Source organism: Xenopus tropicalis, chromosome 10 (genome assembly GCF_000004195.4).
Source record: "Xenopus tropicalis strain Nigerian chromosome 10, UCB_Xtro_10.0, whole genome shotgun sequence".
NCBI lineage: Eukaryota > Metazoa > Chordata > Amphibia > Anura > Pipidae > Xenopus > Xenopus tropicalis.
In genome coordinates, this window is record NC_030686.2 from 7,629,815 (window position 1) to 7,689,501 (window position 59,687).

Sequence of the window (59,687 nt, forward strand, 5' to 3'; positions counted from 1 at the left end):
ATAAGGGGTAATTATATCTTAGTTGGGATCAAGTACAGGTACTGTTTTATTATTACAGAGAAAAGGGAATCATTTAACCATGAAATAAACCCAATAGGGCTGTTCTGCCCCCAATAAGGATTATTTATATCTTAGTTGGGATCAAGTACAAGTACTGTTTTATTATTACAGAGAAAAGGGAATCATTTATCCATGAAATAAACCCAATAGGGCTGTTCTGCCCCAATAAGGGGTAATTATATCTTAGTTGGGATCAAGTACAAGTACTGTTTTATTATTACAGAGAAAAGGGAATCATTTAACCATTAAATAAACCCAATAGGGCTGTTCTGCCCCAATAAGGGGTAATTATATCTTAGTTGGGATCAAGTACAGGTACTGTTTTATTATTACAGAGAAAAGGGAATCATTTAACCATGAAATAAACCCAATAGGGCTGTTCTGCCCCAATAAGGGGTAATTATATCTTAGTTGGGATCAAGTACAAGTACTGTTTTATTATTACAGAGAAAAGGGAATCATTTAACCATTAAATAAACCCAATAGGGCTGTTCTGCCCCAATAAGGGGTAATTATATCTTAGTTGGGATCAAGTACAGGTACTGTTTTATTATTACAGAGAAAAGGGAATCATTTAACCATGAAATAAACCCAATAGGGCTGTTCTGCCCCCAATAAGGGGTAATTATATCTTAGTTGGGATCAAGTACAGGTACTGTTTTATTATTACAGAGAAAAGGGAATCATTTAACCATGAAATAAACCCAATAGGGCTGTTCTGCCCCCAATAAGGGGTAATTATATCTTAGTTGGGATCAAGTACAGGTACTGTTTTATTATTACAGAGAAAAGGGAATCATTTAACCATGAAATAAACCCAATAGGGCTGTTCTGCCCCAATAAGGGGTAATTATATCTTAGTTGGTACCCCCATATGGTGGTTCTAATTACCTCTGGTCATATTTTTCATAGGCTGGCATCTCCCTTCACGGTTGCATTTCTTGGGAAAAGTTTCCACTGACCAAAGTATTGGTTGTGACGTCTGAACCTCCCCTGTTGAGACATCTCCAATACCAACACCCATTATTGAAAGGAAAAGACCACCATTAAAGGTATATATATGGGAATGCCACAACCAGATAAAGGGCAGATAAAGTACAAAAATACAAAGGGAATTTTTAATTCTCAGCTCATTTGAGGTCACAGCTTGGACTGGACCATTAGTAGGACATTCACCTCTTCATTTGAATACATTTGGGACAGTTACCGATTTCCCTGTATTTTGTACCATCCATTCTTCTTTCCATAACAACAAGATGCCGTGGCCCTGCTAATGAAAAATAGCTCCATATGATCATGCTACCGCCACCCTACATAAGGTTTTAACATGAACTGCTATGGGTTCATAAGGGTTTGCTCCAAGTTGAAGAAGCCATAGCCACCACTCAGATCGCTTGCTTGCCGAAGCCTACTAAATGCTACCTGTTGGTCGCTTGTAACCTTAGCAAAATGTAGAACAAGTACCCATAGTAACTATTCATAATGTTCATAAACCAAATGCCCCAGAAATGTGCATAAGGGGTCATTTACAATGTAAAAGGCAGGATGCAAAGTGCAAAAGAAGGCTGCAATCCACCATTTTGTTGTACTTTTCTTCTTCTACTTTTACTCTATGAGAATTGCCGCGGGTCTCTGCACTCCGGGACCTGAGGTTGCCACTTGAATACAGCGATACCTCCATTAATTAGAATTGTATTCATGAGGGGCAGCGTCTATACCAGGGATCCCCAACCTTTTATACCCATGAGCTACATTCAAGTGGAAAAAGTCTTGGGGAGCAACACAATCATGGAAAAAGTTCCTAGGAGTGCAAATAAGAGGTATAATTGGCTATTTGGTTGCCCAATATGGGGACTGGCAGCCTATAGGAGGCTCTGTTTGGCTTTACACTGGGTTTTATGTAACCAAAATGTGCCTCCAAGCTAGAAATTTAATAATGAGTACCTACTTTGAGGCCCCTGGGAGCAACATCCAAGGGGTTGGGGAGCAACATGTTGCTCACAAACCACTGGTTGGGGGTCACTGGTCTATACCCACCCCCTAACTTCAGAAGTGCAAGTTAGGGAGCATTGATACAGGGCACCACTGTGATGTACTAACTGGGGCTTATTTATGAATTGGGCAACCTGTGCTTTCCCAGAGTGCCCAAAACCACTTTCATTAATGCCCCCCGATCCTTCCTCCCCCGACCACAGGGTCTGCTTCCCCTATAGTTACGCCGTCAGGCTTACCGGGAAGGGTCAAATGTGTTGAGAGAGAGACCCACAAGTGCCCCACACAGCCTTAGCTTCACCTGAGGATGGACCAGGGAACTTAGGGAGTGACGAGTAGCCGGTGAGGCCAGATAACGAGGTACACAAGGATGAGACGAGAGCTTGGTCAGGCGGATCCAGGTCGAGTCAGGCAGCAAAGGTTCTTGCACGGTAAACAGGCCGAAGTCAGGAGCGGAGAAGAGGCAGAAGGTCAATCAAGGCAGAAAGTCAATCAAGGCAGAAGGTCAATCAAAGCAGAAGGTCAATCAAAGCAGAATGTCAATCAAGGCAGAAAGTCAATCAAAGCAGAATGTCAAAACCGGAAGGATGCAGATACAGGAACAGGCTAGGTTAGGAGAAGACCGAGATAACCAGGCACTGATAGCCATTGTAGCCAGCCTTAAATAGCCCAGGGGAGCATAAGGACGCACGAAACGAAAAACGAATGCGGTGCTTATGTACATTAAGGCATTGAGAAAATAATTAAAATAATTACCCTATGTCCCCAGGCAGCAGTTACATTCGGAAGGTGTTCCAGGATTTCCTATTGTTCCTAGTTGAATAACTCAACAATAACCGTCTGTGTTGCTGCCAAGGTTCATCGTACGATATACCGTGTGTCTGTATAAAGCCATAACAGACTGGGGATTTGGTAGAAAGTTTTCGGTGTATTTCCCTTACTGGTAATAATAATAAACATAGTAACAAGTCACGGGAATTCTGGTTCATTGTTGCAGGGTTTCATGTTCATTTTTGGCCCTGTCGGAGAAAGGCAATCAATCTGTTAGGATTAATATTAACTTTAAGGTGGCCATACACGGGCCGATTGTAGCTGCCGATATTGGTCCCTTGGACAGATTCGGCAGCTTTTCGGCCCATGTAGGGGCGGGAACGAGGGGCCTGCCCGACCGATATCTGGCCTGAAATTGGGCAGATATCAATCGGGCAGGTTAAAAGATTTAGTCGGATCAGGGACCACATTGGCTCGTTGATGCGGTCTCCGAACCGACTGCCCCATTGCCGCCAATATAATTCGATCGTTTGGCCCCAGGGCCTACATTTTCCCCACCCGTAGGTGAGGATATCGGGAGAAGATCCACTCGCTTGGTGACCTTGCCAAGCGAGAGGATCTTCACGTGTATGGGCCCCTTAAGTCTCATGTTTGGGTCAATGTACATATTGGTGACTGTATATTTGGTCTAGAGCAGGGGTCCCCAACCTTGTTTACCTGTGAGCCACATTTAAAAATAACAAAAAGTTGGGGAGCCACACAAGCATTAAAAAAGTTCCAAGGGGGAGCCCAGTAAGGGCTGTGATTGGTTATTGGGTAGCCCAGTGTTCAATGGCAGACTGCCGGAGACTCTATTTGGCATTCATTAAACCACGATTTTTTTGTGGTTAAAATCACGATATGCAAAAAATTCGGAGTAACACGATGAATTCTGATGTTCGAAAATTCTCTTATCGTGGTTGCATTCCGAAAGTCATGAAATGTTCGGATCCGAACGTTCGGAAACATCGCAAAAACATAGTTAGTCCTTAGATAAACCCTTTTGTAGAATGAGCTCAAAGCTCAAGAAAGGATGCATTGCAGGGGTTTGTTTATATAGTGCTCACTATGTTCTTTTGGACAAATGACGTGCAAAAGAAGGCTGAAATCCACCATTTTGTTGTACTTTTCTTCTTCTACTTCTACTTACACTTGAGAAATACCTAGCATGGACCCAACCTCACCTCATCATTTAGGGTATTTCTTGCACTAACTTCCTGTCTCATTTTCTAAATCTCACTTTCCGAGGAGTAGAATGTAGTGAAACAAATTATTAGTCCTTAGATAAACCCTTTTGTAGAATGAGCTCAACGCTCAAAAAAAGGATGCATTGCAGGGGTTTGTTTATACAGTGCTCACTATGTTCTTTTGGACAAATGACGTGCAAAAGAAGGCTGAAATCCACCATTTTGTTGTACTTTTCTTCTTCTACTTCTACTCTATGAGAATTGCCGCGGGTCTCTGCACTCCAGGACCTGAGGCTGCCACTTGAATACAGTGAATTCCTACGTTAAGTAGAATTGTATTGGAGTAGAATGCAGTGAAGCAAATTATAAGTCCTTAGATAAACTCTTTTGTAGAATGAGCTCAAAGCCCAAGAAAGGATGCATTGCAGGATTTTGTTTATACAGTGCTCACTATGTTCTTTTGGACAAATGACGTGCAAAAGAAGGCTGAAATCCACCATGTTGTTGTACTTTTCTACTTCTACTTACACTTGAGAAATACCTAGCATGGACCCAACCTCACCTCATCATTTAGGGTATTTCTTGCACTAACTTCCTGTCTCCTTTCCTAAATCTCACTTTCTGAGGAGTAGAATGTAGTGAAAAAAAATTACCTTAGATAAGCCCTTTGTAGAATGAGCTCAAAGCTCAAGAAAGGATGCATTGCAGGGGTTTGTTTATACAGTGCTCACTACAAATTACCGAAAAAAAAATCCTACCAGTGAGATATAAAAGCAAAAATGTTTGAAAGCCAAAGCATAGACAGAACACATTTTCAGTGGCCCTATTGTGTTTCTGTTGAGCAGATGTGTATATAGGAGTAACTTACCCTTTACCCAAGGTTTCCCTGCTGTTTTTGAGTATTTATGTTTCATACGCCCAACTCCAGATATACCAACATAGCCATGGACTCCAACCGCTAAATTCCAAGTCAACTTTGTACAATCCCAATTCTGCTACACTTTGCCTCGGCACGTTGTTTGTATTGCATCTTCATTTTATGGGAATTTTGTGCGAGTTTCGACGGAGTTCCAGGGGAGAAACGATGAGGCATCACCAATATTTTATGGAATAAGTGTTGCGCCATGGGGGTAGAATTCTTCCAGCTATTTGGCTGTCCCCCTTGCAAATATTCCAGACGCCAATAAAACAGATCCTACTTTTTACCTCTCCCTGTAATTAATCCCTAAAGCCCAAATAAACCTTGTTTAATAGTCTGTTTTTGTTGTGTTTTATTTTCCCCCAGTTCGGTGCTGGTAGGTACGTCCCAGACACACACACAGTACATCCCCGTGTTGATTAAGGAGACTTTGAACATTAATGTGCTAAGTGACTGGGCTGAGAGCTCCTTTATTTGGTGTTTAGTTGATTAAAGCCAACTGAACCTTAATAATAACCTTATAATTATATTATACGACTGTAGTTACTTTTTTTTTATTGTGTTCCCTTAGCCGGGTGTTGATTAAATGATTTTACACATTAAACCAAGATTAAGGAAGCAGCAATTACTGGAAAAGAGGTTTCTAACCCATTTCTTATGCACTTTACATATAGTTTACTATATATATTTATATATTTACTATGCTGGTGATTCTACAAACAGTTTACTTCCTATAGGGGATGTTTACCTTTAAACAATAGGTTCCCCCCCGCCCCCCCTCGCACGGTCCCCCACCCGACGTCCTCCCTCGAGCGAGTAAATTTAAAACGTCAGGGGAGAAGCGTTTGGGCAGGGGGAGCGCCGGCAAGGGTCGGGTCTGGGCCGCCGGGGGCCCACTAGAGCCGGGGCCCACCCGGATTTTTCCCAGTCCGACCCTGTCTTTATTATTTGAAATATTTAGTTTTGAAACTACAAACCTTGTAGATGGTAAGCTCTTTTGGGCAGGGCTTTCTTCACCTCTTGTATTGGTTACTGATTGCTTTATATGTTACTCTGTATGTCCAATGTATGTAACCCACTTATTGTACAGCGCTGCGGGATATGTTGTCGCTTTATAAATAAATATTAATAATAATAATAATAATAACCAGGATCAGTGCTGCTAAAACCTCACTGTTCTGCTCTGTGCTCTCTCAGTAGGGGATTTCCCAGACCAGGACTCGGCAGGCAGCCAAATAAAAAAAAAGTTCCTTCTCTTGCTTCATTTGTGTATCTCTGATACCATTGGCTGGCAAGATTCAGCCAATTGGAGCAGGAGAGAGAAGGCACGGGCAGAACCAGTTCCAGTTTGGTGTCAGCGATCCCTTCCAAAGAGAGAGTAAAGAGCAGAGGAGAGAGAGTTTTAGCGGTGCTGATCCTGGTCTGTAGCTTCAAAAGTAACATTTGAAATAATAAAGATGAATTACAAAAATGTTTTTTTTCCAACAGGGGTTCTTCAGATTCAGATTCATCACCTTGTGTTGATCCATAACACTCTAAAACGTATCTACTGGGATGACGGGAATAGCCTATTCAGTTATTAAGCTTGTTTTGCAGTGCATATGTTATTGGGCCACCCTTTATCCCTGTGGTCCTTGGTCAAGAGCCACCTTCTACTATTTATTAAAGTCAGACCCCTTAAACCCACACCTTAGTCCATGGACATTTGGATTCATGTGACCAGCCAGGGCTGGTATTGTAAATTTACCAGTAATATACTCGCCAGTAAATTGGTAATCCCTTGTTGTTCAGCCTCTGTCCCGCCCCAATCCACCCCATTTCTGCCCAACACCTCTTTTTGCACTGCCTTCTAGGTGATTCTCCCTCTTCTTTGCCCAAAGGTTTAGCAGATCCACCCCCAAAGATGTAATAGGCCCGCCCCTTTAGCATAATAGACCCCCCCCCGTTTTGTTCTGTCCCCTGTCTCCACATCATTGGTCGGTAAGGGGCCCATGGAAAGGTGGTAACCCTACCCGAGATAAAGTGTAGCAGGGAGAATGAAAGGGCCATCTTATACCAAGGAAACAAGTTCCTGACCTGTGTGCAGTGGGAAGGAGGGGGATTATCAGTATAGTCAGAAATAAAGTTGGGGATCCCTACTGACTCCTATTACTGGTGGAGGGGGCAGTTATTGTCCCAGAAACTTTAGTTACACGGCTTTATTAAAGGGATACTGTCATGATTTTTATGGGGTACTTCTTATTTCTAAATGACACTGTTACACAGCAAATAATTCCCTCTGCCATTTAACCTTTTATTCTTGTACCAACAAATGTATTTGTAGCTGTAATATTGGTGTGTAGGCGCCATCTCAGTGCCTTGTGCCTGAGTCTGAGCTTTCAGCCAGCGCTACACATTAAAACTGCTTTCAGCTAACCTATTGTTTCTCCTACTCCCATGTAACTGGAGGAGTCCCAAGCCGGACTTGGATTTCTTACTATTGAGTGCTATTCTGATACCTACTGGGAGCTGCTATCTTGCTCCCTTCCCATTGTTCTGCTGATCGGCTGCTGGGGGTGAGGGGGGAGATATCACTCCAACTTGCAGCGCAGCAGTAAAGTGTGCCTGAGTCTGAGCTTTCAGCCAGCGCTACACATTAGAACTGCTTTCAGCTAACCTATTGTTTCTCCTACTCCCATGTAACTGGAGGAGTCCCAAGCCGGACTTGGATTTCTTACTATTGAGTGCTATTCTGATACCTACTGGGAGCTGCTATCTTGCTTGCTTGCTGATCGGCTGCTGGGGGTGAGGGGGGGGGGATATCACTCCAACTTGCAGCGTAGCAGTAAAGTGTGCCTGAGTCTGAGCTTTCAGAAGGAGCCAGCGCTACACATTAGAACTGCTTTCAGCTAACCTATTGTTTCTCCTACTCCCATGTAACTGGAGGAGTCCCAAGGCGGACTTGGATTTCTTACTATTGAGTGCTATTCTGATACCTACTGGGAGCTGCTATCTTGCTTCCTTCCCATTGTTCTGCTAATCGGCTGCTGGGGGTGAGGGGGGGATATCACTCCAACTTGCAGCGTAGCAGTAAAGTGTGCCTGAGTCTGAGCTTTCAGCCAGCGCTACACATTAGAACTGCTTTCAGCTAACCTATTGTTTCTCCTACTCCCATGTAACTGGAGGAGTCCCAAGCCGGACTTGGATTTCTTACTATTGAGTGCTATTCTGATACCTACTGGGAGCTGCTATCTTGCTCCCTTCCCATTGTTCTGCTGATCGGCTGCTGGGGGGGAGGGGGGGGATATCACTCCAACTTGCAGCACAGCAGTAAAGTGTGAGTGAAGTTTATCAGAGCACAGGTCACATGGCTGTGGCACCCTGGGAAATGAAGAATATGGCTAGTCCCATGGGAAAAACAGATTACAATGCAGGATTCTTCTGGAGAAACTCTATTAACTGATGTTTTCCCATGACAGTATTCATTAAAAAAATCAAAATACTACCATAATGCCCGGATATGGGTAAGTTTATACACAAATAAAGAGTGAAATGATCCATTAACCCTGCCTATGTTCCATACTACCTTGCTGATGATAAGGCAAGTAAATAAAAATGCCTCCCTTCTTATATAGTGACATTTCCACTTTGGCCAGTGATGTCTTGGTCTTGGTGTGTTACTATAGTAAGATTCTGTACAGTATATAAACAATTAGTTATTATTTTCCTGCATGTTCATCTGAAGTCCTCAAACCTTTTACTGCCCCAAACAAATGTACAATGGATACCTGCTCTCTCAATGAAAAATAAAAATAAATATTGCCCTTTTACATCTTTTCCCTTGAGCCGCCATTTTGTGCTGGGCTGTGTGCTCCCTCAGAGATCAGCTGACAGGAAATAATGCAGCTCTAACTGTAACAGGAAGTAGTGTGGGAGTAAAAGGCAGAACTCTGTCCATTCATTGGCTGATGGGGCCTAACATGTATGTGTGCCTTGGTTTGTTTGTGGGCACTGTAAATCCTATGATCCCAGGGGGCGGCCCTCAGTACTTAAAATGGCAGTTTTCTATTTAGGATTACCCAATGGCACATACTACTAAAAAAGTATATTTTATAAAAATTGTATAGGGTATAACCTATTTTATGTGAAATGTGATAGAGCCCTACATTTAATTCATTCTGCTAAATATGTACATTAATCTACTGCCGTTATCAGTGTCTTAACGAACCCCCACAACTGCTAAGGGGCCACATTATTCCCCTTGCCCATTACAGAATTTCCCATTAACAGTATTCCGAAAAATAAACATATATAAATACAATAAAAATGTATTTATAAATGTATATTAAGCAAAGTTCTATTGTGTTGGATATGTGGACATCAGCAAATCTGCTAAACATGGGCTTATACCGGGTAATTACTGGATGATGCATGCTAAAGTAATTGTTTCTTAGATTATAGATCATCTAGACATATGGACAACACCCAGGTGTATTGCTCATAACGAGTGTCCATCATCTCGTAAAAAGAACAAACCTGCTAACAGAAAGTTGGCAGAGATAATTGAACATAAATTAAATGGTGCCACCCAATGAATTTTAGATATAAAAGGAGCCATAAACTGATAGTTCTGCGGCCCTGTATTTTCATTCGTTTCTTTCTCGGGAGATTTGAGTCTCTTCTGTTTCCAGCTTTCACCATGAGCCTTAGACTGGGGTCGGCCACGGGCAAAGGGTGTTCGGTTTTTGAGTCTTCTGGTGTGTCTGCCAGTGGAAATAGTCGTGGTAGGGCCGGTGGTGTTTACGGTGGTGGAGCACATGTGGTTAACTATGCTGGGAGCTTAAGGAGTGGGTATGGTGGACATGGTGGACATGGTGGAAGCAGAGGTGTAGGCTTTTCTGGTGCTTCTGCTGGAGGGGTATGCTTTGATTCTGGTGTGGGATTTGGGCATGGTGGTGAATCTGGCTTTGGTGGAGGAGCTGGATATGGGGGTGGATATGGGTTTGGTGCCGGCTACATGGCAGCTGGAGGTGGCCACCGAAGTGGCTTTGGAGAAGAACCAGGACTGCTCTCCCTTAACGAAAAAATAACAATGCAGAATCTGAATGATCGCCTAGCCACCTATTTGAACAAGGTGAAATCATTAGAAGAGGCCAATACTGATCTGGAGAAGAAGATCCGAAACTGGTACGACACCCACGGTCCGAGCCCAGTCCAAGAGAAGGACTACGGTCCCTTCTACAGAACAATTGAAGACCTTCAAAAAAAGGTAAGGAAATATTTCACTAAAACGACATGCTAAGTAAACCCCCCAATAATACAGGTATGGGATCTGTTATCCGGAAACGTTATCCGGATTACGTAAAGGTCATCTCCCATTGACTCCATTATAAGCAAATAATTGTAATTTTTAAAAATGATTTTCTTTTTCTCTGTAGTAATAAAACAGTACCTGTACTTGATCCCAACTAAGATATAATTACCCCTTATTGGGGCAGAACAGCCCTATTGGGTTTATTTCATGGTTAAATGATTCCCTTTTCTCTGTAATAATAAAACAGTACCTGTACTTGATCCCAACTAAGATATAATTACCCCTTATTGGGGGCAGAACAGCCCTATTGGGTTTATTTAATGGTTAAATGATTCCCTTTTCTCTGTAATAATAAAACAGTTCCTGTACTTGATCCCAACTAAGATATAATTACCCCTTATTGGGGGCAGAACAGTCCTATTGGGTTTATTTCATGGTTAAATGATTCCCTTTTCTCTGTAATAATAAAACAGTACCTGTACTTGATCCCAACTAAGATATAATTACCCCTTATTGGGGGCAGAACAGCCCTATTGGGTTTATTTCATGGTTAAATGATTCCCTTTTCTCTTTAATAATAAAACAGTACCTGTACTTGATCCCAACTAAGATATAATTACCCCTTATTGGGGCAGAACAGCCCTATTGGGTTTATTTCATGGTTAAATGATTCCCTTTTCTCTGTAATAATAAAACAGTACCTGTACTTGATCCCAACTAAGATATAATTACCCCTTATTGGGGCAGAACAGCCCTATTGGGTTTATTTCATGGTTAAATGATTCCCTTTTCTCTGTAATAATAAAACAGTACCTGTACTTGATCCCAACTAAGATATAATTACCCCTTATTGGGGGCAGAACAGCCCTATTGGGTTTATTTAATGGTTAAATGATTCCCTTTTCTCTGTAATAATAAAACAGTACCTGTACTTGATCCCAACTAAGATATAATTACCCCTTATTGAAAGCAAAATAAGCCTATTGGGGTTATTTAATGTTTAAATAATGTTTTAGTAGACTTAAGGTAGGAGATCCAAATTACAGAAAGATCCCTTATCCGGAAAAACCCCAGGTCCCGAGCATTCTGGATAATGGGTCCCATACCTGTACATGAAAAATAACACTTCTTATGCTGAGACCTCCTGAATAATGTCAGTGTTCTGATTGGCTATATGCACTAACCATACAAATGGTTTAATGTTTTCATTGGTTACAGATTTTTGGTTTGTTTCAGCTCTCCCTACTTCAAAGTTATGGCCACAGAGATGGCAAAGAAATCAGAACAAACCGCCATTTATTAGTAAAGCATTAAAATGATTTTTATGTGTGATTAGATTTGTTGCCCATTCGTGGCAACCTTAAGAATGGAAGGTATGAAGGTAGTGAGTTAATACTGATAATTACCAGTACTAATTGTGTTTCACTCGTAGATCTTGGGAGCCACTATTGATAATGGGCGCATCGTCCTGCAGATCGATAATGCCAAACTAGCAGCAGATGACTTCAGAATGAAGTGAGTAGTCATAACCAAGCCAATATCTGTTGTAAAGGTCCCCATACACCATAAGATCCACTCGTTTGGCAATGTCGCCAAGCGAGCGGATCTTCTCCCGTTATCCCCCACCTACGGGTGGGCGATATCGGAAGAATCCAGGGTAATTCGGTCGTTTGGCCCTGGGGCCAAACGATCGAATTATAATGGTGGGTATTGGTCCAGGGACCGCATCAATGAGCCAATACGGTCCCCGATCTGACTAGATTTTCTAACCTGCCCAATCAATATCTGCCCGATTTCAGGCCAGATATCGGTCAGGCAGGCCCGTCATTAGTGCCCATACACGGGCCGATAAGCTGCCGAATCTGTCCAAGGGACCCATATCGGCAGCTACTATCGGCCCGTGTATGGGGACCATAACTCTTTGCAGCAGTTACTACTCCATCAGCCCTTGGTCTATTCCATGGATATTAGATGGGAATTACGGTTGTTGTTATTCTTTACTCGAAGGTATGAGAATGAGTTGATACTGCGGCAGACAGTTGAATCTGACATTAATGGCCTGAAGAGGCTTTTGGATGATCTAACTCTTAACCGAAGTGATTTGGAATCCCAGCTGGAGAACTTGAAAGAAGAATTAGCAGGTCTGAAGAAAAACCACGAGGAGGTAAACGTTCTATCAAAGGGTCCTTTACTCTTAATCAGAGGTTTCCAAGCAACTCTGGGTCCAGCAAACTTGGGTTGGGTCCCCTTAGCTCATAAAGGTAAACATTGAAAGTTATGGGGGACCATAGTTTTCCAGTTAAAGAGAAAATGTATCATCTCTATCATTCATCTCATCCACAATCATCCAAATACATGGAGATGTTCTACTTTGTCTGCCCATAGATGGTGCTACATGTTAAGAAGCTAAGATCATCATTGAAACGACAGGGATTAGTGATTACTAATTACAGGATGTTACTTATTTTGCTAATTACAGGAGATGAAGGCACTTAAAGTGCAGCTTGTGGGTGACGTCACGGTAGATATGAAAGCGGCCCCAGGAATTGACTTGCAGAAGGTTTTGGGAGACCTCAGACACGACTATGAGCAAATCATGCAGAAAAACCAGAAGGATATTGAATTTTGGTATCAAGAGAAGGTGAGTATGGAAATATAATATGGCATCAAGCTATTGGCCAGGCTGTGAAAGAAGTTACGTTTTCCACTGTCTATTGAATAGAATAGAAGATTTAGGGGTGTGTTTACTAATAATGGAGCAACCAATTAGGTCTTTGCTTTGATTTCTAACTTGACTGTTCAAATCTTATTGCTGATTGGTTGCTATGGGCAACATCACCAGAGACATTTATCTCCAATCTTAGTAAACACGCCCCATAGTCTTTTGATGTCTATAGGGAAAGCTATAGTAGATGCAGGGAAGGTGGCATTACTGTACCTTGGTTTCTAGCTCCATACACTGAAACCGGGTTCCAGGACTAACCTAGTTCCTTTCTTGGCCAGTTTATTGTGGTACAGTCTAACCTCACTGTGATGATTTTATTATAATGTGTAATAAGGTATTGATGGTCAGAAAACTTGTTCTGAAATAACAAAATCGTGGCCTGACCACTACGGAAGTGATATTATTGCCCCTCCCCCCCCAGCTTTTTAAAATGTCTCATAATCGTTTGGTATCATTATTGGCCCACTAAATGGAAAATGCTGAAGAACAATAATTTTTATATGTATGGGTCCACTCTAAGCAGAACAAGAGAAAAGACTAGAGGAGGCCGTACATGGGCGAATTTAAGGTCCCCATACACGGGCCGATTCTAGCTGCCGATATGGGTCCCTTAGACCGATTCGGCAGCTAATCGGCCCGTGTATGGGCACTACCGACGGGCAGGTTAGAAAATCTAGTCAGATTGGGGACCGCATTGGCTCGTTGATGTGGTCCTTGGACCGACTTTTCCTATACCCGTCATTATAATTCAATCGTTTGGCCCCGGGGCCAAACAATTGAATTGGCCTAAATTCCCCTGATATCGCCCATCCTTAGGTGGGGGATATCGGGAGAAGATCCACTCACTTGGCGACATTGCCAAGTGAGCGAATCTTAAGGTGTATGGCCACCTTTACCCGGCCAATTTGAGTCCTTCAGACCAATTCGGCAGCTTATCTGCCTGTGTATGGGGACCCCCAACGGCCCTACCCGACTATATTTGGCTGAAAATTGGCCAGACGTTAATTGGGTAGGTTTGATTTTCCCATTGGATTGAGGACTAGGGCCAACGATTGAATTAACCCGATATTTCCCACCTTAGGTGGACACATCTAGAGAAGCTTCTGCTTGTTTGGTGACCTTTCCAAAAGCGCAGATTTAATGTGTATGGCCACCTTGTGGCTGGGATAATGAATTCACTTATACTCATTACGGCACTGAACTATAACTAATTTTTCTACATTTTTCAGACTGCAGAGCTGCGTAAGAATGTGTCCGGCAGCACTCAGGAGATCCAGACAACTAACACTCAGGTTACTGAATTACGACGCACTCTCCAGAACCTTGAAATTGACCTACAGGCTCAGCTCAGTACGGTATGGAACCTTGGTCTAGAATATTTCTTTGTGTTCCTTTTCTTCCCACTATTTCCCTGTATAAGCTCTTGCTTACAAATGTTCCCAGCTGACTCAACATGTCTCTAAACAAACAAAAAGATGGCGGTATGGCCGATCAATCAATACCCAATGCTTTGTTCATGTTGTCATTTCAGAAAGCTGCCTTGGAAGCATCTCTGGCCGAAACAGAAGGGCGCTACTGTCTCCAACTCTCTCAGCTCCAGGCCTTAATCCAGAATGTGGAGGCAGAGCTGGCTAATATCCGCTGCGAGATGGAGAACCAGAGCCACGAATACAAGATTCTCCTGGACATTAAGACTCGCCTAGAGCAGGAGATTAACACTTACCGGAACCTTCTGGATGGGCAAGGAACACAGTATGGGAATCATTTATTACCAGTGTAGATAATGTCGGGCTAATCCTTCAAACAGTAGGAATAAATACCATTTTTATATGCTGAAATCCAGCTGCAAAACAGTTCTTCTCTTTCTGCATCATTTGAAATCCTGGCAGGGGAGGAGGGACTAAAACACTGATGTTACAGATTGTAACAACTTCCCCACAGCTTACAGACAGCATGCAGGAACTACATAACCCACAATGCATTGCACTGGGATGTTCCTTTCCTTATTGACATCACGTGTGCAGCAGGGAATTGTGGGGGATTTAGCAAGTTTGTGGGTTTCCTTGGTTTTGTCATACAAGTGACTTTCTTTGTATTATTGTTGCAGATTCCCTAAAGGTTCCTATGACTCGTCTTTCTCCTCTGGTTCCCAGTCAGATAAACAAGGTAAGGGAACTAGTAAATAAATGCGACTCAGTAGTCCTGCCACTGAATAAAGGGCAAGTTCAGCCAACAGAGTTTGCAAATACGCCATTTTTAAGAAACGTTCTCATTGTGAATAAAAAAGTCACAGTTACATTTTCACATTAAATGCCCCAGTCCAGCTTTATCAATATAAACACGGGCAATTATGTTCCCTGTGCGAATAATTCTGCGCTGCGCCAATGTTGTAAATGACCCCCATTGTCTTCCAGTCTCATTGGCTGAAATTGTAACCAGACTTATTGCAGGTAATTAACGTTTAAACCTTCCTTCGATATATTCTTCCAGGGGGTTCGTCTTACTATGTCAGGACGCGCGTTGAGGACGGCGATGGGAAAGTGGTCTCCTCCCGTGACCAATATCACCACTCTGGGTACAAACAATGAACAGAATGACCCGCCCATTCTTTCTATTCTGTTTTGGGCAAAATCTTGTTTTCTCGTGTTAAACAGTTTATGCGCATCCTCCGCAATAGGAGCCTATTCACATACACAGCTATGTCCCCTCATGTGTCAGTGAGCATTTATGGTGCATCTTCAATAAAGCTATGCTATCATCTTCATGCAATCTTGTGTTTGCCGTATTATTATTCAATCTGGTATTAAAGGGGAACTTCGGCTTCTGAACCAAAATGTGTTAAAGAGCCCCACACAGCACAGAAACCCCTAATATCCCTATCCCTGTAATCTGTTCCTTCAAAATAGTTGCTTAAGTTGTGTTTGGGTGGAGTTCCCCTTTAATTACGAAGAATACAGAACATACCGGGATAGTATAAAACAGCAGATGAAAGTCTGATAGTGGGCCCTGGGCTATTGTCTCTTTTGCCCATTTATTAAAACAGCCCTGCAAACCATCCATTAGCAACCCATTGTTCTCAATATTCTGCTAGGGAAATACAGATGAGACACCTGGGGGGGGTACAGAAAGTCATGATGGTTAGGCTTCAATACATTGTAACTTCAAAGGCGCATTTAGCTACAAACTTGGCAACTCATTAATAGGTATCATTTGTTTCATCTATTGAGCTATAGAGAGACTAGTACCATTCTGTGAGCAAGCTGCTTGTTCATTATATGGGCACAAAAAGCATATTTCTCAAAAATGCATGACAGTTTCATTGGGCGTAGGGAGAAGGTGTTGCTGGGGCATCATGTTGGCATATGGACTTTGTTGAGAGAAGGGTAGTAGGGAGAAGGCGGTGCCGGGGCATCATGTTGGCATATGGACTTTGTTGAGAGAAGGGTAGTAGGGAGAAGGTGGTGCCGGGGCATCATGTTGGCATATGGACTTTGTTGAGAGAAGGGTAGTAGGGAGAAGGCGGTGCCGGGGCATCATGTTGGCATATGGACTTTGTTGAGAGAAGGGTAGTAGGGAGAAGGCGGTGCCGGGGCATCATGTTGGCATATGGACTTTGTTGAGAGAAGGGTAGTAGGGAGAAGGTGGTGCCGGGGCATCATGTTGGCATATGGACTTTGTTGAGAGAAGGGTAGTAGGGAGAAGGTGGTGCTGGGGCATCATGTTGGCATATGGACTTTGTTGAGAGAAGGGTAGTAGGGAGAAGGTGTTGCTGGGGTATCATGTTGGCATATGGACTTTGTTGAGAGAAGGGTAGTAGTGAGAAGGTGATGCTGGGGCATCATGTTGGCATATGGACTTTGTTGAGAGAAGGGTAGTAGGGAGAAGGTGTTGCTGGGGTATCATGTTGGCATATGGACTTTGTTGAGAGAAGGGTAGTAGGGAGAAGGTGTTGCTGGGGCATCATGTTGGCATATGGACTTTGTTGAGAGAAGGGTAGTAGGGAGAAGGTGTTGCTGGGGCATCATGTTGGCATATGGACTTTGTTGAGAGAAGGGTAGTAGGGAGAAGGTGTTGCTGGGGTATCATGTTGGCATATGGACTTTGTTGAGAGAAGGGTAGTAGGGAGAAGGTGATGCTGGGGCATCATGTTGGCATATGGACTTTGTTGAGAGAAGGGTAGTAGGGAGAAGGTGTTGCTGGGGCATCATGTTGGCATATGGGCTTTGTTGAGAGAAGGGTAGTAGGGAGAAGGTGGTGCTGGGGCATCATGTTGGCATATGGACTTTGTTGAGAGAAGGGTAGTAGGGAGAAGGTGTTGCTGGGGCATCATGTTGGCATATGGGCTTTGTTGAGAGAAGGGTAGTAGGGAGAAGGTGTTGCTGGGGTATCATGTTGGCATATGGACTTTGTTGAGAGAAGGGTAGTAGGGAGAAGGTGTTGCTGGGGCATCATGTTGGCATATGGACTTTGTTGAGAGAAGGGTAGTAGGGAGAAGGTGATGCCGGGGCATCATGTTGGCATATGGACTTTTTTGAGAGAAGGGTAGTAACTTTCAAATGGGGGTCACTGACCCCGGCAGCCAAAAACATATTGCTCTGTGAGGCTCCAGTTTTATTGTTGTTGTTACTTTTTATTACTTATCTTTCTATTCAGTCCCTCTCCTGTTCATATTCCAGTCACTCATTTAAACCACTCCCTGGTTCAGCTCAGACTCAGGCACACTTTACTGCTGTGCTGCAAGTTGGAGTGATATCCCCCCCCCCTCCCAGCAGCCGATCAGCAGAACAATGGGAAGGGAGCAAGATAGCAGCTCCCAGTAGGTATCAGAATAGCACTCAATAGTAAGAAATCCAAGTCCGGCTTGGGACTCCTCCAGTTACATGGGAGTAGGAGAAACAATAGGTTAGCTGAAAGCAGTTTTAATGTGTAGCGCTGGCTGAAAGCTCAGACTCAGGCACACTTTACTGCTGCGCTGCAAGTTAGAGTGATATCTCCCCCCTCACCCCCCAGCAGCCGATCAGCAGAACAATGGGAAGGGAGCAAGATAGCAGCTCCCAGTAGGTATCAGAATAGCACTCAATAGTAAGAAATCCAAGTCCGGCTTGGGACTCCTCCAGTTACATGGGAGCAGGAGAAACAATAGGTTAGCTGAAAGCAGTTCTAATGTGCACCCACTCCCTTCTCTGGTGTATTACTAACAATACTATCATTACTAACATTATTATTATTACTATTATTACTAACATTGTTAACACTTTGGTATCTGCTGAGTTTTCTACTGAGTGTTATTTTGTGCTCGGAGGAATTTGATATGTGGGTGGACGGCACCTTCAAGTTCAAAGAGGCCAATCCATATCAACCAATACAGGTAGGCAAGCTGCCAATCTAAATGACAGGTTTAAACAGATAGGCAATTACATATAAGCCCACTGTGAGAGAGGCGTGCCAACAGTATCCAACAATTGAAATCATAAAAACAAAACGTTCCTTTGATTATTGGCATCGGGTTTCTGGCAGCGAGATACTGAATAATAATAATGGGAACGTTGACACCCATTAGCAAAAGATATATAACGAGCCTATTGGGGTGCAAGGTAGTTCTTTGCACAGATAGTCCAAGGCCCTACCATTAACATTCGACTGCTTTAGACATGGCCACCTACCAAAGCTCATCTTTATCTTCCTACAAGCTTGGACCTGTGGGTGGTGGGAGAGGAAGAAGTAGCCGACAGTCAGTGTCCTTTTCTAACTATGCTGCTAGTGGAGCTGGTGGTACCTATGGGGGTATTTGCCAAGATGGGAATTTTGGAGCTGGTTATGGTGAGGGAGCTTATAATAATGCATGTGTGGGACTTGGCTTTGGTGGGTCGGCAGGTTGGGGGGCTGGGTTTGGCGGAGGAGCTGGTTTTGGTATGGGCCAAGGTAGTGGCTTTGGAGATAGGCAAGGTCTACTTTCCGTTAATGAGAAGATGACCATGCAGAACCTAAATGACCGCCTGGCCAATTACCTTGACAAAGTGCATGCCCTAGAGGAGGCCAATGCCGAGCTGGAAAAAAAGATCAAGGACTGGTACAACAACCATCGTCCCGCTAGCTCTAAAGCTCCTGACTACGGGGAATACTTCAAGACTATTGATGACCTTCAGAATAAGGTGGGTGCTAGGTGGAACTATTCCTGTCCTATAGGCAACAAAAAGACCCCATCTTGTAGGCTAAACCCTAATGCATTCTGCCAGAAACATCTATTAATACTTCCACGAGTTAAAAACAATCGGTAGGTTTTTCCGGCTGAGCATTTGCTAATATTCTTCAGTCTCCATAGAATGGTCAGCAACTTTTCAATTGGTCTTCATTATCTATTTTTTTAATAATTTTTTAATTATTTGCCTTATTCGTCTGACTCAAGTGCCCCCGGCAGCCAAAAGCCTATTGCTCTGTGAGGCTCCAGTTTTATTGTTATTGTTACTTTTTATTCCTTATTTTTCTATTCAGACCCTCTCCTATTCATATACCAGTCTCTCATTCAAACCACTCCCTGGTTACTAAGGTAACTTGAACCCCTAGCAACAGATAAAATTAGATCATTAAAAAAAAACCACAAATAATAAAAAAATGAAGACCAATTGCAAATTGTCTTGGAATGTTACTCTCTACAACATACTAAAAGTTAACTCAAACAGCCCCTTTAAGGTGGTCCTCCACCCAAAAAGCCATTTTTTCATATAGTAAATGTAATTCTAAGCAAGTTTCCCATATAGATTAATTATAATTGCTCAGTGGTTGTAAACTTATTTGTAAATGTAATTGGTACTGACAGCTGTGTCTGTTTATATTCTCTGAACTCCTGGCTCCGGCTCCCAGTGTTACAAGCCAGCTGATTGGGAGATCTGGAAGTCACCTGACTCCTATTATATTGTACTTTTTGTTCAGCGGCTCTCTCCAGTTTGGTATTTCAACAGCTATCTGGTTGCTAGGGTCTTGTTTACCTTAGCAACCAGGCAGTGGGTTAAATGAAAGACTGGGATATAAATAGAAGAGGGGCTGAATAGTAAGAAAAGTAAATAAAAGTAACAATATTAATACATTAGTAAGCGCACAGAGCAATAGTTTTTGGCTGTCGGGGTCAGTTGAAACCTGGAAAAATGTAGATGTGGGAGGCAACTAGTTTGAAAAATATAAAAAATGAAGACCAATTGCAAAGTTGCAAAAGTATGTCAATAGAGTCAATCTCCTATAGCCCATAGAGTCAATCTCCTATAGTCAATAGAGTCAATCTCCTATAGTCCATAGAGTCAATCTCCTATAGCCCATAGAGTCAGTCTCCTATAGCCCTTACAGTCTGTCTCCTATAGCCCATAGAGTCAATCTCCTATAGTCCATAGAGTCAATCTCCTATAGCCCATAGAGTCAGTCTCCTATAGCCCTTACAGTCTGTCTCCTATAGCCCATAGAGTCAGTCTCTAATAGCCCATACAGTCTGTCTCCTATAGCCCATAGAGTCAATCTCCTATAGCCCATAGAGTCAATCTCCTATAGTCCATAGAGTCAGTCTCCTATAGCCCATAGAGTCAGTCTCCTATAGCCCATAGAGTCCGTCTCCTATAGCCCTTACAGTCTGTCTCCTATAGCCAATAGAGTCAGTATCTAATAGCCCATACAGTCTGTCTCCTATAGCCCATAGAGTCAATCTCCTATAGTCCATAGAGTCAATCTCCTATAGTTCATAGAGTCAATCTCCTATAGCCCATAGAGTCAATCTCCTATAGTCCATAGAGTCAATCTCCTATAGTCCATAGAGTCAATCTCCTATAGTCCATAGAGTCAATCTCCTATAGTCCATAGAGTCAATCTCCTATAGCCCATGAAGTCAATCTCCTATAGCCCATAGAGTCAATCTCCTATAGCCCATAAAGTCAATCTCCTATAGTCCATAGAGTCAATCTCCTATAGCCCATGAAGTCAATCTCCTATAGCCCATAGAGTCAATCTCCTATAGCCCATAAAGTCAATCTCCTATAGTCCATAGAGTCAATCTCCTATAGCCCATAGAGTCAGTCTCCTATAGCCCATAGAGTCCGTCTCCTATAGCCCTTACAGTCTGTCTCCTATAGCCAATAGAGTCAGTATCTAATAGCCCATACAGTCTGTCTCCTATAGCCCATAGAGTCAATCTCCTATAGTCCATAGAGTCAATCTCCTATAGTTCATAGAGTCAATCTCCTATAGCCCATAGAGTCAATCTCCTATAGTCCATAGAGTCAATCTCCTATAGTCCATAGAGTCAATCTCCTATAGCCCATAGAGTCAATCTCCTATAGTCCATAGAGTCAATCTCCTATAGCCCATAGAGTCAGTCTCCTATAGCCCTTACAGTCTGTCTCCTATAGCCCATAGAGTCAATCTCCTATAGTCCATAGAGTCAATCTCCTATAGCCCATAGAGTCAGTCTCCTATAGCCCTTACAGTCTGTCTCCTATAGCCCATAGAGTCAGTCTCTAATAGCCCATACAGTCTGTCTCCTATAGCCCATAGAGTCAGTCTCTAATAGCCCATACAGTCTGTCTCCTATAGCCCATAGAGTCAATCTCCTATAGCCCATAGAGTCAATCTCCTATAGTCCATAGAGTCAGTCTCCTATAGCCCATAGAGTCCGTCTCCTATAGCCCTTACAGTCTGTCTCCTATAGCCAATAGAGTCAGTATCTAATAGCCCATACAGTCTGTCTCCTATAGCCCATAGAGTCAATCTCCTATAGTCCATAGAGTCAATCTCCTATAGTTCATAGAGTCAATCTCCTATAGCCCATAGAGTCAATCTCCTATAGTCCATAGAGTCAATCTCCTATAGTCCATAGAGTCAATCTCCTATAGTCCATAGAGTCAATCTCCTATAGTCCATAGAGTCAATCTCCTATAGCCCATGAAGTCAATCTCCTATAGCCCATAGAGTCAATCTCCTATAGCCCATAAAGTCAATCTCCTATAGCTCATAGAGTCAATCTCCTATAGTCAATAGAGTCAATCTCCTATAGTCCATAGAGTCAATCCCCTATAGTCCATACAGCCAATCTCCTATAGCCTATAAAGTCAATCTCCTATAGTCAATAGAGTCAATTTTAATCTGAAGCTCCATGAATTCATATTCATGGCAAAACAATCCTATGTTTTTTAGTAGCCCAAATAACAGAAAAATCCCTGATCCAGAAAGCCCCAGGTCCCAAGCATTCTAGATAACAGATCCTATACTTGTATCATAAACTACTCTTTCAACTGAAATATATGAAACAGGTAACAAAAACTCTTATATTCTCCTCGTGGGAGCTGGAACTTCCACTGGGTTTGGCCGTTTGGCCCCTCAGGCAAAGTTCTTACCTCATCCCATGGTTGAACCACCCTTATATACACATTTAAGGCTTTTGGCATTTGTAAACAGAACTACACAATGGAGAAGCAGACAAAAACAAAGGAGTGTGACGGCACTTTCATGGGAAAAGCTTTCCTCAGAGCAAGAACTGTGCCAGGAGATTTCTAAACTGCCTCCAGGGGACGGTGCCATTCAGTGCAAAGAATGCCGCGATTCATGGTTCTGGCTTAGTGGGAGAGTTGTGTGTTTGGAATTCTATGGAAACATTTTTCCATATGGATAGATCTAGATTCTCATAGTATCTGACTGACCATGGCTTTAGAAACTGATATATTCACATGTAACTCTGAGACCTTATATAACTGCCGTAAAGTCTAATTCATATTCATTCTACCCTATAGATTATTGCTGCATATGCTAACAACCATAAAGCGATCCTCGCTGTTGATAATACCCGGCTAACCATTGATGACTACAGACTCAAGTAAGTCTCACTAGAATAAGAGACCTGGTACAAAGTGGCGATGGGGTTCAGGACCAGCTTGGGCTTCCAGGACCAGGCAGCGATAATGGGAAAAAAAAGTTAAATTAGATGATTATGATCATGATTACTGGTTCAGATGTCTCAAATATTTACCTTACGCGCCTACTGGGAAAAGTGGAATGTACTACAGGTATAGGACCCGTTATCCAGAATGCTCGGGACCAAGAGTATTCCTGATAAGGGGTCTTCCCGTAATTTGGATCTCCATACACCTTAAGTCTACAAAAAATCAATAAAACATTAATTAAACCCAATAGGATAATTTTGCATCCAATAAGGATTAATTATATCTTAGTTGGGATCAAGTACAGGTACTGTTTTATTATTACAGAGAAAAGGGAATCATTTAACCATGAAATAAACCCAATAGGGCTGTTCTGCCCCCAATAAGGGGTAATTATATCTTAGTTGGGATCAAGTACAGGTACTGTTTTATTATTACAGAGAAAAGGGAATCATTTAACCATGAAATAAACCCAATAGGGCTGTTCTGCCCCAATAAGGGGTAATTATATCTTAGTTGGGATCAAGTACAGGTACTGTTTTATTATTACAGAGAAAAGGGAATCATTTAACCATTAAATAAACCCAATAGGGCTGTTCTGCCCCCAATAAGGGGTAATTATATCTTAGTTGGGATCAAGTACAGGTACTGTTTTATTATTACAGAGAAAAGGGAATCATTTAACCATGAAATAAACCCAATAGGGCTGTTCTGCCCCAATAAGGGGTAATTATATCTTAGTTGGGATCAAGTACAGGTACTGTTTTATTATTACAGAGAAAAGGGAATCATTTAACCATGAAATAAACCCAATAGGACTGTTCTGCCCCAATAAGGGGTAATTATATCTTAGTTGGGATCAAGTACAGGTACTGTTTTATTATTACAGAGAAAAGGGAATCATTTAACCATTAAATAAACCCAATAGGGTTGTTCTGCCCCCAATAAGGGGTAATTATATCTTAGTTGGGACAGATTCGATTATCACTACTAAAAATTAATACTATCTGTAAAATGGCCCCTTTATTGGAGCTCCCTATAGATCCTCTCAGGTCCCTGTCTGTGTTTCAAATGAGGGGTGGGGGCATGTCCCTGCCAGAAGCACAGTAGGAGGGGAGTAGCCAATCACAGCCTTGCAGTCACACAAGCAAAGACAGGTTTCAGTTCCCTATCAGGTCAGCCTAGTTGCTGATTGGTTCCTATCCTACAGTGCAGTGAACATTGCTGCCCCCCCTGCACAGCCTGGGAAAGGAGGCAGCAGGAAGTGGAACAGATGGGCGGGGCGAGTGGGGTTTGGGGGAATTTTTCAATCTTATTTCCTCCCCTCATTCAGATATGAGAATGAACGGGCCCTTCGCCAGAGTGCGGAGGCTGATATCAGTGGTCTGCGTAGAGTCATGGATGACCTGACCCTGTGTAAGTCTGACCTGGAAGCCCAAGTTGAGAGCCTCACCGAAGAACTGGCCTATCTCAAGAAGAACCATGACGAGGTATGAACTCTATCCAGGTATTTATATTCAGCCTATCAGATTGCCTAGAAGAGGTCATTGCTGGCACAACAGTAGGACAAAGACCAATATGAGACTTTTCTGATTCTCTCATTGATGATTGTGCAGGAGGTGAAGGCAATGCAGGGTCAAGCGACCGGAGCTGTTAATGTGGAGATGAACGTAGCTCCGAGTGTCGATCTCAGCAAAAGCATGGCCGACATGAGGGCCGAATATGAGAAGCTGGCGGAAAGGTATCGGCGGGAAGTTGAAGAGCAGTTCCAGGCCATGGTAAGCTGTGTAGCTATGTATATATGAGAATGTGTGTTTTGTATCAATATTAATAAAAGTATAGTTCATGTATAAAGGGGAACTTCAGCTTATGAACCAAAATGTGTTAAAGAGCCCCAGACAACACAGAAACCCCTAATATCCCTATCCCTGTAATCTGTTCCTTCAAACAGTAGGAATAAATACCATTTTTATATGCTGAAATCCAGCTGCAAAACTGTTCTTCTCTTTCTGCATCATTTGTAATCCTGGCAGGGGAGGAGGGACTAAAACACTGATGTTACAAATTGTAACAACTTCCCCACAGCTTACAGACAGCATGCAGGAACTACATAACCCACAATGCATTGCACTGGGATGTTCCTTTCCTTATTGACATCACGTGTGCAGCAGGGAATTGTGGGATTGGGAGGAGGCAGGCTGAGGGACAGGCGCTACTGTTACAGTTTATTTGAGTCACAAAGTAGTCAGCCAGATCAGATGGGGAACATGGGGCGGGGCTTAGGGGACAGGGGCGGGGCTTAGGGAACTGTTCCAAACCAGATTATTACATTAAACATCATGAAAAGGCTGCATATTGTTTAATTGAAGTATATTGCAAAGTTGCTTGGAATTATGTTTACTATTCAAAAAGCTCAAGTGTTTGGGTGAAATTCCCCTTTACTCTGGCTTAGGGGGTGCCCGTCTATCCTGTTCTTGCTTCCTGCCATAGGGCCTACGTGCCCCCACCCTTTTACATTGATAAACACAGGCAGCATTGTATCTATGAGGGTTGCCCCAAAACAGGGCTCAGAGACCAACAGCAGAGACCTTTGTTAAACTAAATGACCCCTAATGTTTAATGTAAAACAGTTAAATCCTCTACTATCACTTGAAGGTTCTACCATTATCTTTTACTGGATAAATACTTTTTCAGACCAAGGATTTACAGAAGCAAGTTGTTGCCAGCGTTCGGGAGGTCCAGACGTCCAAATCGGAGATCACGGATCTCAGAAACGTGCTCCAAAGTTTGGAGATAGAACTCCAGTCTCAGCTTAGCATGGTATGTAATGGTATCTAGTGAGATAGATAAGCTGCAGGTTGTAGACCAAACTGTTGACCAAAACAGATGTTCATTAGTGTATACCAGGGTCTACTTGTGAGCCACACTCAGATGTAAAAAGTGTTGGGGAGCCACACAAGCATGAAAAAATGGGGGCCAAATTCATCGCTGTGCTTATATGTGGGCATGTGTGAATGGTGGGTGGCACAATGGGAAGCTGCCCCCAGAGTCGGACTGGGAAAAAACCCGGTGGGCCCCGACCCTTGCTAGCGCTCCCCCTGCTTACTGTTCCTCCCCTGACGTGTTCAATTATGAGCGTTCAGGGGAGGACGTTGGGTGGGGGACCCTGCAGGATCACTCAACAGGGGCTCTGGAGGGGACGCGGCTGGCAGGGGCACCAGCCCTGGTGGGTCCTGCACCCCCCAGTCCGACCCTGGCTGCCCCATTCCATGCTTGACAAAGCTTTTTTACATGGGAGCCACACTCAGGTGTAAAAAAGCATGGGGGCCAAATAAGGGCTGTGATTGGCTCATTGGTAGCTCCATTGGGACTGCTGGCCTGCAGGAACTTCTCCTTGGGGTAAACTTACTGTAAACTGTGTCTCTGGGCTTCCAAAACTTGTCTCCAAGCCAGAAATGTAGAAATTTCACCTACTTTGAGGCCACAGGGAACAACATCTAAGGGGTTGGTGAGGAACATGTTGCCCCCGAGCCACTGGTGTTCTCTTTGCCAAACCTTAGAGACCCAGAAAGAGAATAATAATTGCTTCTGGAGAAGTCATCTTCAATTCAGAGCGCCTCACGTTTTGTTATGAGATATCTCTTGTCCTCAGAAAGCGGCTCTGGAGGCGTCGCTGGCAGAGACAGAGGGACAGTACTGCGTGAAGTTGTCCCACATCCAGGAGCTGATCTTACGTGTGCAAAATAACATATCGGACATTTGGACTCAAATGGAGACACAGAGCAGCGAATACAAGTTACTGTTGGACATAAAGAGCCAACTGGAGCAGGAGATTGCCACCTATCGAGAGCTGCTCGATGCACAGGACATCAAGTAAGAATATGGGTGGGGGAAGAATAAGGACAAGTCTAGTAGATACGTAAGGTCTGACCACTCTATTCATCAAAGTTTGATCTGATATTTATCTTTTTGGTATCCTGGATCAGCCAAAAAACCAACATGTTTGGGATGTTGAGTCCATGGAAGGCAATTGGAATTGGTCTTCCCATAAAGATCATTTAGTAAATCAGTCCCATGATCATGATAAAGGGACCTGTTATCCAACATGCTCGAGATCTGAGACTTTACAGATATCAGGTCTTTGCATCTCCATACCCTAACTCTACTAAAAAATCATTTAAACATTAAATAAACCCAATAGGGCTGTTCTGCCCCCAATAAGGGGTAATTATATCTTAGTTGGGATCAAGTACAGGTACTGTTTTATTATTACAGAGAAAAGGGAATCATTTAACCATGAAATAAACCCAATAGGGCTGTTCTGCCCCCAATAAGGGGTAATTATATCTTAGTTGGGATCAAGTACAGGTACTGTTTTATTATTACAGAGAAAAGGGAATCATTTAACCATGAAATAAACCCAATAGGGCTGTTCTGCCCCAATAAGGGGTAATTATATCTTAGTTAGGATCAAGTACAGGTACTGTTTTATTATTACAGAGAAAAGGGAATCATTTAACCATTAAATAAACCCAATAGGGCTGTTCTGCCCCAATAAGGGGTAATTATATCTTAGTTGGGATCAAGTACAGGTACTGTTTTATTATTACAGAGAAAAGGGAATCATTTAACCATGAAATAAACCCAATAGGGCTGTTCTGCCCCCAATAAGGGGTAATTATATCTTAGTTGGGATCAAGTACAGGTACTGTTTTATTATTACAGAGAAAAGGGAATCATTTAACCATTAAATAAAGCCAATAGGACTGATGAAGAGGGAATAAAGTGCAAGCTCCTGTGCGACTTTAACGTAAACGGAATATCTTTTGCTTTCTATACAGTATTCCTTCATCTACCGGGTCATCCAGCTCCTCCTCTTCAACTACTACAAGTAAGACTCTGCAGAAACACATTCTAGGTAATATCTCATAGAACAAATCTTTCTAACAAAGATCTCTCTTGTTTTATCTACACAGGAATATCCACGAACCGCATCCGCTAGACCAATATTTTCCACTTGGAATAATTCAGACAAACTGCGTGACACATCATCATCTTCACTGAGCAAATATAACAGGGCCTGTACAGAATTGCTGTTAGGAGAGTCAGTGACACTGCACGTGCTCAGTGGGCTCTGGGCAGCTATAAAGAACTTTAGCTTAGCGGTAAAGAACATGGGGGGCTACTGGGGCATCTTTGGGAGCACAGATCTTCCCTGCTAAAGGGCTGTGGGTGCCTTGGGCTGTTATAGAACCCCAAAACATAATGTACAACATTTCTGTTCTACTTCTTTAGTTAGGCTTTAGTTCTCCTTTAATGCTCTACTGACTTTCCCAACTTAGCATCTAACTGGGTCAAATATTTAAGGGCTTTCAAGGGGCAAATATTATATATATAGAGGCTTTCCTGACTTTTTGGTGCTCAATAAATGTTCTACCTGCTGCACAGTCAAGTTTATTGTTATTTATTTTAGAATCTGGTATGTGCCATTTGGTTTTATTATATAAAATGGGGAATTGTACAGACAGACATTGCTGTTGCCTTTGTGACAGTGTAAGTATATGGCACAGGGTGAGAGCTGGGGGCTATTATAATAAAGAATGGGTAAGACCTGGCCGTTGGGGGCTATTATTATAAACAGTGAGAGTTAACTGTTGGGGGGCTATGATAATAAAGAAAGAGTGGGTGCTGGCAATTGGGGGGCTCTCATTACAAAGGTTAGGTTAAAGGACATGTCAACCCAAAAATAATTGCTTAGACTTTTGTTTTCTTTTATTAGGTAAAAAAATTATATTTCGGGTTGATTTGTCCTTTAAAAGAAAAGGGTTATTCTGTATGTGTAAAATAAAAGAGCTTTGTGCCAGTGTTTATATGATAGTTAGGGTTTTTGTAAGTCTGTATTAAATTAAGATTGACAGGAACATGCCGATATGTTTAATAAGGATATTGAGCTGAATGGAAGTTGTGTGATATCTGCATACAATAAGGAGCGATAGGAAATCCTCCCTAATGTCAGAGTATCAGTATTAGAGAGATTTTAGAGACAGATGAGAGAGAGCTGCCCTACAGTGAGACAGAACTGCTCTCTAGTGGTTCGTCCTATCATAACCGCGCTCTCTATTCTATTCTCTATGCTAAGAGTCTGTATTCATTAAACGTCCCGAGACACAGAACCCTCTGCCTTTACTTTGATGGGACCCACATGTCTCCCAGTTAGTAATCTGGAACCCGAGGAGAGTAAATAATCTATACATTCAGCAGCTATACAGTAAATACCCTGAGACCTGGGTGTTATACAGTAAATAACCCGAGACCTGGGTGTTATACAGTAAATACCCCGAGACCTGGGTGTTATACAGTAAATACCCCGAGACCTGGGTGTTATACAGTAAATACCCTGAGACCTGGGTGTTATACAGTAAATACCCTGAGACCTGGGTGTTATACAGTAAATACCCTGAGACCTGGGTGTTATACAGTAAATACCCTGAGACCTGGGTGTTATACAGTAAATACCCTGAGACCTGGGTGTTATACAGTAAATACCCTGAGACCTGGGTGTTATACAGTAAATACCCTGAGACCTGGACACTATACAGTTAATACCCTGAGACCTGGGCGCTATACAGTAAATACCCTGAGACCTGGACACTATACAGTAAATACCCTGAGACCTGGACACTATACAGTTAATACCCTGAGACCTGGACACTATACAGTTAATACCCTGAGACCTGGACACTATACAGTTAATACCCTGAGACCTGGACACTATACAGTTAATACCCTGAGACCTGGACACTATACAGTTAATACCCTGAGACCTGGACACTATACAGTTAATACCCTGAGACCTGGACACTATATAGTTAATACCCTGAGACCTGGACACTATACAGTAAATACCCTGAGACCTGCGCGCTATACAGTAAGTACCCTGAAACCTGGACACTATACAGTAAATACCCTGAGACCTGTACACTATACAGTAAATACCCTGAGACCTGGACACTATACAGTAAATACCCTGAGACCTGCGCGCTATACAGTAAGTACCCTGAAACCTGGACACTATACAGTAAGTACCCTGAAACCTGGACACTATACAGTAAATACCCTGAGACCTGTACACTATACAGTAAATACCCTGAGACCTGGACACTATACAGTAAATACCCTGAGACCTGGACACTATACAGTAAGTACCCTGAAACCTGGACACTATACAGTAAATACCCTGAGACCTGCGCGCTATACAGTAAGTACCCTGAAACCTGGACACTATACAGTAAATACCCTGAGACCTGTACACTATACAGTAAATACTCTGAGACCTGCGCGCTATACAGTAAATACCCTGAAACCTGGACACTATACAGTAAATAGTAGGTTCACCAAAGCTCTCTGCTTTCTGGCTGAACCTGACTCACCACAGTTTAAGCTGAGAGATTCAGTGGACCTTGGGCACGAATATGCACAGGCCCGGATTTGTGGCGAGGCCACTAAGCCCCTGGCCTAGGGCGGCATAAACATAGGGGCAACATGCCGCCCCGCCTCACGTAAATTTTCAAATTTTGCTCCCATACGGAGCAATGGCGACCTCTCCCCACTGCTCCGTATGGGAGTTTTAACTTTGGCGCATTCGGGTTTGCGCTGCATGGGGGGGGGGAATGATTGTTCACGCATGGGCGTTCGCGCTGAATACGCATGTTGGCGCAAATAATACGTAAGTAAAACAGTACGAAAGATACGGAAGAGTAGAGCTGAGTAGAACTGAATTTTTAAAAGCTACATGCCCCTCCCCGATCACATGGCTATAGCCACAAGTTGCATTGTTAATTGCCACCTTGTTATGGCTCCATTGATTGCAGAGTATTAGGCTGAATACTCAGGTTTGAGTAGGTTTTGGTTGAGTTTAACATTGGGGGGGTCTATAAAGCTGGTGCCAAAAGCAGGAATCTCAGACATAGTTTTCATTTTCAAGAAATGGAAAGAGCCCTGCAGTTTGCTTATCTGCCCCTAGGGGGAGACCTCAGTTAGGGGAAAAGCCTTTCCTGGAGAAACACATGAGTCAGTACAATAGGAATGCAAGGGCTCAGCTGGGGAACTCTATTGTAGTGAGTGGATTTAAAGAAGATTTATCAGATCTTTCAGTGTTACATTCACCCCCTGCTTCTGCCCTTTGCAATGTCTAAAGGTCCCCATGCAGTGTAAGATTCGCTCGCTTGGTGATGTCGCCAAGTGAGCGGATCTTCACCCGATATCCCCACCTACGGGGTGGGCGATATCGGGTAGCAAGTAGCTTAAAAAAAAGTAATCCGATCGTTTGGCCCTGGGGTCAAATGATCGAATTACATTTGCGGCCATGGGGCAGTCGGATCGGGGACCGCATCAGCGAGCCAACGCGGTCCCCGATCCGACTGGATTTTCTAACCTGGCCGATCGAGATCTGCCCAATTTCAGGCCAGATATCGGTTGGGCAAACCCGTCGGTAGTGCCCATACACGGGCCGATTAGCTGCCGAATCTGTCCAAGGGACCCATATCGGCAGCTATAGTCGGCCCGTGTATGGGGACCTTTAGTATCTCTAAAATCCTTCCGACCCAGATTGTTTTTATAGTGGGATTCAAGGAAAGGGAGTAAAGATCTGCTTATTTTTTGCAATTTTCATCTTGCGTGGATGTTCTTAAGGAGCCATATGGTGTCTTGTTCCTCAGCCGGAAGTTCATCTACTTGCCAGTCATGTCATGTCATGTTGGCGAACATGTATGGTCACTAGTGATGGGCGAAATGTTTTGCCAGGCATGGATTTGCGGCGATTTGCCATTGTTGGATTGTTTCGCGAAACGGATGAAAAAATTTGCAGCGGAAGATTTCGGTGCGCGACAAAATAATAGACGCGGGCGACAAAATAATAGTTGCGGGCAACAAAAGAATAGCCGCGGGCGACAAAAGAATAGCCGCGGATGACAAAAGAATAGCCGCGGGTGACAAAAGAATAGCCGTGGGCGACAAAAGAATAGCCGCGGGCGACAAAAGAATAGCCGCGGGCGACAAAAGAATAGCCATGGGCGACAAAAGAATAGCCGCGGATGACAAAAGAATAGCCGCGGGTGACAAAAGAATAGCCGCGGATGACAAAAGAATAGCCGCGGATGACAAAAGAATAGCCGCGGGTGACAAAAGAATAGCCGTGGGCGACAAAAGAATAGCCGCGGGCGACAAAAGAATAGCCATGGGCGACAAAAGAATAGCCGCGGGTGACATATTTCTTTGACGTGCGACATTTTCGCTGTTTTGCAAATTTTTGGCGAAGTGAAACCGGACAGATTTGCTCATCACTAATGGTCACCTTTAGATGGAAGTTCAGTAGGCAGGGTCGGATTGGGCTGCGGGGACACTGGGAAAAATCCCGGTGTGGCCCCAGCGGCCCAGACCTGACCCTTGCCGGTGCTCCCCCTGCCCGACCGTTCCTCCCCTGACACATCAGGGGAGGACGTCGGGTGGGGGACCCTGCCGGGGGTTAGGGGGGCCCCTGCGGTGGGGGGGTTAGGGGATGTGACTGGTGGGGGCACCTACAGGGCCTCTGGGGCAGGAGCCCCGGTGGGCACTGCACCCCCCAGTCCGACCCTGTCAGTAAGTATCTAGAAGGCCAAATAGATATTTTCCAGAGATCACTCTATAAAGGACCTTAATGTTGGTCCCATTAGCCACTAATCTGTGGGGGGGGGGATAGGGTGTACAGCTCCATATACATTTTTGCTTAATTGCCACAAAAATAACGCTCATTACCACCTCTATTAGTAGCATTTATTTTTACCTACAGGACCTGTCAGGAAATAACTCCTTTGTGCGCTGATGGTGAGTGACATTTTGATGATGGGATGGCAGTTTACACGAGCCTGCTGGCCACAAACAAGGGCAGTTATCTCTTTCTCACTTCAGCTTTTCTGTTGCCTCAAGTCCTACATTTTTTTCAAAGAAGGTTTTTGTACTTTTTAAGCTGCTTTTAGGGAGTGGAGAGGAAAAACCGGTTTCCGTAAGTGGACAGAAGAAAAGGATAAACATTCACCAGCCTTTGTTGTTACTACGGAAAAACTGTTCTTGGCAACATAAACAAAGAGCGGAATGGAAGAGAAACAAAGCAATGGGGATCCTGCATTCATCGCTTATATGTGGGCATGTGGGAATGGTGGGTGGCACAATGGGAAGCTGCCCCCAGGGTCGGACTGGACCGCCGGGGCACCAGGAAGAAACCCGGTGGGCCTCGACCCGTGCTAGCGCTCCCCCTGCTTACCGTTCCTCCCCTGACGTGTTCAATTATGAGCGCTCAGGGGAGGATGTTGGGTGGGGGACCCTGCAGGGGGGGCTAGGGGGGACCCTGCGGGATCGCTCAGCGGGGGCTCTCGGGGGGACGCGGCTGTCAAGGACACCTGCACCCCCCCAGTCCGACCCTGGCTGCCCCTTTCCATGCTTGACAAAGTCAGCTTTTTTACAACTCAGGTTAAAAAAGCATGAAAAAAAGGTCTTTGGGGGCCAAATAAGGGCTGTGATTGGCTATTTGGTAGCCCCATGTGGCTGCAGGAGGCTCTGCTTGGGGTAAAACTGTGTCTCTGGGCTTCCAAAACTTGCCTCCAAGCCAGAAATGTAACAATGGCACCTACGTTGTGGCCACTGGGAGCAACATCAAAGGGGTTGGTGGGTAACATGTTGCCCCTGGGCTACTGGTTGGGGATCACTGCCTTAGAACAAGGAGCAAAGAGTGAAGAACAATAATTCCTGACATTCACAAGAGGCCATAGACAAACGCTAGACCGTTATGGATGTCACGGAAAGAGTTTGCTGTTTAGCCTACAGCATTAAACCTACAATAGCAGGAATATTAGCAGTAGGACTATATGTCAGGCCTGGAACCAAGTACTTGAACTCTGACCCTAACTTAAGGGTAAGTTAATTATGAAACGTCTCCAAACCAGACATGGAAGATCTCAGCGCAGTATATTGAATAGAAATAAACATAAATATAGACAGTAAACATGGAGATCAGCTAAAAAATAAAACTTATGGCTGTTATTGGGCAGTAACAAACTCGGCCACTTACAGTTTACTATAAAGCAAAACTTACTCACACTTATAGCAATTAGAAGCAATAAATACTACAGGACACAAGTATTAAACAGACATATGCACAAAACAAAATGGTGGATGGGTAGTCATGTGCCCATCCATTATTAACATTTATTTATAAAGCGCCAACATATCCCGCAGCGCTGTACAATAAGTGGGTTCCATACATTGGACATACAGAGTAACATATAAAGCAACCAATAACCGATACAGGAGGTGAAGAGAGCCCTGCCCAAAAGAGCTTACAATCTACAAGGAGTAACATATAAAGCAACCAATAACCGGTACAAGAGGGGAAGAGAGCCCTGCCCAAAAGAGCTTACACTCTACAAGGAGTAACATATAAAGCAATCAGTAACCGATACAGGAGGGGAAGAGAGCCCTGCCCAAAAGAGCTTACACTCTACAAGGAGTAACATATAAAGCAACCAATAACCGATACAGGAGGGGAAGAGAGCCCTGCCCAAAAGAGCTTACAATCTACAAGGAGTAACATATAAAGCAACCAATAACCGATACAAGAGGTGAAGAGAGCCCTGCCCAAAAGAGCTTACAATCTACAAGGAGTAACATATAAAGCAACCAATAACCGATACAAGAGGTGAAGAGAGCCCTGCCCAAAAGAGCTTACAATCTACAAGGAGTAACATATAAAGCAACCAATAGCCGATACAAGAGGTGAAGAGGGCCCTGCCCAAAAGAGCTTACAATCTACAAGGAGTAACATATAAAGCAACCAATAACCGATACAAGAGGTGAAGAGAGCCCTGCCCAAAAGAGCTTACACTCTACAAGGAGTAACATATAAAGCAACCAATAACCGATACAAGAGGTGAAGAGAGCCCTGCCCAAAAGAGCTTACACTCTACAAGGAGTAACATATAAAGCAACCAATAACCGATACAGGAGGTGAAGAGAGCCCTGCCCAAAAGAGCTTACACTCTACAAGGAGTAACATATAAAGCAACCAATAACGGATACGAGAGGTGAAGAGAGCCCTGCCCAAAAGAGCTTACAATCTACAAGGAGTAACATATAAAGCAACCAATAACCGATACAAGAGGTAAAGAGGGCCCTGCCCAAAAGAGCTTACAATCTACAAGGAGTAACATATAAAGCAACCAATAACCGATACAAGAGGTGAAGAGAGCCCTGCCCAAAAGAGCTTACAATCTACAGCGCTGTGGAATATGTTGGCACTTTATAAATAAATGTTAATAATAATAATAAGGATAGGGGGTTGAGACACAAGGTGTGATATAATGAAATATAACAATAACAATAATAACTAGAGAGGTACATTTCCTGAAGAAAATGTAAGTGGTGCTTGTAACGGTGCGGGACTCAATCAAAGTTGGTCTCAATGTTAAGTCTATGGGCGGTTAATTGCCCCCTGCTAGGGCAATTAACCGCCCACCCCTCAGAAAAGTCATAGCACCCCATTCCCGAATGAGCCGCACAGTTTGACACCTCATTCATGGGTCTACGACAAACTAGTTATTCACCAAAATCCCCATTATAAGTCAATGGGGCAAATTTGGGGACCTCTCTTTGGCTCGGGCGGGGTATCTTCTAACACAGGTTGCAAACCTCTTCAAATTTGGTAAATTTCACGTTTCTAAATTCCCTCTCTGCGCTACAATCCGTCAAAGTTGGCCTCAATGTTAAGTCAATGGGATTTTTGGGACTCATGGGTCTACGACCAACGGTGCGGGACTAGTTACACGCCGAACTTTTGTACGGAGGAATAATAAGAAAAATAAGCACCACTAACAATAGTTTTTATAGCTTCTGGGGTCAGTGAGCCCCCAGAAAGAGTGGGAAAAAGAAGGTAAATAATTCAAAAACTTTAAAAAAAAATCAAGACCAATTGAAAAGTTGCTAATTCTATAACATACTAAAAGTTAATTTGAAGGTGAACTACCCCTTTAAGGTTGTTATAAGTTAATATTTAGGAACGATTAGCCCTTCCATCGTTCATTGCTCTCAGGACCATTGTACATGAAGGGTTAATGCAGTTGCCTGAGCCCGAGCCAAAGTGCTATTCTCGCTGCCTATTAAGGAATATTGGCTCGGGTTCTCTCCCTGCTGTTAGTGCCGGGATGGGACAAAGCTGAAGCCCTAGGAACATATTTCTGCTTTGCTGGGCGAGTCCGTTCGGAGCCAACAATTAGTAGGAATAGAAAACTGGATAATGATTAACCATAAAGCCAACTCTGAGCCCAGAACTGGCTCGGGTTTGGGTCTGGGAACCTTTTGTTCTCCAGAATTATCAGCTCTAATGAGATAAAGGGGAAAGGTTGATGGGACAGCAGATGTGTTTGGGTAGAAATATGGCAGTACCTTGAGATACAGATACAAATGTGGGATCCTGCGATGGCAAGCCGCCGGCAATTGTTCCACGTGGGGCACCATCAGCCAACGGAACCCCTATAGGCGTATGGGAGAAAGCAGCAACCGACAGGAACCAGAACCCATGTGTAGTGATGAGCCATGGATTCACAGCAAAATCGGCTAATTTTTAGCAAAACTACGGCAAAAATGAATCGTGACCAAATTTGACGAGATAAAAAAGTGGAAAATTGAAGAAAAGTGTGGCCGAGACAAAAAAGTTGCCATAAAATGACGCCCATTGACTTCAATGCATTTGGAGTGAGAGAAAACACCCATTGACAAAAAAGTCGCCAAACCCCACCCCCCCATAGTTAAGCGTAATAATTTGTCACTTGCAAAAAAATTCACCTTTTGCGTTTTGGGAACTCTTCAGCCGTTTTGTGAATTTTTCAGCAAATTTTTAGCCAAAGCAATTTATTTTTTTAATTTATATTTTGAGTGATGAGGCCCTGCCCTTAGTTGTAAGCAAAGCAGAGGGAATCCTGGGAATGAAACTCCTTCAGTTTCTGTTTCCATGACATGCCCTGCTGTGGCTCTGCTTGAAACCCCAGTGGGGATGATTTACCCTATTGCTTTACTCTATTGCTTTATCCGGATGGGATTCATCCCAGGGTATTAAATGAGCTGAGCGCTGTGATTGCCAAACCTCTTCACTTAATTTTTCAGGATTCGTTGAGGTCTGGCATGGTGCCGAGAGACTGGCGGATTGCTAATGTGGTGCCGTTATTTAAAAAGGGATCCCGTTCTCAGCCTGAAAACTACAGGCCTGTTAGTCTGACATCAGTAGTAGGAAAGCTTCTGGAAGGGGTAATAAGGGATAGGGTACTTGAATACATTGCAGTTCACAATACTATTAGTTTGTGCCACATGGTTTTATGCGTAACAGATCTTGCCAGACTAATTTAGTTGCCTTTTTTGAGGAGGTGAGGAGGTGAGTAGGAACCTTGATGCTGGAATGGCAGTTGATGGCATCTACTTGGACTTTGCTAAAGCGTTTGATACAGTACCTCACAGAAGGTTAATGATGAAATTAAGGAATATTGGCCTAGAACATAATATTTGTAATTGGATAGAGAACTGGCTGAAGGATAGAGTACACAGAGTGGGGTAAATGGAACATTTTCTAATTGGACCAGTGTGGTTAGTGGTTACCACAGGGGTCAGTCCTTGGTCCTTTGCTTTTTAACTTGTTTATTAATGACCTGGAGGTGGGCATAGACAGTACTGTTTCTATTTTTGCTGATGACACAAAATTGTGCAAAACTATAAGTTCCATGCAGGATGCTGCCGCTTTGCAGAGCGATTTGACAAAATTGGAAAACTGGGCAGCAAACTGGAAAATGAGGTTCAATGTTGATAAGTGCAAAGTTATGCACTTTGGTAGAAATAATATAAACGCAAACTATCTACTGAATGGGAGTGTGTTGGGGGCATCCTTAATGGAGAAGGATCTAGGGGTTTTTGTTGATAACAAGTTGTCTAATTCCAGGCAGTGTCATTCTGTGGCTACTAAAGCAAATAAAGTGCTGTCTTGTATAAAAAAGGGCATTGACTCAAGGGATGAGAACATAATTTTGCCCCTTTATAGGTCCCTGGTAAGGCCTCACCTTGAGTATGGGGGGCAGTTACAGTGAGTATGGGGGGCAGTTTTGGGCTCCAGTCCTTAAGAAGGATATTAATGAGCTGGAGAGAGTGCAGAGACTGCAACTAAACTGGTAAAGGGGATGGAAGGGTTAAACTATGAGGTGAGACTGTCGAGGTTGGGGTTGTTTTCTCTGGAAAAGAGGCGCTTGCGAGGGGACATGATTACTCTGTACAAGTACATTAGAGGGGATTATAGGCAGATGGGGGGGTTCTTTTTTCCCATAAAAACAATCAACGCACCAGAGGCCCCCCTTTAGATTAGAGGAACGGAGCTTCCATTTGAAGCAGCGTAGGGGGTTCCTCACAGTGAGGGCAGTGAGGTTGGGGAATGTCCTTCCTAGAGATGGGGTAATGGCAGATTCTGTTAATGCCTATAAGAGGGGCCTGGATGAGTTTTTGAACAAGCAGAATATCCAAGGCTATTGTGATACTAATATCTACAGTTAGTATTAGTGGGTGTATATATAGTTTATGTATGTGAGTGTATAGATTGGTAAGTATAGGTTGTATGTGCTGGGTTTACTTGGATGGGTTGAACTTGATGGACACTGGTCTTTTTTCAACCCTATGTAACTATGTAACTATCCTATTGCTTTACCCTATTGCTTTATCCTATTGCTTTACCCTATTGCTTTATCCTATTGCTTTACCCTATTGCTTTATCCTATTGCTTTATCCTATTGCTTTGCCCTATTGCTTTGCCCTATTGCTTTATCCTATTGCTTTATCCTATTGCTTTGCCCTATTGCTTTACCCTATTGCTTTATCCTATTGCTTTACCCTATTGCTTTACCCTATTGCTTTACCCTATTGCTTTACCCTATTGCTTTATCCTATTGCTTTACCCTATTGCTTTACCCTATTGCTTTACCCTATTGCTTTACCCTATTGCTTTACCCTATTGCTTTACCCTATTGCTTTACCCTATTGCTTTATCCTATTGCTTTACCCTATTGCTTTACCCTATTGCTTTACCCTATTGCTTTACCCTATTGCTTTATCCTATTGCTTTACCCTATAGGGTATTCCATGAATATGCGAATCTTAGGAGCGAAACTTAATTTCCTTCCCAGGATTCTCTAGGGTCGTCTCAGAATTCTTTTCTGGTGGATCTACCTTTCTGTAGATCAAAATTGCATCTCAACGCAGCTTCTGGCTATTATGGAATGCTTATGTGATGCATATGGTTCACCCATGGTGACTGGTAAAATATATGCATAATCCCTATAAGAATGACATTTTGGATGTTTTGTTGCCCCTGAGATGGGGATTAAGGCTAATGCCACATGGGGCTGTTTCTCGGCCCAAAACGGCTCCTTCACTCAAAGCTCAGCAGCAGGATTGGCGCTGATGCAGTTGGGCAGCTTGAATATATTGGAAACACAATCCCTCAGTAACAGGGGGCAGTACCTCCTTCAGGAGTCTGATGGTGCCTTTGGGCAGAGGGCCTCTGCTATTGTCCTATGTTTTAAAATCCACTTTATACCACCAAAGACGCCATCGTTTTTATGTTTCCAGTTGGTTCCTTGAGTTGTGCAACATGGAAACGTGCACCGGTGCACACGTATTTATCTATTTCCATGTTTGTTTGTTTATTTTTAGTCTGAAAATGATGCATTGTGGTTCAAAAGAAATCTAATCAGTCAATACTATTAGCCCTACATTGTGTTTAATGATTAAATGAGAGTAGAACTGAGAAATCCACAGAAAGTTCAGCTTTATCAGCGCTGAGCCTGATGGGCAATGGAATAAACACAAAGGAGAGAGATTAGAAACCCTTGGGATTCTCTGGAAGTTGTTTCCTATTGGGTTATGGTGAGTTAAGTTCTCAAGAAGTTGCTGTTCTATCAATGCGGAAGCCATTTTGTGCATTAATGCAGCCCAGCCTGGGGTGTGGCTAAGTCTATGTCCACAAGAATTCCTTGGCCAAATATGGACTGTGATTGGTAATTTGGTAGCCCCATGTGGCCTGGCAGCCTACAGGAGGTGCTGTTTGGCAGTAGCCATGGTCTTTATGGCTCCAAAACTTATCTCCAAGCCAGAAAAGTAAAAATGGCACCTACTTTGACTCCACTGGGAGCAACATCCGAGGGGTTGGTGAGGAACATGTTGCCCCTGAGCCACTGGTTGGGGATCTATAAAGGGTTTATCCAGCCAAGGCCTGGGCCTGTTTCCCAGTTGGGAGGGGGTGCTATTTAGAAGCATATTTAGCAGTTGGTGAACTTTCACCCATTGCTATAAACATGTCTAAAAATCCTATAGCAATAAATAAAACAAGGGGGAGTTATTATTTATTAATCTCTAAATAAGGAGGGGGAAAGCTCACAGTTGTTTTTTCTGGTTTGATATTACTAGGTGTGCCTTAATTATATTGATTGCCCCCCCCCCCCATTTCTATTAATTTCTATAAATAATTAACTTTTATAACTTAATAATTATATGAGAGCAAAAGGATGCTGGTGTCCTTTGCGCTGGACACAGAGGTGGCGCGGGAGAGAGGGAGTGGTTGCTTCATCTCCCATCCTCACCTGTCCCATTCTGCACTACACATTGCACTTTATATTCTATATAATCTATATATAGTTTTGAAGGATTTTAACTCTGTGTTTTAGCTGGGTAGCTGATTGAGCTAAGGGGGTAGTACTATTAAGGCAGAGATCCCCAACCTTTCTTACTCGTGAGCCACAGTCAAATGTAAAAAGACTTGGAGAGCAACCCAAGCATCATAAAAGTTCATGGAGGAGCAAAATAAGGGCTGTGATTGGCTATTAGGTGCCTCTATGCACCCTATCAGCTTACAGGGGCTTTATTTGGTAGGAAATCTTGTTTTTATTCAACCAAAACTTGCCCCCAAGTCAGGAATTCAAAAATAACCCCCTGGTTTGGGGGCACTGAGAGCAACATCCAAGGGGTTGGGGAGCAACATGTTTCCCCTGAGCAACTGGTTGGGGATCACTGTCTTAAGGTATCATTGTTGATACCATATTGTTTTTGTTGACCCTCCACTTACAGAGCTAATTTACTGTTTTTCATTGAAATAAATATTTAAAAAACATATACCCCACTGATGCCTCAATTGTAATTGTATTGGTATTTATTTTGATTATTGAAACTTAGCAGTAGCGGCTGCATTTCCCACCCTATAGGCTTATACTCGAGTCAATACGTTTTTCCAGTTTTCTTAGGTAAAATAAGGTACCTCGGCTTATACTCGAGTATATACGGTAACCCTCTGTTGCTCTTCATGGTGGAATAGAAGATTAACTGGGGAGAAATATATCTCCCATGAAACTCACGCCTAGTTACCAGCTCACTATATATAAATATGATGGTGTCTTCACTGCCTATTTCTTAGGGAAGTTTTTGTTTTGACTTTTTTTCAAGCAAAAAGAAAAATCCTCCATTGGCTTCTACATGATCTCTGCAAGTTTTTGTCGGATTTTCAGCTGTTTTCTTGCCTAGTAAATCTCGGTAAATTTCCGGTAACTTATAGTGCTAAAAAAACAAACAAAAAATCCACTTGTTTGTTTGTCCAGAGGCCCAATGTTTGGTGGTATTTATCTAGTTCTGGTATCTTTTACCATGTAGAAAATGTTTTCATTAGCGGTGATTCATCAGATTTTACGTCCCACCACCTGTGGGCGGGGCCAGGTCCTTTCCGCGTAGAGCCAAGGGCGCACCTTGTTGCTAGAGATGTAGCGAACTCTTCGCCGGCGAACTAATTCGCGCGAACATCGGGTGTTCACAAGTTCGCAAACTTTTCGCGTATGTTCGCAATTTGGGTTCGCATGGCGTTTTTCCTCAGCCTAAAAACGCCACACAAGTCACACATGGCGTTTTTCAGCAAATCCCGTTTCCATGGTGCTAATAGTGCGAAATAGCAAAAAACGCCGCGTATTTCTGCTAGGTCTGCCAGCTGCCTTTGCGGTTTTAAGCAACGCTGTATCAACAAAGTATTTTTCAGAGAAATTTTTGCCCTTGATCCCCCTCCTGCATGCCACTGCCCAGGTCGTGGCACCCTTTCAACAACTTTAAAATCAGTTTTCTGGCCAGAAATAGCTTTTCTAGGTTTTAAAGTTCGCCTTCCCATTGAAGTCTATGGGGTTCGCAAAGTTCGCAAACATTCACACTTTTTGGCGTAAGTTTGCGAACGGGTTCGCAAACGTTATTTTTGAGGTTCGCTACATCCCTACTTGTTGCCGAGCAGAGTTGGGCTTTGGTTCAATATAATTTTGGAGAAATTGTGAGATTAGGGAAAATGTGTTGGACCAGGTTTGGCAGGTTCACCAGTTCTAAGATAAATTTATTGTGGGGGGGGTATGAACTTTAACCCTGTCTGCCCACAGATTGCATTTATCTGACTTAGGAATGAATGGAATCTGAGTGAGACAGGGACTGTGTGAATGAAAGAAAGCAGAGCACCTCTCTAAGCTCAGTGTGACCCCCTACAGCAAAGATATAGGCTATTCCATCAAAAACTGGGGAAATCTAATACCTTTCCTTGCATTCATGTTATAAATATCACAGCAGACTTCTGGTACCAGATGTACATAGAGTTGGGCATACATGAACTACATTGTTTGGGGTATAGTTTTCCTTTAAACGAGGTGCCCTATATAAGGTAAAACAACTATAGGGCATTTAACTGAAACCACCACACAATTCCTCTGCCCTGTACGTTTCATGCTTTACCCAACATGCCCCAGCCTTATTGTTGTGTGTGTGGCAGCCAATGCCAAGTTCTTACATGTTCATGTGACATTGTGCCCCAGGCTCTTATTTACAGTGTCATTATTTACAGAGAGCAAACAGAAGGCACGGCAGTATAAACTTCACCCCATGGACTTATGAAATACTGTATCACGATTATGATTAATTGTGTAAGGATAGGTTCAAATAGAAAATATGCTTTGTTTTTTTTTTTAAATATAGCTCTGCTGGTATCTGGAAACCCATTATACAGAAAGTTCTGAATTACAGGAAGGTCATCTCCCATATACTCCATTATAAACAAATAATTCACATTTTTGAAAATGAATCCTTTTTTTTCTGAAATAATAAAACAGTACCTGTACTTGAGCCCAACTAAGATATAATTACCCCTTATTGGGGCAGAACAGCCCTATTGGGTTTATTTCATGGTTAAATGATTCCCTTTTCTCTGTAATAATAAAACAGTACCTGTACTTGATCCCAACTAAGATATAATTACCCCTTATTGGGGGCAGAACAGCCCTATTGGGTTTATTTCATGGTTAAATGATTCCCTTTTCTCTGTAATAATAAAACAGTACCTGTACTTGATCCCAACTAAGATATAATTACCCCTTATTGGGGGCAGAACAGCCCTATTGGGTTTATTTCATGGTTAAATGATTCCCTTTTCTCTGTAATAATAAAACAGTACCTGTACTTGATCCCAACTAAGATATAATTACCCCTTATTGGGGCAGAACAGCCCTATTGGGTTTATTTCATGGTTAAATGATTCCCTTTTCTCTGTAATAATAAAACAGTACCTGTACTTGATCCCAACTAAGATATAATTACCCCTTATTGGGGGCAGAACAGCCCTATTGGGTTTATTTAATGGTTAAATGATTCCCTTTTCTCTGTAATAATAAAACAGTACCTGTACTTGATCCCAACTAAGATATAATTACCCCTTATTGGGGCAGAACAGCCCTATTGGGTTTATTTCATGGTTAAATGATTCCCTTTTCTCTGTAATAATAAAACAGTACCTGTACTTGATCCCAACTAAGATATAATTACCCCTTATTGGGGGCAGAACAGCCCTATTGGGTTTATTTAATGGTTAAATGATTCCCTTTTCTCTGTAATAATAAAACAGTACCTGTACTTGATCCCAACTAAGATATAATTACCCCTTATTGGGGCAGAACAGCCCTAATGGGTTTATTTAATGGTTAAATGATTCCCTTTTCTCTGTAATAATAAAACAGTACCTGTACTTGATCCCAACTAAGATATAATTACCCCTTATTGGGGGAAGAACAGCCCTATTGGGTTTATTTCATGGTTAAATGATTCCCTTTTCTCTGTAATAATAAAACAGTACCTGTACTTGATCCCAACTAAGATATAATTACCCCTTATTGGGGCAGAACAGCCCTAATGGGTTTATTTAATGGTTAAATGATTCCCTTTTCTCTGTAATAATAAAACAGTACCTGTACTTGATCCCAACTAAGATATAATTACCCCTTATTGGGGCAGAACAGCCCTAATGGGTTTATTTAATGGTTAAATGATTCCCTTTTCTCTGTAATAATAAAACAGTACCTGTACTTGATCCCAACTAAGATATAATTACCCCTTATTGGGGGAAGAACAGCCCTATTGGGTTTATTTCATGGTTAAATGATTCCCTTTTCTCTGTAATAATAAAACAGTACCTGTACTTGATCCCAACTAAGATATAATTACCCCTTATTGGGGCAGAACAGCCCTATTGGGTTTATTTCATGGTTAAATGATTCCCTTTTCTCTGTAATAATAAAACAGTACCTGTACTTGATCCCAACTAAGATATAATTACCCCTTATTGGGGCAGAACAGCCCTATTGGGTTTATTTCATGGTTAAATGATTCCCTTTTCTCTGTAATAATAAAACAGTACCTGTACTTGATCCCAACTAAGATATAATTACCCCTTATTGGGGCAGAACAGCCCTATTGGGTTTATTTCATGGTTAAATGATTCCCTTTTCTCTGTAATAATAAAACAGTACCTGTACTTGATCCCAACTAAGATATAATTACCCCTTATTGGGGAGCAGAACAGCCCTATTGGGTTTATTAAGATCCTATTAAATCTGTGTATGTTTGACCTCTGATGATCTACCAGGGCGGTTGGGTTGCCATGGAATGCAAGGATAATAAAAGGCTGCAAATCCCTTTATTTAGAACATGTTCAATCACGGACAAGCTATTATTGCTGAGGATTTACAGTAGGAGCACACGTTGCCAAAGGTTTCTTGAATAGTGCCCAATAGCTGGCATGTTGGCATTAGGCTTTCCCTGTGGGCGTTGTGGCTATTGTGCAAAATGTGAGGATAAAAGAGGCGTACGTGCATGTGGTATTAGATCCTGCACTCTCTGGAATTCATATATTTCCCCTTAAATTGGATGTATACCCAGTGCTAAAGTCTCATTTCTTTACATTTATTATTATATACGCATTAAACAAAATTCATACCCCCAGAATGAATACGTAACCAACAGACAGTTTATATCATATTAAGTGGCCTATTAATGAATCTCACCAAACTGGGATATATATATCAGTAAATATTGCCCTTTTACATCCTTTCCCTTGAGCCGCCATTTTGTGCTGGGCTGTGTGCTCCCTCAGAGATCAGCTGACAGGAAGTGATGCAGCTCTAACTGTAACAGGAAGTAGTGTGGGAGTAAAAGGCAGAACTCTGCCCATTCATTGGCTGATGGGGCCTAACATGTATGTGTGCCTTGGCTTGTTTGTGTGCACTGTGAATCCTATGATCCCAGGGGGCGGCCCTTAGTACTTAAAATGGCAGTTTTTTATTTAGGATTACCCAATGGCACATAGTACTAAAAAAGTATGTTTTTATGAAAATGGTTTATTTAGATGAAGCAGGGTTTTATATATGGACTGTTAAAGAATGTGGCGAAAGACAGGGGAGGAGGGACTAAAACACTGATGTTAGAAATTGTAACAACTTCTCCACAGCTTACAGACAGCATGCAGGAACTACATAACCCACAATGCATTGCACTGGGATGTTCCTTTCCTTATTGACATCACGTGTGCAGCAGGGAATTGTGGGATTGGGAGGAGGCAGGCTGAGGGACAGGCGACTACTGTTATTTGAGTCACAAAGTAGTCAGCCAGATCAGCAGGGGGACAGGGGGCGGGGCTTAGGGAACAGGGGGCGGGGCTTAGGGAACCGTTCCAAACCAGATTATTACATTAAATATCATGAAAAGGCTGCATATTTTTAATTAATGTATATTGCAAAGTTGCTTGAAATTATGTTTGTTTGGGTGCAGTTCCCCTTTGAAAAACCATTTCTTGAATAACGTACAAAATACTCCCCAAGACCTGTAAGCTGAGATGGGAACATGTTTATCACCCTGGCAAGCGTTGGTTTCAAATCAGCCCTTTGTCAACAGAGGTGCGGCACGCAGGGTTAATTACAAATGTGCGGCTGTGCGACCATTATATTAAGCTGTGTGTGTGTTTGGGGGGGAGCAGAGCAAAGAAACACACCTATCCTGTGTCATAAAGGGCAGCTAAAGCCGAGCGGCGGAGCCAAGCGAGGGAGGGATATTGGTACAGGCTGCGGCCCAAGTTATAGAGGAAATAAAGGCTTGTTATGCCTAAACATTAATGTTCAATCCATTCAAATATACATTCCAATAAAAACCTTAAAGGAGAAGGAAAGTCAAAACCTATTAAGCACACTATTAAATAGTCCTACTATTGCTGTGTAAAAATGCTATATTCCTGGCTTGCCTAATGAAAGATTTACAGAGATACACATACTAGAACCTACATACTTGTTTCAGTGAATGGCGCCGCCATCTTGTCCAGCGTGTCTGTATGGGCTGAAAAGCACAAGCTGCCCCACCCCCTCCGCTCCCCGCTCCTGCCACAAACCCCCCCGCTCCTTCCCGCTCCTGCCACAAACCCCCCCGCTCCTTCCCGCTCCTGCCACAAACCCCCCCGCTCCTTCCCGCTCCTGCCACAAACCCCCCTGCTCCTTCCACAAACCCCCCCGCTCCTGCCACAAACCCCCCACTCCTCCCACAACCCCCCCCAAGCTCCACAAACCCCCCCGCTCCTCCCCGCTCCTGCCACAACCCCCCCAAGCTCCACAAACCCCCCGCTCCTGCCACAAACCACCCCCGCTCCTCCCCGCTCCTGCCACAACCCCCCCCCAAGCTCCACAAACCCCCCCGCTCCTGCCACAAACCCCCCCGCTCCTCCCCGCTCCTGCCACAACCCCCCAAGCTCCACAAACCCCCCGCTCCTGCCACAAACCCCCCCCCCGCTCCTCCCCGCTCCTGCCACAACCCCCCCCAAGCTCCACAAACCCCCCCGCTCCTGCCACAAACCCCCCCGCTCCTCCCCGCTCCTGCCACAACCCCCCCAAGCTCCACAAACCCCCCTGCTCCTGCCACAAACCCCCCCGCTCCTGCCACAACCCCCCCAAGCTCCACAAACCCCCCACTCCTGCCACAAACCCTCCGCCGCTCCCCACACCTGCCCCCCCCTGCTCCCCCGCCTGCATGTCACAGAGTTTGGCGACGCTGCGTCGCCATGGCAACCGGACGCTCTTGCCCTGTGCACATGCGCCGCCTGCATTAACAAGTCGCCAAGTCTTGAAGGAGCGATGCATTATGGGAATCTTCTCTACACTGCTCAGTGTTTTTTTCTTCCTGTTTGGCTTCTGATCTTCTGAACGGGAGAAATATGGGGAGACTTAAGGGCACTATTGAGAGAACTGAAGGTATGCCTGCAGCTTGAGATTAACTCTTTATTAGCCTTTCCTTCTCCTTTAAAGCTAATGTTATTGTGCAGTTTTTGTAGAGACATGGCCAAAAGTATCCAGACAGCCCCTCTAGTTAAGCCAAATCCATCAGAGCTGACACAGGTGCCTACAACCCACAATGACATTCCTTTGTCCCCCCACAGTTTGGGGAAGGCTCCTATTTCAGCACAATAATGCCCCCCCCCCCCCCCCATGCACAAAGCTAAGTCCATACACAATGGGTTTGCTAACATGGGAGTGTAAATAAGAATGTAAATAATACATTATAAGATTCACTTGTTTGGCAAGATCACCAAAGGAGAGGATCTTGCCCCGATATGCCCACCTAAGGGCCAAGCGATTGAATTACAATGAGCAGTTGGAGCAAGGTCCGCATAAATGAGCCGATGGGGTCCCTGATCTCACAATTTTTGGCCAGATATCAGTCGGGTAGGGCTTGGGGGGGTCCCCATGCAAGGGCAGATAATATGCCGAATTCTAAAGGACATCGGCAGCATAAATCTGCTTGTGTATGGGCACCTTGAGAACTTGACTGCACAGAGCCCTGACTTCAGTCCAACTGAACCCCTGTAGGATGAATTGGCAACTGTGAGCCAGGCCTGATCCCTAGAATCACTAATGCTCTTGTGGCTGAATGGAAGCAGCTCCCACCAACAATGTTCCAACATCTAGTGGGAACCTTCCCAGAAGAGTAGGGGCAGTTATAGCAGCAAAGGGAGGGGCAACCCAACTGAACCCCTGTGGGATGAATTGGAACCCCGACTGTGAGCCTGATCCCCAACATCAGTGCCCAACCTCACTAATGCCCTTGTGGCTGAATGGAAGCATCTCCCACCAACAATGTTCCAACATCTAGTGGGAACCTTCCCAGAAGAGTAGGGGCAGTTATAGCAGCAAAGGGAGGGGCAACCCAACTGAACCCCTGTGGGATGAATTGGAACCCCGACTGTGAGCCTGATCCCCAACATCAGTGCCCAATCTCACTAATGCTCTTGTGGCTGAATGGAAGCAACTCCCACCAACAATGTTCCAACATCTAATGTAAAGCCTACCAAAACAGTAGAGGCAGCTAGAGAGGACCAACTTCATATTAGAAATGAAGGAAATGTTGTACAATCTTCTGCCCACATAGTTTTGCCCATAAGTGTATGATTCTTCCACCCATGTCTCAACTTTCTCTCTATAGCTTACACTGGTAACATGTTAGTGTTATGGTTGGGCAGTTTGGGGCAGTTACAACCTATCCCATTGGTTCTCTGCCACCACATGCAGCCAGAAAGTCCAGTTTGCTGCTGCTTTATGTTTCTATAGGGATTCTTCCTACATATAAGTGAATGGCATTGTGCAACATGCAATATTTGTTCCAATTTCAGATTCTGCCTTGTGTTGCATTTGCTTAATACACATTTTCCTACATTCCCGTGATACAGCGGATAAAAGAGCTTTTATTAACAAAGAGTATAATGGTAAGAGCCAAACAGTGCGTGAACGTTGGCCATGGGTGGGCCAAAACAGATGGGTGCCCAAGACAAGCCCCTGGCCCCATCTACCCTCCTAATATCTATAATATTAAACTTAATTGTTGGACACAGTAAGCCCATGTCACTTCAGCTGAAATGCTGAGCTCCCTCAGGCACTTATAGTATCCAGTTGAGCTGCAGGTTAGCTTATGTTTCCCTTTAACCCAAATATGAGCAAAGGGTGATATGAAATTTCACGCAGACGATTGAATTTCTAAAAATGAAGTCACTTTTATTTAATACCGGGTAATGCGATACTATTATATTCTTATATAATGATACTCATTTTACACATGACTAGTTGGAGTTGGAGAGCAACACAAGCATGAAAAGTTCCTTGGGGTGCAAAAAAAGGGCTTTAATTGGCTATTTGGTAGCCCCTATGGGGACTGTTTGGCTTTACACTGGGTTTTATGCAACGAAAACTTGCCCCCAAGTCAGGAATTCAAAAATAACTCCCTGGTTTGGGGCCACTGGGAGCAACACCCAAGGGGTTGGGGAGCAACATGTTGCCCTGAGCCACTGGTTGGGGATCCCTGCCCAAGATGGTACCATTATCATTAATTCCTGTTTGAGACGCTGTTTCATATTCCCTATCTCTTTGGAAAATTGACCCCGGCAAGTGTCCCTGCCTCTAAAACCTATCCCTGTGGCAAAGAGCCGCCCCCAGCCAATCATTGCTATTCCAGAACAGGAGGACAGAAGGAATCTGCTGTCCCTTGACCCCTTTCCCCTCCTCCATATCCTCCAAACTTCTTGCTTTTCTGTTACTGAAGGAAGGGATATGTATAAAATTATTCTGGGAAAATATTAAAATATGAGTGGGTATACAGCAGTGGTGTAACAACATATACAGCAGACCCCACGGCCGGGGGAGGGGGCTGTACCACAGGGTCTGCTGTACCTTAAATACAATGGCTTGGTCTGGGCCAGGAGGTGGGGTGTGGTTGGGGCCAGGAGGAGGGACTGCTCACGCTGGGCCCTCCCAAAAGCTTTTTCTGCAGGGGGGCCAAGCTCCATCAAGTTATCCTACTGGCGTAAGGTAAAGGAAGTGGCCAAATAGTAAGCATAGCATTCCTCATTGAAATACTGGTAACCTTACTAGAGGGCCCAGTGCCAATTTCAGCGATTTTCTTGTAGGAAGTTGCAGTATCACCCCAATTTAAGACTGGACAGAGACAGGGCCGATAGGGGCAGGGAGACAGAAGGGAAGGGGGGGTCCATGTTGACAGCTCAGTCCAATGGCCAAGGCAACTACTAACCCAGCCCTGTTTGGGATGTAGAGTTGCACTGGCACAAGAATCAGACCGAGGCTTCCCATGGTTCTTGAAGGCCCAAGAGTTCATTTCCCAGCAGGGCAGTAGCCCCTCTACCTGCTCAGCTCACTCGTCACTTTTTCCCTAATAAGATTTAATGGAAAAAATGCCAAAGCACCAGACTGTGCAAATTCTTAGTAATACGGTTCATTACATTTGTCTGAAGATGTGCCAAAGCCTCTCTGTTCTTTCCCAACGTTCATATCTTATCTGCTTTCTGTTCCAATGTTCCCTTGCCAGAGTCTGATATATTACTTCTGGCCTGAACCCTTCAGAGCGTAGGATACAGAGAGATTTAAGCAGAGTATTTATCCTCCCAGACCGAGGGGGGCAAAGTCATTGCCGAGCCTGCCCTTAGCTTGCATCCTCCCAATCCCACAATTCCCTGCTGCACATGTGATGTCAATAAAAAAAGGAACATCCCAGTGTGGGTTATGTAGTTCCTGCATGCTGTCTGTAAGCTGGGGAGAAGTTGTTACAATGTGTAACATCAATGTTTTAGTCCCTCCTCCCCTGCCAGGATTACAAATGATGCAGAAAGAGAAGAACAGTTTTGCAGCTGGATTTCAGCATATAAAAATGGTATTTATTCCTACTGTTGGAAGGAACAGATTACAGGGATAGGGATATTAGGGGTTTCTGTGCTGTGTGGGGCTCTTTGGTTCAGAAGCCAGAGTTCCCCTTTAAAAAGAAGGAGACAGGAGGAAATCTTGCTACGGCCGAGCTGGCTTAGCTGTGTAAAGCACTTTATGCCTGATGATTATATATGGGTTCTTCAATGGCAGACATTTTACAATAGTGCTGAACAAGTAAATGCTAAATGCCAGCAATAATCCCCTTATCTATCTTCCCTGCAGACTCCCTGGCAGTTACACAGTTAGTCAGTAATCTGTAGCAGGCCCGGCCCGGTGAGTCCCAGCTGACTCATACACCATGTCAGGTTTGTGATCTGATTGGGAAGCAGCCATTTATAATAAACCTAAATGAAATAAACACAGATTGTAGGTTCGCATTTCAAGGTTAATTGTCTGGGATGTATGTGCTAAAGCACTAAGCATTGCAAAACCCACCTTTGGTGCCCATTAGGGTTGGCATTTGCCAACAAATGTATTTGTAGCTGTAATATTGGTGTGTAGGCGCCATCTCAGTGCATTGTGTCTGAGTCTGAGCTTTCAGCCAGCGCTACACATTAGAACTGCTTTCAGCTAACCTATTGTTTCTCCTACTCCCATGTAACTGGAGGAGTCCCAAGTCGGACTTGGATTTCTTACTATTGAGTGCTATTCTGATACCTACTGGGAGCTGCTGTCTTGCTCCCTTCCCATTGTTCTGCTGATCGGCTGCTGGGAGGGGGGGGGGATATCACTCCAACTTGCAGCGCAGCAGTAAAGTGTGCCTGAGTCTGAGCTTTCAGCCAGCGCTACACATTAGAACTACTTTCAGCTAACCTATTGTTTCTCCTACTCCCATGTAACTGGAGGAGTCCCAAGCCGGACTTGGATTTCTTACTATTGAGTGCTATTCTGATACCTACTGGGAGCTGCTATCTTGCTCCCTTCCCATTGTTCTGCTGATCGGCTGCTGGGGGTGAGGGGGGGGGGAATCACTCCAACTTTCAGCACAGCAGTAAAGTGTGCCTGAGTCTGAGCTTTCAGCCAGCGCTACACATTAGAACTGCTTTCAGCTAACCTATTGTTTCTCCTACTCCCATGTAACTGGAGGAGTCCCAAGTCGGACTTGGATTTCTTACTATTGAGTGCTATTCTGATACCTACTGGGAGCTGCTATCTTGCACCCTTCCCATTGTTCTGCTGATCGGCTGCTGGGGGTGAGGGGGGGGGGAATTACTCCAACTTTCAGCACAGCAGTAAAGTGTGCCTGAGTCTGAGCTTTCAGAAGGAGCCAGTGCTACACATTAGAACTGCTTTCAGCTAACCTATTGTTTCTCCTACTCCCATGTAACTGGAGGAGTCCCAAGCCGGACTTGGATTTCTTACTATTGAGTGCTATTCTGATACCTACTGGGAACAGGGAAAGAAGAACTGAATAATCTCTCTAGTTCCGTGCCTTGTAAGTTGCTCTGCAGCAGAAGCAGCGGGGCATTTCCAATAAAAACAAACACCTCCTGGAGGCTTCTAAATGGACATTTTCTTGCCCTTAGCAACACAGAATTGTTTTCTGAGAAAATAACTGTAAACAGAAACTCTTCTTCTTCCCCCTCCTTGATAAGAAAACAAATGGGGCAAAGAACTGTGGAATCTTCCATTTCTTTCTAGTAAGTCTCTTGTCTTTTATGAGCAAGTATCTGAACTTGCAACTTTCCCATATGTTACTGATACGTTGACCTAAGTGACAGTATAGGTTATCTCCCACCCTTGGGCGCAGCCCTATCTCCCACTGCGGAACTATAAACACTGCTTGTTAAACCCTTGAGAAAGCATTTAATGCTCAAATTCCATTCCGCCCCATTCGCTGCTTCTAACCTTTGCTTCCCAGTGTGAATTTGGCCTGTGTAACCATAGCAAGCATCGAGCTGTTGTGTCAAATACATCTTACTTGGGTTTGTTACATGGAATATTGCCAAATTCTCTCTTCATTGTTTGTTAGGTTATTCAGAATATTTGGAGCAATGCTAAACATAAAGAATGTGAAGGCAAGGTAAATCAATAATGCTTAATACAGGTATAGGACCCGTTATCCAGAATGTAATATGGATCTCCACAACTTAAATCCACTACAAAATAATTTAAACATTAAATAAACCCAATAGGGCTGTTCTGCCCCCAATAAGGGGTAATTATATCTTAGTTGGGATCAAGTACAGGTACTGTTTTATTATTACAGAGAAAAGGGAATCATTTAACCATGAAATAAACCCAATAGGGCTGTTCTGCCCCAATAAGGGGTAATTATATCTTAGTTGGGATCAAGTACAGGTACTGTTTTATTATTACAGAGAAAAGGGAATCATTTAACCATTAAATAAACCCAATAGGACTGTTCTGCCCCCAATAAGGGGTAATTATATCTTAGTTGGGATCAAGTACAGGTACTGTTTTATTATTACAGAGAAAAGGGAATCATTTAACCATTAAATAAACCCAATAGGGCTGTTCTGCCCCCAATAAGGGGTAATTATATCTTAGTTGGGATCAAGTACAGGTACTGTTTTATTATTACAGAGAAAAAGGAATCATTTAACCATGAAATAAACCCAATAGGGCTGTTCTGCCCCCAATAAGGGGTAATTATATCTTAGTTGGGATCAAGTACAGGTACTGTTTTATTATTACAGAGAAAAGGGAATCATTTAACCATGAAATAAACCCAATAGGGCTGTTCTGCCCCAATAAGGGGTAATTATATCTTAGTTGGGATCAAGTACAGGTACTGTTTTATTATTACAGAGAAAAGGGAATCATTTAACCATGAAATAAACCCAATAGGGCTGTTCTGCCCCAATAAGGGGTAATTATATCTTAGTTGGGATCAAGTACAAGGTGCTGTTTTATTATATTTATTATTATATTTATTTATAGTATAAAGTGGCTCAAACACCCACACACAGGAGCTAGAACCTGGGATAGGTTAGTCTCATCACTTAGTCTACACATCTAGTAACTTTTCCTCTTAAGGATACCCCAAGTCTGAGTCCCGTTCCACTTCTTAGTTCCCTACACTTAGGCACCTTGGAGAACTAATTCCACCTTGGTGGAGCCCATTACCGCTTATTCAAAAATGGCCCGCCTAACTCTCAACTCGTTTGCTGGGTTGCCAGGCTTCTCTAAGGACATTGACGTTCTTAGGGTTCCATACTTCATACTAGAGCCTAAAGGTGGCCATACACTGTAATATCCGATCGTTTGTCGAGGTCGCCAAGCGAGCAGATCTTCTCCTGATATGGCCACCTACGAGTGGGCAATATCAGGCCAAACGATTAAATTAAAAGGCGCCGTAGGATCTGGGACCATATCAACGAGCTGATGCAGTCCCTCATCTGGATCAAAAATCAAACCTGCCCGATAGAGATCTGGCCCATTTCAGGTCAGATGTTGGTTGGGGAGGTCCATCAGTGGTGCCCATACATGGGCAGATAAGCTGGTGAATCAGTCTAAAGTATATGTGTATGGCCACCTTTATTCCAGGTTGGCAATATAATATTCACCCTCCCACTATAAAACTTATGGACAGGAACTAATCACTAATGATCCCTGGGCCAAGTGATGGAACCACCAGCCCCAAGTCATAGGTACGAGAACCAGGATTTCATTTTATATTCTTTTTGTTTATGGAAAAAGAGAAAAGTAAACACTTTGGATCACATCATTTATGATGTTATATCTCTCAATATTTTTGCTCTTTAGTCGTTCCAGTAGAGTTCTTACATGCCTTGCTACTTACCTCTTTCTGTAGATGGTCACATCAAAATCTGTTTTTACATCGTTGCCATGGAAACACATTATTTATAGGGAAACTCGCCAAACGAGAAAGGAATCCAGCTTAGCAGAGAGATTTCTTCAAGAGAAACTTCCCCGCCTGAGATCTGGGTTAAGCCTGTGAGAGAGAAAGCAGGAATTTGAGATGTGAAATAGATCATTGTCTTCTACTCTTTCATCACTGCCGTAATGTGCATTTTCCTCAAATATGCTGGTCCGGCAGCCAAAAAATATTATTCCTGTAGAGAAAGGACTTTTGTTTCACAAACAATGCCCTCGCTTACGGCACAAGGTGTGGGGGCATTAGTGTAAATACCTGCGGGAGAGGGTAAGTGAAGAATAGGAATAAAATACTACACAAATATAATGTATATACCTTTGTTGGCTGTAAATAAGACCAACAAATTCACAAACGGTTGTTTTTTTTAACCAGCTTTGTGTCCAGAGACACAATAAGTACGATGGATTATGTACAAAAATGCACTTTTTCAAAAAAGTACAAATATGGCAGCCAAAAGTCAACTACAGGTAAAGTCAACTAAAAAAAAACATGACTGGCGATGAGCAAGTCTCTTTAATGGAAGGGTGATTGCCCATTCCCTGTCAGGGGTAAGTGAACATGAATTGGGGTGACATTGTGATATTATTAATGATACAAAAACATTACGACAAATAATAGGCATTGTTTCTCTATTACAGGTATGGGATACCTTATGCGGAAACTCGTTATCCAGAAAGTTACGAATTACGGAAAGGCCATCTCCAATAGACTCCATTATAAGCAAATAATTCTAATTTTTAAAAATGATTTCCTTTTTCCCTGTAATAATAAAACAGTACCTGTACTTGATCCCAACTAAGATATAATTACCCCTTATTGGGGGCAGAACAGCCCTATTGGGTTTATTTAATGGTTAAATGATTCCCTTTTCTCTGTAATAATAAAACAGTACCTGTACTTGATCCCAACTAAGATATAATTACCCCTTATTGGGGGCAGAACAGCCCTATTGGGTTTATTTAATGGTTAAATGATTCCCTTTTCTCTGTAAAAATAAAACAGTACCTGTACTTGATCCCAACTAAGATATAATTACCCCTTATTGGGGCAGAACAGCCCTATTGGGTTTATTTCATGGTTAAATGATTCCCTTTTCTCTGTAATAATAAAACAGTACCTGTACTTGATCCCAACTAAGATATAATTACCCCTTATTGGGGCAGAACAGCCCTATTGGGTTTATTTCATGGTTAAATGATTCCCTTTTCTCTGTAATAATAAAACAGTACCTGTACTTGATCCCAACTAAGATATAATTACCCCTTATTGGGGGCAGAACAGCCCTATTGGGTTTATTTCATGGTTAAATGATTCCCTTTTCTCTGTAATAATAAAACAGTACCTGTACTTGATCCCAACTAAGATATAATTACCCCTTATTGGGGGCAGAACAGCCCTATTGGGTTTATTTCATGGTTAAATGATTCCCTTTTCTCTGTAATAATAAAACAGTACCTGTACTTGATCCCAACTAAGATATAATTACCCCTTATTGGGGGCAGAACAGCCCTATTGGGTTTATTTCATGGTTAAATGATTCCCTTTTCTCTGTAATAATAAAACAGTACCTGTACTTGATCCCAACTAAGATATAATTACCCCTTATTGGGGCAGAATAGCCCTATTGGGTTTATTTCATGGTTAAATGATTCCCTTTTCTCTGTAATAATAAAACAGTACCTGTACTTGATCCCAACTAAGATATAATTACCCCTTATTGGGGCAGAACAGCCCTATTGGGTTTATTTCATGGTTAAATGATTCCCTTTTCTCTGTAATAATAAAACAGTACCTGTACTTGATCCCAACTAAGATATAATTACCCCTTATTGGGGGCAGAACAGCCCTATTGGGTTTAAATGATGTGTAAATGATTTTTTAGCAGACTTAAGATATGGAGATCCAAATTATGGAAAGACCCCTTATCCGGAAAGCCCCAGGTCCTGAGCATTCTGGATAACAGGTCCTATACCTGCATAGGTATAGTCCATAGGAAGCCCATATTCCCTATACAACTACCCCTGCACCTGTGTTTATATACGGGGACAGGTACAGTCAGTGCCGATTCTGCCCTGATGCTGTCGCCCCTATTCCTCCACTCTCTGAACTTTATGGTCGGAGCGGGTCAAGGCGGGGCTGAAGGGAGCGCTATAGCGCTCTCTGCACTAGCAGAGCCAAATTTCTGTTTTAAAAATTTAAAATCAGCTTCTCAGAGGCTGATGTGCGGGTCAACTAAACCTTGATCCGCACCCAACCCTGACCCGCCCGCTCCCAGCCCGAACCCTACCTGACCCGCTAGTCCCCTCTATTTATTGACCCACACCATGCCCACTCATGATGTCACAAAAGGGGCGGGGCAGACAAGCGCCAGACGAGAGCCAGAACCTGGAAGCCGGCAGTGTAAGGCCCGCGGACAGAAACCCGCCAATGTTGTGGGTGAGTGTTCTCACCTTGCCTCATAGCCTGAGCGTAACTTACTAGAAAAGCAAGAGACCTTATAACTTAAGGCACTTGTAACTTATAAGAGAGATTTTGAGGACCCACAAGTGCCTTTTTCCAAGAGAGTCGCGCAGCCACACCCTACAAATAAAAGGAAAAGTTTAAGATGAAGTGCAATAAGTCCAACTAAGCGCAAATGTTGGTGGAAAGTGGCACTAAAGATTTGAAGAGCACCAAGTCATATCTCTGTTTATTCATCTTATATATCTATTTATTACATCCATTTAGTAATGACACTACAAGTGCTTAGGGCAATAGCTCTATTAAAGGGAAACTATACCCCCAGAATGAATACGTAACCAACAGATAGTTTATATCATTTTAAGGGGCCTATTAAAGAATCCTTCCAAACTGGAATATATATATCAGTAAATATTGCCCTTTTACATCCTTTCCCTTGAGCCGCCATTTTGTGCTGGGCTGTGTGCTCCCTCAGAGATCAGCTGACAGGAAGTGATGCAGCTCTAACTGTAACAGGAAGTAGTGTGGGAGTAACAGGCAGAACTCTTCCCATTCATTGGCTGATGGGGCCTAGCATGTATGTGTGCCTTGGCTTGTTTGTGTGCACTGTGAATCCTATGATCCCAGGGGGCGGCCCTTAGTACTTAAAATGGCAGTTTCCTATTTAGGATTACCCAATGGCACTTACTACTAAAAAAGTATATTTTTATGAAACCGGTTTATTTAGAAGAAACAGGGTTTTACATATGAACTGGTTTATGCAATATATTTATATAGAGACCTACATTGTTTGGGTATAGTTTTCCTTTAATCATGAAAGTACAAGTGACCCATATAGGACTAGTATAGGACCCGTTATCCAGAATGCTCGGGACCAAGGGTATTCCGGGTAAGGGGTCTTTCCGTAATTTGGATCTTCATACCTTAAGTCTACTAAAAAATCAATAAAACATGAATTAACCCCAATAGGATTGTTTTGCATCCAATAAGGATTATTTATATTTTAGTTGGGATCAATTACAAGGTGGAGTCTATGGGAGACGGGCTTTCTGGATAACGGGTTTCCGGATAAGGGATCCCATACCTGTACAATAGACCTTCATTCATTCTTTCCAGCAGAAGCCACCGACGCGTATTCATTTGCCACGTGGCTTATATGGGGGAATGTATATTCTTATTGTTATGGGAGGCCTTCAACTCAATCTTTATAGGGTAACTAGTGAATAATTCTACAGGCGGTTGCACAATCCCATTAAACAACGCACATAAAGTCTTATCAGATGAACTGTTTTACAGTGGCTTTTGCATTGTTTTATATACGGTTTATGGATTAACCTACCCTAATTAAGGGCTCGTAAAAAGTCATTACAAGGGACTTTATCACCTAAAATTCAATTCAGATACAGCTTAAAAATAGTTCCAGGGACTGAAAGACTTAGATTGAACTGGATTCATATGAAATTGGATGGTTAAAAGAAAAACTGATTGCCCTAGAGCAGTAACCCCGCCCATTGACACTTGGAACCAATAAACTTTGGGTGTAGGCAGGTTTTAGGGTTTAAAATGTGAACCAGTCATTCCCCTGCTGGAAAGTTCATGTAGGAGCCGCTGATATCATTCAGTAAATAGATCCCAATACAAACAGCCGATGTGACTCTATAATAACCAGTCATTCCCCTGCTGGAAAGTTCATGTAGGAGCCGTTCATATCATTCAGTAAATAGATCCCAATACAAACAGCTGATGTGACTCTATAATAACCAGTCATTCCCCTGCTGGAAAGTTCATGTAGGAGCCGCTCATATCATTCAGTAAATAGATCCCAATACAAACAGCTGATGTGACTCTATAATAACCAGTCATTCCCCTGCTGGAAAGTTCATGTAGGAGCCGCTCATATCATTCAGTAAATAGATCCCAATACAAACAGCTGATGTGACTCTATAATAACCAGTCATTCCCCTGCTAGAAAGTTCATGTAGGAGCCGCTCATATCATTCAGTAAATAGATCCCAATACAAACAGCTGATGTGACTCTATAATAACCAGTCATTCCCCTGCTGGAAAGTTCATGTAGGAGCCGCTCATATCATTCAGTAAATAGATCCCAATACAAACAGCTGATGTGACTCTATAATAACCAGTCATTCCCCTGCTGGAAAGTTCATGTAGGAGCCGCTCATATCATTCAGTAAATAGATCCCATTACAAACAGCTGATGTGACTCTATAATAACCAGTCATTCCCCTGCTGGAAAGTTCAAGTAGGAGCCGCT

General features: G+C 43.1%; 2 protein-coding genes across 2 annotated transcripts; both read left to right on the forward strand.

The window, feature by feature from the left end:
• The first annotated feature begins 9,564 nt into the window (after positions 1–9,564).
• Positions 9,565–15,755, forward strand: krt9.1 (keratin 9, gene 1). Its single transcript, XM_002939030.4, has 8 exons — positions 9,565–10,216; positions 11,694–11,776; positions 12,269–12,425; positions 12,741–12,902; positions 14,216–14,341; positions 14,518–14,738; positions 15,094–15,152; positions 15,477–15,755. Exons 1-8 carry the CDS (start codon positions 9,647–9,649, stop codon positions 15,572–15,574), a joined length of 1,476 nt encoding a protein of 491 aa, XP_002939076.3. The 5' UTR covers positions 9,565–9,646; the 3' UTR covers positions 15,575–15,755.
• A 2,837-nt stretch (positions 15,756–18,592) lies between these two features.
• krt9.2 (keratin 9, gene 2) lies at positions 18,593–28,344 on the forward strand. The gene is made up of 8 exons (XM_012952702.3): positions 18,593–19,138; positions 22,751–22,833; positions 24,231–24,387; positions 24,514–24,675; positions 25,592–25,717; positions 26,550–26,770; positions 27,739–27,788; positions 27,874–28,344. The coding sequence occupies exons 1-8, from the start codon at positions 18,638–18,640 to the stop codon at positions 27,897–27,899; spliced, it is 1,326 nt and encodes a 441-aa protein (XP_012808156.2). The 5' UTR covers positions 18,593–18,637; the 3' UTR covers positions 27,900–28,344.
• Positions 28,345–59,687: the final 31,343 nt, after the last annotated feature.

What these genes read in the sequence shown, in the direction of transcription:
- krt9.1 (XM_002939030.4), top strand. Translation starts at nt 9,647, where the DNA reads ATGAGCCTTAGACTGGGGTCGGCCACGGGCAAAGGGTGTTCGGTTTTT. An exon ending in TTGAAGACCTTCAAAAAAAG is followed by an intron (nt 10,217 to 11,693) that starts GTAAGGAAATAT and finishes TTTCACTCGTAG; the next exon opens with ATCTTGGGAGCCACTATTGA. An exon ending in GCAGATGACTTCAGAATGAA is followed by an intron (nt 11,777 to 12,268) that starts GTGAGTAGTCAT and finishes CTTTACTCGAAG; the next exon opens with GTATGAGAATGAGTTGATAC.
- krt9.2 (XM_012952702.3), top strand. Translation starts at nt 18,638, where the DNA reads ATGGCCACCTACCAAAGCTCATCTTTATCTTCCTACAAGCTTGGACCT. An exon ending in TCAAGAAGAACCATGACGAG is followed by an intron (nt 24,388 to 24,513) that starts GTATGAACTCTA and finishes ATGATTGTGCAG; the next exon opens with GAGGTGAAGGCAATGCAGGG. An exon ending in CTCCTCTTCAACTACTACAA is followed by an intron (nt 27,789 to 27,873) that starts GTAAGACTCTGC and finishes TTATCTACACAG; the next exon opens with GAATATCCACGAACCGCATC.